This window comes from Medicago truncatula, chromosome 3, assembly GCF_003473485.1.
Source record: "Medicago truncatula cultivar Jemalong A17 chromosome 3, MtrunA17r5.0-ANR, whole genome shotgun sequence".
NCBI classification, from domain to species: Eukaryota; Viridiplantae; Streptophyta; class Magnoliopsida; order Fabales; family Fabaceae; genus Medicago; species Medicago truncatula.
Genome location: NC_053044.1, coordinates 20,339,317 through 20,411,405, shown reverse-complemented (window position 1 = coordinate 20,411,405; position 72,089 = coordinate 20,339,317). Strand labels below are relative to the sequence as shown.

Sequence of the window (72,089 nt, the reverse complement as noted above, 5' to 3'; positions counted from 1 at the left end):
TTGACTAACTTTGATGTGCATTGCATGTTTTGTTGATGTTTCTATTTAACTATATATGGTTTAGTATGGTTATACAATAATTGAGTTTGTTTCTTGTGTGCTTGAATTTCGAGGACGAAATTCTTTTAAGGGGGGGAGAGTTGTAACGCCCTCTCTAATTATTTGAATATTTTTAATGAGTTTAGAATACACTTATATGATTTGTATAATTTATATGATTTATTTTGATGAGTGATATTTTGTTATGATATATGTTGGTATTTATTAGTATAACATATATGTTATTTGGTTTAGAAATATAAATGTTATTTGATTTAAAAATATAAATGTTATTTGATTTAGAAATATATATGTTATTTGATTTAGAAATATATATATGTTATTTGGTTTAGAAATATAAATGTTATTTGATTTAAAAATATAAATGTTATTTGTTATAGAAATACATATGATTTGTTGCAGAAATAAATGTGATTTGTTATAGAAATAAATGTTATTTGTTGTAGAAATACACATGATTTGTTGTAGAAATATATGTTAATTTGTGTAGAGATATATGTTATTTTGTGTAGAAATATATGTTATCTGGTGTAGAAATATATTTCTTATTTGGTGTAGAAATATATATATGTTATAGAAATATATTTGTTATAGAGATATAATTGTTATTTGTTGTATAAATATTTTATATATATATTAGAATAGAATATTGAGATTTTGGTAGGCAATCTAATATATTTTTGTACTGAATAATATATTTTTGTACTTAATATGATATATTTTGGTACTCAATTGATATATTTAATTACTAGATCTAATAGGTGCATTACTTGTTTCTCACTTATTAGTTGTAAATTCTCTCTATAAATAGAGAACTCATACAGTGCATTCTACACACCGAAATTCACAGTTGATACTTCCTGTGCTTTTCTTCTCTTCTCCCTCTTTTGACTTGTGTTGACGAGTCTTTCTTCTTTTTCTACTCCTTTCTGTCCCTTCGGAATTAAAAGTGTTCTTAAGACTATAATCCCTCTTCGGTTTAATATCCTTTTAGATAAGAGAAAGCAGTAGAGTCCTTCGTCGATCAATCCAAAGGTAAGGGTGAGACTAACTTTGCAATTCTATTAAGTATGTGAATCAATGGTTAGGTTTAACATGATGTATGATGAGTTTTTGAGGAATTGAAAAGTAGGTTAAAATTGTAGAATTAATAAACGGTGGAAACTTGTTAAAAAAATGTAGAAACTGTCCTTAGACCTTAGATAATGATTAAGATGATTTGATGATATTTATAATGTTATATAATTAGATATATATTGCATGAATTATGTTTAATGATTGAGATGTTGATGACGTGCATTTGTAATTGTTATATATGATGATTATCATTATTGATTGATGCTATTTTGTTGTTGTGATGAATATGATTTACTTTGATGATATGATTAATGAGAGAATATTATATACTGTGAATTAATGATTAAATGCATTACTTGAAATATTATTGAATGATCAAGATGTTGAAATGAATTGTTATTAAGCTTGATATGAATTGATTATGCTGCAATTGTTGTTAAACTAAGTTGCATGAGTTGTTGTTGATTATCATTTGATATTGTTATATCTTGAGATGTTTACGTGTCGCCTATGTTGTTGTTGTTGGTTATGTGAAATATTTATATGACTTATGTGGAAGATGTATGATGTTTAAGTTGTTGATACTTTATATTAATATTGTTTTGTTGTGAATTGCTTGTGCTGTTTCTGTTGCTTTTATGAACTGCTAAGTTGTTTATAATGTGATTTAATGATTAAATGCATTACTCGAAATATTATTGAATTATATTAGGAGCTTTGTCCTCCGCACGATTATTAGTATCAATAAGTTGATGATGAACTCCAAATTATTGGATGTATAAGTGATAAGTTGATTAAGGTGTCTTGTCGATAGAGTCCATGCATTAGCATTCATTGAGCTTTGTCCTCACCACGATTAGGAGCTTTGTCCTCCGCACGATTAGGAGCTTTGTCCTCCGCACGATTAAAGTATATTAATACTTATGATGACGATTGGTACCACATGCATATAAGTGTCTAAGTTGCATTGTCGCATTTGTCGAGTCAAAGTCGTTGTTGATGAATTATCATCCATGAGTTGTTAAGTTGTCGATGAATTATCATCTATGAGTTGTCGAGTTGTCTTCTACCCATGTGTTGTTAAAGAAGTACCTACGAAGATTATACGATGTGAATTATATGATGTTGACTAAAATATTGCTATGTTGTTTAACATGTTGATTATGATACTGTTATGTTGCTACGTTGTTTAAGATATTGATTATGATATTGTTACGTTGCTATGTTGTTTAAGATATTGATTATGATATTGTTCTATTGTTATGTTGTTATGATGTTGTATATGATACTGATTATAATGTTATGATGTTGTTTACGATGTTGATTATATGATGTTATTATGATGCTATATGTTGTGATGTATATAAGTGTTATTATTAAGTGATGAATATGTTGTTCTATATATGACTAATATTATTAAGTGAATATTATGTTATGTTATTGATGATGATCGAATGTTGTGATTACTTGGTAATTGTTTATCAAAGATGCTATGATGTTTAAGATGATATTGTTTAAGATGATTATGTTTAAGATGATTATGTTTAAGATGTTTATGTTGAAGATTTATGATGTTGATTATGGTGTTAGTATGTGTTGATTATATTTTGATAAGATGATGAATATGTTGTTGTTGTTATATTATTATATGAAGATGAATATGTTGTTGTTATATTATTATATTATGACGAGATGATGTATATGTTGTTATTATATAATTAAGATGATTAATATGTGTTGTTCATGTCGTTATAAGATGATGATTTATGTTGTATTGTATATGATTATTATTATTAAGCGATGATTATGTTGTGTCATATATGATTATTATTATAGTGAGATGTTGATTACATTGTGTTGTTTTAAAGTTATTAGTGATGATGATATCTATGAGTTATTAAGTGTACTTGATGATGTTTATGTTAAATTAATAAGTTGTCTTTTATTCATGAATTGATAATGAGATGTTTGATGAATAAGTATTATTACGAATTAAAGATGTTGTTATGTTGTATATGAACTATGATGTGATGATCTATGTTGGTTATGATTTGGTTATTATGTGTTATATGATGATGTTTATAATGTGATGAATATGAAGTAAATGATAATTAGAAGTTGGTTTGATTATTAAGAATTATTACATGAAGAATTATTATTACTAATAGATGAAGTTATTTATGTTGTTAAATATAATTATTGAATTATATGCTTGATATTATTGTTTTGTGAAATCTCACCCCTTCTGCTTGAAAATGTTGCTCTTCGTATGAGTAACTTGCAGGTATTAATGATTAGTAGAAGTGGTGGCTCAAGTGTCTTTAGGTGCTCTGATACGTAACGGGATGGGAATTTGTTATTGCTTTCTATTCCTTACGTATTGTTTCTGAAGAGTTATGACTATGTTTTTAGAATAGATTTTTATGACATAATTGTAAAGAGGCTTTAGTGCCAAAGACTGTTTTAGTTATTGAAGAAATTCCGCTGCGAAGTATTAAAGATTTTGTTATTGAATTTTAAAGGATAAATAGTTATTTATTCAGTTTATGATTTTATGAAAAGAAGTGTGACATTCCGTTTTTGTTAATTACTCTGATTAAATAAATGAAATTTTCACGTTGGGAAAACGGAGTGTTACAATTGGTATCAGAGCTGGTCGGTCTGTCCGGCCAATTAGAAGAGTCGTGTCGAGTTTTAGTAATAGTTATATTACTACCTTTATGCTGTTTGATTAGTTGTTGTTGTGTTTCTGATTAATAGTTATGTTTATTATGTGATCATGTTTGATTGACTAACTTTGATGTGCATTGCATGTTTTGTTGATGTTTCTATTTAACTATATATGGTTTAGTATGGTTATACAATAATTGAGTTTGTTTCTTGTGTGCTTGAATTTCGAGGACGAAATTCTTTTAAGGGGGGGAGAGTTGTAACGCCCTCTCTAATTATTTGAATATTTTTAATGAGTTTAGAATACACTTATATGATTTGTATAATTTATATGATTTATTTTGATGAGTGATATTTTGTTATGATATATGTTGGTATTTATTAGTATAACATATATGTTATTTGGTTTAGAAATATAAATGTTATTTGATTTAAAAATATAAATGTTATTTGATTTAGAAATATATATGTTATTTGATTTAGAAATATATATATGTTATTTGGTTTAGAAATATAAATGTTATTTGATTTAAAAATATAAATGTTATTTGTTATAGAAATACATATGATTTGTTGCAGAAATAAATGTGATTTGTTATAGAAATAAATGTTATTTGTTGTAGAAATACACATGATTTGTTGTAGAAATATATGTTAATTTGTGTAGAGATATATGTTATTTTGTGTAGAAATATATGTTATCTGGTGTAGAAATATATTTCTTATTTGGTGTAGAAATATATATATGTTATAGAAATATATTTGTTATAGAGATATAATTGTTATTTGTTGTATAAATATTTTATATATATATTAGAATAGAATATTGAGATTTTGGTAGGCAATCTAATATATTTTTGTACTGAATAATATATTTTTGTACTTAATATGATATATTTTGGTACTCAATTGATATATTTAATTACTAGATCTAATAGGTGCATTACTTGTTTCTCACTTATTAGTTGTAAATTCTCTCTATAAATAGAGAACTCATACAGTGCATTCTACACACCGAAATTCACAGTTGATACTTCCTGTGCTTTTCTTCTCTTCTCCCTCTTTTGACTTGTGTTGACGAGTCTTTCTTCTTTTTCTACTCCTTTCTGTCCCTTCGGAATTAAAAGTGTTCTTAAGACTATAATCCCTCTTCGGTTTAATATCCTTTTAGATAAGAGAAAGCAGTAGAGTCCTTCGTCGATCAATCCAAAGGTAAGGGTGAGACTAACTTTGCAATTCTATTAAGTATGTGAATCAATGGTTAGGTTTAACATGATGTATGATGAGTTTTTGAGGAATTGAAAAGTAGGTTAAAATTGTAGAATTAATAAACGGTGGAAACTTGTTAAAAAAATGTAGAAACTGTCCTTAGACCTTAGATAATGATTAAGATGATTTGATGATATTTATAATGTTATATAATTAGATATATATTGCATGAATTATGTTTAATGATTGAGATGTTGATGACGTGCATTTGTAATTGTTATATATGATGATTATCATTATTGATTGATGCTATTTTGTTGTTGTGATGAATATGATTTACTTTGATGATATGATTAATGAGAGAATATTATATACTGTGAATTAATGATTAAATGCATTACTTGAAATATTATTGAATGATCAAGATGTTGAAATGAATTGTTATTAAGCTTGATATGAATTGATTATGCTGCAATTGTTGTTAAACTAAGTTGCATGAGTTGTTGTTGATTATCATTTGATATTGTTATATCTTGAGATGTTTACGTGTCGCCTATGTTGTTGTTGTTGGTTATGTGAAATATTTATATGACTTATGTGGAAGATGTATGATGTTTAAGTTGTTGATACTTTATATTAATATTGTTTTGTTGTGAATTGCTTGTGCTGTTTCTGTTGCTTTTATGAACTGCTAAGTTGTTTATAATGTGATTTAATGATTAAATGCATTACTCGAAATATTATTGAATTATATTAGGAGCTTTGTCCTCCGCACGATTATTAGTATCAATAAGTTGATGATGAACTCCAAATTATTGGATGTATAAGTGATAAGTTGATTAAGGTGTCTTGTCGATAGAGTCCATGCATTAGCATTCATTGAGCTTTGTCCTCACCACGATTAGGAGCTTTGTCCTCCGCACGATTAGGAGCTTTGTCCTCCGCACGATTAAAGTATATTAATACTTATGATGACGATTGGTACCACATGCATATAAGTGTCTAAGTTGCATTGTCGCATTTGTCGAGTCAAAGTCGTTGTTGATGAATTATCATCCATGAGTTGTTAAGTTGTCGATGAATTATCATCTATGAGTTGTCGAGTTGTCTTCTACCCATGTGTTGTTAAAGAAGTACCTACGAAGATTATACGATGTGAATTATATGATGTTGACTAAAATATTGCTATGTTGTTTAACATGTTGATTATGATACTGTTATGTTGCTACGTTGTTTAAGATATTGATTATGATATTGTTACGTTGCTATGTTGTTTAAGATATTGATTATGATATTGTTCTATTGTTATGTTGTTATGATGTTGTATATGATACTGATTATAATGTTATGATGTTGTTTACGATGTTGATTATATGATGTTATTATGATGCTATATGTTGTGATGTATATAAGTGTTATTATTAAGTGATGAATATGTTGTTCTATATATGATTAATATTATTAAGTGAATATTATGTTATGTTATTGATGATGATCGAATGTTGTGATTACTTGGTAATTGTTTATCAAAGATGCTATGATGTTTAAGATGATATTGTTTAAGATGATTATGTTTAAGATGATTATGTTTAAGATGTTTATGTTGAAGATTTATGATGTTGATTATGGTGTTAGTATGTGTTGATTATATTTTGATAAGATGATGAATATGTTGTTGTTGTTATATTATTATATGAAGATGAATATGTTGTTGTTATATTATTATATTATGACGAGATGATGTATATGTTGTTATTATATAATTAAGATGATTAATATGTGTTGTTCATGTCGTTATAAGATGATGATTTATGTTGTATTGTATATGATTATTATTATTAAGCGATGATTATGTTGTGTCATATATGATTATTATTATAGTGAGATGTTGATTACATTGTGTTGTTTTAAAGTTATTAGTGATGATGATATCTATGAGTTATTAAGTGTACTTGATGATGTTTATGTTAAATTAATAAGTTGTCTTTTATTCATGAATTGATAATGAGATGTTTGATGAATAAGTATTATTACGAATTAAAGATGTTGTTATGTTGTATATGAACTATGATGTGATGATCTATGTTGGTTATGATTTGGTTATTATGTGTTATATGATGATGTTTATAATGTGATGAATATGAAGTAAATGATAATTAGAAGTTGGTTTGATTATTAAGAATTATTACATGAAGAATTATTATTACTAATAGATGAAGTTATTTATGTTGTTAAATATAATTATTGAATTATATGCTTGATATTATTGTTTTGTGAAATCTCACCCCTTCTGCTTGAAAATGTTGCTCTTCGTATGAGTAACTTGCAGGTATTAATGATTAGTAGAAGTGGTGGCTCAAGTGTCTTTAGGTGCTCTGATACGTAACGGGATGGGAATTTGTTATTGCTTTCTATTCCTTACGTATTGTTTCTGAAGAGTTATGACTATGTTTTTAGAATAGATTTTTATGACATAATTGTAAAGAGGCTTTAGTGCCAAAGACTGTTTTAGTTATTGAAGAAATTCCGCTGCGAAGTATTAAAGATTTTGTTATTGAATTTTAAAGGATAAATAGTTATTTATTCAGTTTATGATTTTATGAAAAGAAGTGTAGCATTCCGTTTACGTGAATAACTTTGATTATTAAATGAAATTTTTATGTTGGGAAAACGGGGTGTTACAAACTCCATAGAAGCAGAACGGTTCTTCAAATAGTTGATAGCTGCCGCTCTCTCTTCCTCGTCGGTATAAAGACGTGGCACAGTGTCTCCAACATTATTCCCTTTTCAAAAATGGTGTTGTAAAATTGTCATATCGTGAGCAATGTTTGGATTTAAAACCTCATCAAAATCAGTCATTCTAGAAGAAGGTGAGCCAACCAAGATGGAGAATCTTGAGTGTATTAGAGTTGGACTTTGTAGTTGAGTTGTAAAACTCTGAATCTCTCGAAGCTTGTAAGCACAAGTTGATTCTTAGTTTAGGAGAGTGTCTCCATTTCAGTTGTTACTTTTAGAACGATCACTGGGATTGTGATTAAGAGGAAGTGAGTAAGGGATCTCATATCTAGGACTAGGAGAGTCTTAGGTAGAAATTACACAGGTAGTGATTAAGTGAGAGTAGTAGACCGAGGGTTTTTATGTATGCTTCAAATTGATACTACTATAGTGAATTTCCTTCCTAGCTTGGTAGCCTTAGATGTAGGTGACATTGCACCGAAGTGGGTTAACAAACAACTTGTGCCATTGTACTTCTTGCATCATTTACTTTCATCTGTTGATTGTTATTTGTGTTATCACGATGTCTTGACATCTTTCTTAACATCACATTTGTCTTGACATTGTGTATAACATCTTTACTATGTGTTAAAATTTCAGTTTTGATGAGTTTAATGATTTGAATATGATGAATTAGAGTATGGTGAACTTCTGTTTTTGACATATAAGTTTTGGTGAGGAATCGTTTGGGAGAAATCGAGTTTTTAAGCTAAACCCGTTGTTAAGAACTTTTGAAAATAAGTCATTTTGGCTGGTTGAAATTAAGTTGTTTTTGAGTTGAAAAGTTATATTTTTGTGGATAGAATTATAGGTTTAAGAATCACAGTAGAAATGGTGAAAACGGGACCGAAATCGAAGTTACGGATGGATTTTTACGCCCAAAAATGCGCATTTGCTGCAGAAAAATGCGCAGTCTGCTCGGAGGGGGTGCATGACCATGCCGAATGTTTTTGGACCATGCTAATGTTGTATGGTTCCGGAATGTCATTTTTTCGCGTAAGGCTCTTTTTGCATCTCTAAAAGTTCCTAACCGTTATACATACTTGAATAGGGTTTAAATGAGCTTAAATGAGACGAACTTATGAAATTTTGGAAAAATGATGTAACTTTGTGAAACGAATGAAGCTGAGAAAAACAAAAAAAAGGGGGTTGGGGGGGGGGGGGGGGGGGTTGAATTGTGGTTTCATTTTCTTCTCCTAAAATTGAAGTCACCGACCAGAAGCTGATAGAGTTTAGCTTCTGATGCAATGTTCAGAGTCTAAATGTAGCGGATGAGTAAAGAGAGAGAGAAGAAAGACACAAAGAAATTATACAAGTTCCTTCCTTAATCCGGAAGTAGTCCTGTCCCCTTGCACTTCCAAGGAGAGTTCACTAAAATCAATATCTGATTACAATTGTTCAAGCTCAATAGCAAGAGACTTCAAACTACTCAAGCACAACTGCAAGAGGTTTCCTATGCTCAAGAACAAAATCAAGAGACTTCCTATGCTCAAGCAAAACTGCAAGAAACTTTTATTCAAACAGAATTACAAAGAAAAATGTTGGAGGTTGAACACTTGATATACAATCAGTGGTGTTCACAATACAAGAATGGGAGCATCAGCTTGAAGTTTCAACATTGTTAACCATGATAAATCAAGATCTTCAGAATGAACCCTGCAGTGATTATACATGAAGCATCAAAGTAGATAGGAGTATCTGAGATATACAACTTGCTCTTCTCTGGAATTCTTGGACTTCTCCTTTTACTTTTCTTTCTGAAGATCAGGGCAATCGACAATAAAGTGTCCAGGCTTCTTACAGTTGAAGCTACATAGCTTTTCTTCAATATTTGAATTCCAGAGAATAGAGTCTGAAATGTTGAGTACATATCCTCAATACTTTCATCATATTTCATCTTAAACAACTCATATTGATGAACAAGCATAATAACTTTTGCTTCTCTAACCTTCTTACTACCTTCATAGTTTGCACAAAGTGAAGCAAACATTGCCTTTGCAGTGGGTTTGTCACTAATCTTCATGTACTCTGTGCTAGGTATAGAAGCAACAAGGATTCCTCTGATCTTGTGATGTTTCTTGTAAAGCTTCTTATGACCAGGAGAATGCTTCTTTCTATCAATAACAGCTCCTTCTTCATCAAGGGCCAAGTCACCAACACCATCTTCAAGAATATCCCATAGTTCATCATCTAAACCCATGATGTGACTATACATATTGGTTTTCCACCAGGAAAATTCTTCAAGATTTCCATTAAACTTTGGAGCTTTGTTGGAGTCAGAATTCTTGTCATCAGAAGTACCATAATCATATTGAACAACATGGTTTCTTCCAGGAGTGGAACTTTCACCAGACATTTTTTTTTTCTTCAGATCTTTATCTGTTACACTATTAAGTGTTAAGACAACATACCAATGCTCTAGATACCAATTGAAGGTGATAAAAACACAAGAAGGGAGAGGGTTGAATTGTGGTTTTTTTTTCTTCTCCTAATACTGAAGTCACTGATCAGAAGCTGATAGTGTTCAGGTTCTGATGCAATGTTCAGAGTCTATACGTTACTATCTAACATTTATCTTAAGTTCTTAACTAACTTGGCTCTTTTAATCTTTCACTTAACGCTATTCCTAAACTCATTAATGGCTTAAGAAGAGTATGTTTAACCTCATCAGTTACTTAGAAAAGCACCTACTTCGTATCCCCCTTTATCATCGTCTTATGCCATTTTACTAAATCAAGTGTTTTTAGACTCACTATGTACTCACACTATTTGCTCTATTAAATTCTCGTCTTATTCACCTTAGTTAACTTGATATCTTTTATCACTGATATTATCATCACCAACCTTACCTAATGTTTTAACTCCTACTCACAACATAACCCACTTCATCCTTTACTCGTCACCCTAAACAAGATATGCCATCGGTATTACTAGTCATTCACAAACATCATTAATTACATCATTCATCATCACCATTCAACAATTATTATTTCAGCATAGATCTTCATCATACAACAGCAACCTCTCATCATTAAACAACTTACACGAGCATATGCACACATCACATTCCTTTGTTAATTATTACTGCATTTTGGAATCTACTCTCGTTATTCGTTCTCATCCATTGCTACATCTTTCCTCCTAATAGTATACCCCATTCTCCATTCTAATTTAAGTGTTTACCTCTCTACTAATATTCCTTGTAGCGTTATCAATATCTTTCACTTCCTATTGTCAAGCTATCTTGACATTCTTAGATTCTTATAGGCTACTATCTTCAGTTCATATTTAAGCTTGTTATTATCATGAGGTAATCACTTCTATTTATGCTCGAACACACTCTCTCATCTATATATTTAATTTAGAGGTCCTTAAATTTACTTTACACACTAATGGATTTCTTAAAATCACTATTACTTTAATAGATGTTGAAGAGTCCACTATAAGGATTGTGCTGAAATTTCATTAACAACGCATCATGACCCAATTGTGGTGTTTAAGTCATAACTCAAGTACTAGAGGGACTAATGGATTTCAACCAATTGGAAATGAAATCTAACTCCTTTATCTACATATTTCATAAATACACCGAGATATAATTCGAGACGCAAAACGGTGAAAAAGTTTATTTTCTTAAGGCTGGGAGAGATGCACGACTATGCTAATCCATGTCTGGTACTTTGAGCATAACTCATGATGTGGGTGTATGAATGAGGTCAAACTAAATCTGATGGAAAGCTAACATCTATAACTACAACTTTCATGAAGGGACCTAAATCCAATTTGGTACACAGAGGGGGTGGAAAGATTGGTTTTCCTAGACCTAGGCAGAGTGCACGACCGTGCTGACCTATGTGTAGTATTTTGTTCATAATTAAATTTGTATATGTGACAATTGGATCTATCCAAATCCATATAAAATCTAACATCCATACCTACAACTTTCATGAAGACACCTAAGCTTAATTCGGAACAAAAAATGGTCAAAAAGTCGGTTTTTCTAAGTCTGGATCACATGCACGACCGTGCTCCCCGGGGACACGACCGTGTGCCCCGAAAACCACAAAAATTCGGTAGATGAGCACATGTTGTGCTACAAAGTGGCACGACCGTGCGCGTGTGTCAGGTATCAGAAATTGCAGTTTTGCTGCAATTTCTCTTAAGGGGATCTTCCCGAAACCCCGTTTTCGACCTAAACCTCACCACACTCGACCCTAAACTTCACCCCATGATTACCATACCCTTTAAACACTAATTATTTCTAGAAACTCAATTAAAAAACCTAAACTTGTTTCCTCTATTCTCATCCTTCAACTTCATCTTTTAATTCGATCGTCAACAATCTCTAAACACCACCTCACATCATAACAATAACACCGTACTCTAACCTATTTACAACCCCACAATAAAAACATAAACTCTTGAGATGAATAGATTCTCCCCCTTACCTCAAATCCGTAGAAACCTTCGGTTGGACTAAATGTCGCTGCACTAGAGTTTCGCATTTCTCCTTCTTCTTCTCTTATCTCTTTTCTCTGATTAGCAAAACTAATTTCTAATCCCTAATATTCTTATTTATACATGGGCTCACTATTCGTTATAATTTCCCTCCTTTCATATGCGCTACAATTTTACTTCTCCCATCCCCACATATTTCAATCTTACTTTCTACACCTCCGACCCCTTATTTATGTTGTTTGGACTTCTCTCTTTGTTTCATTTAATTTCTCAAACCACTTCTCACTCAACATCGTTATCTTATTATCTTTTCAACAACAACTCATCATATATAATAAAAATAACACCAATTATAGTATTAATTAAACTTCACATATTCAACAATATTGAATTAATTAAAAGTAGATAATTGGGGTGTTACACACGACCGAGCGCTTTTTGTGCACGACAGTGCACATGCTGTATGGTTCCGAAATGTTGTTTTTTTGTATAAGTCTCCGTTTACATCTCTAAAAGTCCCTAATCCCTATACCTACTTGAATAGGGTTTAAATGAGCTTAAATGAGACAAACTTGTGAAATTTTGGAAAAATGAAGTAACTTTGTGAAACGAAAATGCCGTGAATGTTTTTCATAGATGATAGGTGATATGTAGGGATGTCTTGGGAGTACGATTAATACTTGAAACTTCATTTTGGTGACATATTGGGAAAACAACCATTTTAACGAAATAGACGAACTTTACCGAAATCAAGTTTAATGATCTCAAAACTTGTAACTGATTTGTATTCATGTTTATATGATGGATTTTTGATGAATCAAAGTTTAATAGGTGTTTTATATGATAGATATCTTGGTGTTTGTTGCTTCTCCGTCTTTTATGCAAGATGTGAATTTGAAGCGAAATCATTTATTTGAGATGATAATTGTCGATGATGAATTATGTTGGTGATTATGTTGATGATTGTGATGATGATTTATATTGATGAATTCTTACATGCGAAATGTTGATGTTATTGATGATGAATACATGTATGAAAATGAAGATGAAAATGATGGCGATTTGTTGTTGAACACATGCATTGTTGATTCATATGTTCATGCATTCATAAATGTTGAGTCGGATGTTTACATTCATATTAGAGACGATGAATACTTTGTATTCATATAGGCGACGATTGATGATACAAATGTATCTTGAGGTGATGACCTTGGTGTCGATTAGTACCACATGCATATAGAGTCGTGTCTAGGCGCATTGCATAACTTGACAGGTGTCATTCTTGCTTATGTGCTTGGTGAGTATTTGCATTGGTGAAATTGGTGAGTTTGCGAAGATGTACTCGTGTATTTTTATACTTGTATGCTTGATGATTATTAATGATGTTGAGTTGTTGTGAATGATTTAATTAACTGCTGTTTAATCATTTGAAATTAATTATGTCGCTTTACTTTCATTTGATTGTACTTTAATTGTGAAATGTTATATAATCCCCAGTGGTAGTTTGTTTGACCGCCTGCTTTATTCTTATGAATGGGTAGACGGTGTGCAGAAGTAGTTTTGCTTTGCTTGGTCTGGAGGCTAGCTTTTGTGCTACCTCGTCTTTTGTTTTTAGAGTCTTTGTGTGTCAGCGCTGATTAGGGGTGTCTTTCTGTCATTTACATTTTCTGATTTCTTGAGGTTTTATCACTGAATATGTTGAGATAAGATTTTATATCTGGAGTTGTATTATGATTATGTGGCATGGCTACTTGGAAATTTTTATTTTAGATGTTGATATGTTGTATGATATTATATCCGCTGCGATGATTTGAAAAATATTATGAAATGTTTTTGACTTATAGAAGAAGTAGCATCGAAATCCTTTCTATGATTTGTATTATTTGCGTGATTTATCGCTTTAAGGGTTTAGGGTGTTGCAATCACTGGTTTTGAAAACTTGGGGAGTCAAAAGTGCATTTTAGCCTAAATTTTACGGGTAAGGAGGTCCGAGGTTTGTAAGCCAAAAGTATAGGAGGTCTTCATTTTATGGATTTGTGTCTTAAGAATTTTCCCTTCTTGGATAATTTGTGTTGGGGGATTATCTATCAGTTGTGGTCTTTGGCGGGATTTTCTATCTGCAAAGTTAATTTATCATCAGACCTCTTTGTATATGGAGCCTAAGTTTGGAGTTTTGCTTAAGGATAATATCTTTGTTTGGTTACATTGATTTTTGGAAAGTCTGGTGATGGAATTGGATGACTGAAGCCTTTCCTATAAGGGTGATTTTTCTTCTTAGAAGATTGACATGATGGGGTCTATACAGTTAGTTTGGCGAACCTAGTCCTTTCGATTGCTCCTGATATGGAAGAAAATCGTTTTGAGGACCAATTCCAACTTCTGGACAAGGTTTAAAAGACATGGTGTAACGCCACAAATTTCTTTCAACTTTGCCGACTAACCTAAAAAACCAACACAAATTATTTTCAGCCTATTTTGTCCTCAATCACACGCTTTCTAGGAAACTTTCCTAAAGGTAACCCATCTCAAAATTTATCAAAGTTAAAGCACGCTTAAGTGTGAATTTAACAAACTTTAATAGTTTCACCAAAACCTTGCAGCGGAATATTTTCAACATTAAATAACAACAACAACATCCAACATTTAATTATCCACTAAATAATCCTGGCGTAAAAGCCTCATCAAAATAATTCAACAATCAACAAAAAGGGCTACATCAGCATGTTCCAAAAATGTGATACATAAGGAATGAAAAATAAATAAAGTAATCCCATCCCGTACGTATCAGAGCCCTAGACATTGAGTCACCACCTACTACTGAGGATCACCTGCAAGTTATCCATAGGAAGGGCAACATTTTCAAGCAGAAGGGGTGAGATTCACAACAATAAATATAGATATAAAATTCATCAATTGAATCTAACACCCTAACGTAATAATAATTATTCAATATAAATATATATTTCATAATCAACACATCAACAACAATGGTATTTACAACCAACAACAATGACTCATTCAACTACTCGACAACACCGCTAAGACTCCTCGACAATACGACAATGCACATGCATGTGGTACCAATTTACAGGGCAGAAGCCCTCACCAAATTTGAATGGTTAAAGCATTCATCAGGGCATAAGCCCTCACCAAATTTGAACAATAAAGTGTTCCAGGACATGAGTCCTCCCGCTTTGAACGACAAGGCGTTCCAGGGCAAGAGCCCTCCCGCTTTATATGCTTATGCAATGAACTTCACTTGTGTATATCTACATACAACTTAACAATGCATATATATATATATATATATATATATATATATATATATATATATATATATATATATATATATATATATATATGACTTACAACTCCACAATTCAACAACATGTATGATTTAATCAAATATAAACATACATCACAGTCATCAACAAATCATCATAAGTAATCCAACAATCCAGAAAAATACACAATTAATCATAATTATGCTTAGACATCAAGATCATTCAATTAAATAACAATCAGTTTCAGAACTGGGCAACTCGCCTCGCGAGTACATCTACTCGCTATGGCGAACTCAAGGAATGGGTTACTCGCTGTGGCGAACTCAAGGCGAATGAGAAAAATGGTGCTCTCGGGAGTTTTGACATTTTTCTCACTAAATCTTCATTTTTAAGCTCCCTATTCATCTTTTTAATCTAAAAATTGTCCCAGTCCTCTCTAAAATCATCTAGGCACTCAAAACTAACCAATATACACCTTATAACAACAATCTGAAAATCAAGGCTCTCACTCACTAACTCGCCATGGCAAGTGGTTCTGCTCGCGAGGCGGACTATGAAGATTGCTCACTCGCGAGGCGAGACAAGCTACTCGCCGGGGCGAGCGATGAATCTCAGCACGGACAGAATGCATGTTTTTCCCCAAAATCTCAATTTTCTCAATTTCACTCCCCAAGTCAGTTTACAGATGTAAAACTAAATGTTGTATGCAACCAGAACCTATTTCTAACATCAAAACAATAATCTCTGCACTCAATTCACTCAAAAACCCAATAATCCAACATAAACCCCAAATCCCCAATTTCTACCATAAACTTGTTAAATCAAAATCAGAATTCAACATCTATACTACTGAAGCAAACCTCACCCTTACCTTAATTCAGACGAACAAATGCACATAAATTGGATTCACTTGGCTCTTCTCCCTTTTCTCCCAAAACTTGTCTGTTTCACGTAAACTGCTTCTGACTGTTTCTTTTCCTAACTCCCCAATACATAACTCCCCTTTATTTCATTTAACTCTCCCTTAATTCTATTAATTCATAATTAACTCCTCAACCTCCAAAATAATAATAATTCTCACATTATTCTAATTAATATTAAAATAAACTATATAATAAAATATAACACACCACATAATCAACAAATATTATTTAAAATCATATAAAAGACTCTAAATAATCAAAAATAAAGAAAACAACGACTAGGGCATTACAACTCTCCCCAACTTAGAGAATTTCGTCCTCGAAATATTACCTCAAGCAAACAACTCAGGATAAGACTCCCGCATCTTACTCTCTAGCTCCCAAGTCAAACTTTCATCGGTTACTCCACCCTAAACAACCTTCACTAGAGGTATATCCTTGCCTCTCAACTTCTTCACCTCACGGTCTTTGATTCTCAACGGTAAGGTCTCAACTGTAAGGTTGTCTCTAACCTGCACACCATCTCTCGGAATAACATGCGAATGATCCGCTACATACTTCCGAAGTTGCGACACATGAAACACATCATGCAAATTCGAAAGATGTGGTGGCAAACCCACTTTGTATGCCACTGTTCCAACCCTCTCAGATATCTGATACGAACCAATGAACTTTGGAGTCAACTTCTTAGACTTCAATGCACGTCGTACACCCGTCATAGGAGTAAATCTCAGAAATACATGATCTCCCTCTTGAAACTCAAGGGCCTTCCTACGCTTGTCATGGTAACTCTTTTGTCGACTCTGCGACGCTTTCATCTTTTCTCTTATCATCTTGACTTTCTCTGTAGTCTGATGAACCAAATCCGGTCCCAACACAACACTTTCTCCCGACTCAAACAAACATAAAGGAGTTCTGCACCTCCGACCATACAAAGCTTCGAACGGTGCCATACCAATACTCGAATGGCAACTGTTGTTGTACGTGAACTCTATCAACGGTAGGTGACTATCCCAAGCTCCACCTTGCTCAAGTACACACACTCTCAGCAACTCCTCTAATGATTGGATCGTCCTCTCCGACTGACCATATGTTTGCGGATGATAAGCCGAACTCAACCTCAACTTCGAACCCAATGCATCTTGCAAACTCTTCCAAAATCTAGAAGTGAACCTCGGATCTCTATCCGACACAATACTCGACGGAACTCCATGTAACTTCACAATATTATGAATATAAATCTCCGCCAACTGAGCTACCGGATAAGCAATATTGATCGGAATAAAGTGTGCCGACTTCGTCAGCCTGTCGACAACCACCCAAATGGCATCATGCCCTCTCGGAGTGTTCGGTAAACTCGTTACAAAATCCATGGAAATGCTGTCTGATGAGTCATTTAATATCTATTTTTATATGCTATTTAGTTTAGTTTTAATTAGATTTTATTTTATTTTATATTAGTATTATTTCCTTTTTAAGATAGTTTACTACAAATTGCATTTTATTTTATTTCAGGAATGAATATTGGATGGATTGAGTCTTGGAGCAAAAGAAAGGGACTTGGAGCTGATTTAGTGCGAAAATACGAAGATTCGGAGACAAAAATACGTCTCCCCCAAAGTCAAAAGCTTGGCACGGCCTGTGCTAGCATTGGCACGGCCGTGCCACCCTCCAGAGTCACTTTTGCTGCTTTTGCTTAGATTTTAAGCTACTCTATTTTAGCCCGCAGTTTCTTGTGGAACATTCCAGTAATGTAATTGCTTAGATTTTAAGTCGAATGTATGCTATAAATAGAGTAGCTATCCATCACAAATATTCATCTTTTCTTGGAATTCAATAAGTGACAATTGATTTTCTAATAAAAGTTCTTTTCTTTTCCTTTATTTTCTTGTCATTTACATTTATGATTTCTCTCTTCTTCCCCATGTCTACGATGAACATGAGTGAGTAGACTTCTCCTTGTCTTGGGATTGTTGGATAAGTCTAAATGACATAATCCTAATCAAGCCAAGCTCTAAGCCTTAATCTTATGTAACCCTAATTTCTTATCTAAATTCACCGCTTTAACATGGATCAACCATTATCAAACTATGGAAACGAAAGTGGAGGGTCTGATAATTGTTTATCCATCATCTCAAATATCAATTCATAAAACGAAAGTGGAGCTTTGATATTCGAACAAGTGAATTTAGACAAGGATTGCAAAGGCAGCGAAATAGTCTTTGCAATCTTTTAGACATATAGTTTCGATCTTCAAGGGAACTAATAATGATCAAGTCAGCGAAATAGGCTTGGTTGTTAGAGGAACCAAAATCTAATAGTAATCAAGTCAGCGAAATAGGCTTGGTTGCTAGAGAAACAAAAGAGAAACTGTCTTGAGAAATTAGGTTTAACATAAAGTTATAAGCTTATAGTTTGGTTTGTGAAGGACTTGTCATTTAGATGAACCAATGATCCCAAGGCTCCTTTTATTATTATGGCTTAAATATCATTTTCGTCCCTGTAATTTGGGCCCGTTTTGATTTTCGTCCCTGTAAAAAAAAAAGTTTGAAAAACATCCCTGTAAAATTTTTTTTGTTTGAAAACGGTCCCTGGCCCCACATTTTTGATGATATGGCATGGGTTTTGCCACGTGGCAGTTGCTGACTGTGCAACTTCTGCCACGTGGCGCTGACGTGGCAGCCACATAATTAAAAAATTAAAATTATTTTTACAGTTTTGAAAATTATTTTTTTAAATTAAAAAAATATGAAAAGAAATTCGAAAATCATTTAAAAAAATTGTTAAAATTTAATTTTCGACCATTAATTTTTTTTAATTTGAAAATTATATTTTTTTTCTTCATATTTTAAAAAAAATAAAAAAATCATTTCATTTTTTTTCGAAATATTTTTTTTTCAGAAATTTCAGATTTTATAATTTAAAAAAAAAATATATTTTTTTTAAAAATTATATGATAAAAATAATTTCAGAAAATAATTTTAATATTTTTAAATTTTTTTTCAGATTTTTTAATTTTTTTTATATTTTTAAATTTTAAAAACAATTTTTAGAATTTAAAAATTATTTTTAAAAATTTAATATTATGTGGCATGCCACGTTAGCGCCACGTGGCATACGTTGCACAGTCATAAAAAATGTGGGGCCAGGGACCTTTTTCAAACATTTTTTTTTTTACAGGGATGTAATTCAAAGTTTTTTTTTTACAGGGACAAAATTCAAAATCGACCCAAATTACAGGGACTAATATCATATTTAAGCCTATTATTATTATCTTTCAATCGCTTGAAAACCCCAACTTACAACTCTTTTCTCCTCTAATCATTATCAAAGGTTAATTGAATTAAACTACTCCCTATCAGAACGATACTCTTTTCATACTACTTCGGTAAGACGTGCACTTGCGGTTTTATCTCATCAAGTTTTTGGCGCCGCTGCCGGGGAGTAAACTAATTTAATTAACTCTTTCTTTGTGATTATAACTCTTTCTTCTTCCTCTTTTCTTCTCTTCTTCTTTCTTTCTTTCCTTACACTTGACTTCTTGGGTAGCATAAAATAATAGATAACATGGCTGAGGAACGCACTCTTAAGGAGTATTCATTCCCTTCTTCAGATGAGCCATGCACTATTATAGTTTACCCAACGGTTGAAGAACCTGCACTACTAAGTTTGGTACAACAAAACCAGTTTTCTGGATCACCCTCTGAAGACCCAAATTTCCATATCTCAACCTTTTGGAGACTTAGTGTAACTTACAAAGACGACCAAGAGACTGTTAGGCTACATCTCTTCCCTTTTTCTCTAAAAGATAGGGCCAGCAATTGGTTCAATTCTTTAAAACCCGGCTCCATCACCTCATGGGATCAACTGAGGCGAGAATTCCTTTGCCGTTTTTTTCCCCCATCAAAAACCGCCCAACTTAGGGGAAGGCTTTACCAATTTACTCAAGAAAACGGGGAATCTCTTTACGATGTGTGGGAGCGTTTTAAAGAAATACTTAGACTTTGTCCCCATCATGGTTTGGAGAAATGGTTAATCATCCACACATTTTATAATGGTTTAACATCTAACACTAAGTTAACTGTTGATGCAGCTGCAGGTGGTGCCTTGAACAAGGATTTTACAACAGCTTATGCCTTGATTGAAGACATGGCTCTAAACCTTTTTCAATGGATTGAAGAGAAAGCAGTCATCAATTCTTCACCCTCTGAAAAAGAGGCAGGTATGAACGAAATCTCTTCCTTTGACTATCTATCTACCAAGGTGAATGCACTATCTCAAAGACTTGATCACATGAATACTTGTGTTGTCACACCTACTTCTTTTTCATCTCCATGTGAAGCATGTGACCTATCTAGTCATTCTAGCATCGATTGCAAACTAGGTATTGTTGAGCAGTTAAACTTTGTTCAGAATAGACAAAGAGTTGTTCAAAAGTCTCACATCGAACTTTTAATGGAAAACTATTTTCTTAAACAATCCGAACAGCTACAAGAGCTTAAGGATCAAACTAGACTTTTGAGCGACTCTCTTGCTACTCTCACAACAAAGATAGACTCCATCTTCTCTCACAACAAAACTTCAGAAACTCAGCTCTCCCAAATAGTTCATAAGGTCGGGCAACCCAACAAAATGAATGCTGTTACACTTAGGAGTGGTAAGCCACTAGAAGACCCCATAGGGAGAACCATATCCAATGAAAGTGAGAAAGAGATCTGCGAACCACCGGCTAGGGAAACCAGGGTAGAAAGAGAAGAACCACGAGTTGAGGAGACCACACCACCTCCCTTTAAGCCAAAAATTCCTTTCCCACAAAGGTTTGCCAAATCTAAGCTAGATGAGCAATTTAAAAAGTTCATAGAAATGATGAACAAAATATACATTGATGTGCCTTTCACCGAAGTCTTAACCCAAATGCCTACCTATGCTAAATTTTTAAAAGAAATCCTTTCTAAAAAGAGAAAAATTGAGGAAGGTTCTCTTTCAAGACTTCAACCAGAAAAATTGAGGAAGGTTCTCACTTCCTTCAACCAAAATTCACACTTAGACAACTTGGCTCACAACTGGTTCTCTTTCAAGACTTGCAACACAATCCTCAGATGCTCAACATGCTCTTCCTCAGACTTCGAATACACCAAAATATCATCTATGAAAACCACCACAAATCGGTCCAAATAAGGATGAAATATTCTATTCATATATTCCATAAAGACACCTGGCGCATTGGATACTCCAAATGGCATCACGGAATACTCATAGTGTCCATACCTCGTTCGGAACGCGGTTTTGGATATATCTTCCGCCTTTACTCTAATCTGATGATATCCTAATCTCAAATCAATCTTACTAAACACCTCTGCACCAACCAGCTGATCCATCAAATCATCAATCCTTGGAAGTGGATACCGATTCTTAATCGTTACTTTGTTCAACTGCCGATAATCCACACACAACCTCATACTTCCATCTTTCTTCTTAACCAACAACACTGGAGCACCCCACGGCGAAACACTCGGCCTAATAAACTGTTTCTCAAGCAACTCTTCTAACTGTTTCTTCAATTCACCCAACTCTGATGCAGACATCCGATACTGCGCAATCGAAATAGGACTCGTGCCTGGTACCAAATCAATTGCAAACTCAACTTCCCTCTCCGGCGGTAACTCGGTAATATCATCCGGAAAAACTTCAGGAAACTCTTGCACAACCGGTAATTCACCAACTCCTTTCTCACTACTTTCCTTCAAGGATGCAAACATCATGAACACACAAGCTTCACCATCTAAAGACTTCTTCACTTGCTCTGCGGTCAAGAATCTCTTATCTAACTCTTCTACCGGCTTAGAAAACTTTACACTCTTAGTCAACAATTAATGCTAACTCCAAAAGCTAACAACCAATCCATACCAAAAATCACATCCATATGCTTAAACGGAAGACAAACAAGATCCAACTCAAAATCAACATTACCAAAATTAACAGGACACTTAGCACACATAAAAGAAGTAGTCACCGAACCGCTAGCCGGGGTGTTGATGAGATAAAACCGCAAGTGCACGGTCTTACCAAAGTAGTATTAAAAGAGTATCGTTCCGACAGGGAGTAGTTCAATTCAATTAACCTTTGGAAATGATTAGAAGAGAAGAGAATTGTAAGCTGAGGGTTTTCAAACGGTTGAAAATTAATATAATAAAAGGAGCCTTGGGATCGTTGGTTTCATCTAAATAACAAGTCCTTCTCAAACCAAAACTGTAAGCTTATAATGTTATGTTAGACCTAATTTCTCAAGACAGTTTCTCTTATGTTCCTCTAGCAACCAAGCCTATTTCGCTGACTTGATTACTATTAGATTTTGGTTCTTCTAACAACCAAGCCTATTTTGCTGACTTGATTGTTATTAGTTCCCTTGAAGATCGAAACTATATGTCTCAAAGATTGCAAAGCCTATTTCGCTGACTTTGCAATCCTTATCTAAATTCACTTGTTCGAATATCAAAGCTCCACTTTCGTTTTATGAATTGATATTTGGGATAATGGATAAACAATTATCAAACCCTCCACTTTCGTTTCCACAGTTTGATAATGGTTGATCCATGTTAAAACGGTGAATTTAGATAAGAAATTAGGGTTACATAAGATTAAGGCTTAGAGCTTGGTTTGATTAGGATTATGTCATTTAGACTTATCCAACAATCCCAAGACAAGGAGAAGTCTACTCACTCATGTTCATCGTAGACATGGGGGAGAAGAGAGAAAGCATAAAGGTAAATGACAAGAAAATAAAGGAAAAGAAAAGAACTTTAATTAGAAAAGCAATTGTCACTTATTGAATTCCAAGTAAAGATGAATATTTGTGATGGATGGCTACTCTATTTATAGCATTCACTCGACTTAAAATCTAAGCTATTACATTCGGGCTAAAAATAAAGTAGCTTAAAATCTAAGCAAAAGCAGCAAAAGGCACTCTGGATTATGGCACGGCGGTGCCAAGCTTCTGACTGTGGGGAGACATATTTTTGTCTCTCAATCTTCATATTTTTGTATCCAATCGGCTCCAAGTCCCTTTTTTTTGCTCCAAGACTCAATCCATCCAGTATTCATTCCTGAAATAAAATAAAATGCAATTTAAAGTAAACTATCCTAAAAAGGAAATAATCCTAATATAAAATAAAATAAAATCTAATTAAAACTAAACTAAAAAGCATATAAAAGTAAGCAATAAATGACTCATCAAACTCCCCCACACTTGAATCTTTGCTTGTCCTCAAGCAAAAGGCATAGACACGGCAGCAACAAAAGGATTAATATGTGACACTTTAAATAAAAGCTTATGTCTCCCTCGAGGTTTCATTTCAATGTACACTAATCACAACTTCAAGCATTCCTTGTAAACTTATTCAACCCGACAACAAATCTCAAGTGAGTGTGTGTGTGTAGTCCAACCCTTTTCTTGCTCCTGTATAAGATAGATATTATGAGGAAGAGGTTCTAACCTTAACACTAAAGTGACCGAGAAATTTTTTTTCTTCATTTCATATAAGAGAAGTGGGAGAGTTAAGATAGACTTGATGACTTTATACATTTGGGGGCTTGTAGATGCCTAGGGACTATCATTTCACATTGGAAGTCCGTGAGAGGGTATCCTTTCCTCCAAGTTTCTATGATCACCCTAAGTAGTGCTACAACTTGTTTACTTCACTTAGGAAGTTCCTCTTTTTAGAGGGTTTAATTCAAGCACAATTTGTTTGAGAAGTCATCACCACATTTAGGAAGTCAGTGAGAGGGTATCCTTTCCTCCACGTGTGGTGATATCCTTCCGCCCCATTTCGGTTTACACATTTCATTACATTAGAATTATTCCCACATAAACTTATACTACTTTTACTCTGAAGATTTTTAAGGGTCCAGGTTACCATTAAAGCTAGAACGTGTTCCTTAAAATACCTACTCATACACTTACTCAAGGATTGCAACTAGGTGTTTTTCTCATTGGAGAATTTATTTCACAATAAAACTTGATGTGGGTATAGCAAGAATACTTATAACACAAGAAATCACTTTCATGTACAAGAAACGACCATTGAAGAGACAACAAAAAAATTATGTCATAATAAAACAATAAAAATAAGCTGCTTATTCATGCCTTTTACAATAAAACAAAGCAAAAGAATAAAGTTCAAGGGAGTTTGGAAACACTACGACTAAAGACACTTTATTAGGCTCCCCCCACACTTAGGAGAAGCATTGTCCTCAATGATTCAAGATAGTAGAAAATAAAAGAGAAGGAGAAGAAGAGGAAAGAGAAGAAGAAGAAGGGGAAGGAAGAGGAGGAGAAAGAAGGGAAGAGAGGAGGAGGAAAGCTCACATTTTTATCATTGAGGTCCATATGGAGGACCTTGGAGGTGAAAGTGGTGCATCATGTTCCGAAGCATTTGGTTGTTTTCTTCGGATATGCGGTTGCCCCGTTGGACATCATTCCTTATTCCCATTAATTCAACACCTTGCCTTTGTTGCTCGGTGCTTATCCTCTCGACCTCGGTATGCATCCATGCCCATCTTGCATTTTCATTTGTTTCACCTTCATCATGGTCATGGTGTTCCTCATCATGGTGCAATTGTGCACCTTCCTCTTCGTGGTGCAAGTGTGCACCTTCCGCTTCTTGGTGCAAGTGTGCACCATCTGCCTCTTCATTATGCTGCTCTATGTGCACCTGTGGGTCATCATTAACATACAACAAATTTTCTTCCACCTCGGTGTTAGTCCGAGATGGGTTAGGCAATAATATCAAAATAGGTACATTAAGCTTGAGCGTATAAACAAAGGGGATTCGAGTTTTAATGAAATTCATAGAGATAAGGGTTTCTATGTTCAGCCTATTGTTTCCCTCAATCTTGTATAGCCCTTGGTCTTCACTCACGCCTAACTGCCTAGCTATGTATGTTAGACCTAATTTCTCAAGACAGTTTCTCTTATGTTCCTCTAGCAACCAAGCCTATTTCGCTGACTTGATTACTATTAGATTTTGGTTCTTCTAACAACCAAGCCTATTTCGCTGACTTGATTGTTATTAGTTCCCTTGAAGATCGAAACTATATGTCTCAAAGATTGCAAAGCCTATTTCGCTGACTTTGCAATCCTTGTCTAAATTCACTTGTTCGAATATCAAAGCTCCACTTTCGTTTTATGAATTGATATTTGGGATAATGGATAAACAATTATCAAACCCTCCACTTTCGTTTTCACAGTTTGATAATGGTTGATCCATGTTAAAACGGTGAATTTAGATAAGAAATTAGGGTTACATAAGATTAAGGCTTAGAGCTTGGTTTGATTAGGATTATGTCATTTAGACTTATCCAACAATCCCAAGACAAGGAGAAGTCTACTCACTCATGTTCATCGTAGACATGGGGGAGAAGAGAGAAAGCATAAAGGTAAATGACAAGAAAATAAAGGAAAAGAAAAGAACTTTAATTAGAAAAGCAATTGTCACTTATTGAATTCCAAGTAAAGATGAATATTTGTGATGGATGGCTACTCTATTTATAGCATTCACTCGACTTAAAATCTAAGCTATTACATTCGGGCTAAAAATAGAGTAGCTTAAAATCTAAGCAAAAGCAGCAAAAGGCACTCTGGATTATGGCACGGCGGTGCCAAGCTTCTGACTGTGGGGAGACATATTTTTGTCTCTCAATCTTCATATTTTTGTATCCAATCGGCTCCAAGTCCCTTTTTTTTGCTCCAAGACTCAATCCATCCAATATTCATTCCTGAAATAAAATAAAATGCAATTTAAAGTAAACTATCCTAAAAAGGAAATAATGCTAATATAAAATAAAATAAAATGTAATTAAAACTAAACTAAAAAGCATATAAAAGTAAGCAATAAATGACTCATCAGGTGTCAATAACCATTCCCTGCAACAAAGAAGTTACAACCAAATTCAAACGTTCAACACAACTAACCGAGATAAAAGAATGAGTAGCACCAATATCAATAATTGCAATCAAAGGAGTACTATTGATAAAACACATACCTCGTATAAGATTATCCGGCTGCTCCACCTCCTCCGCATTTAAAGCAAACACCTTTCCCGCCGCCTTCTTCGGCTTGGTACACTTAGTACTAATATGACCCTTCTCTCCGCAATTGTAACAAGTAATCTCTCTTGCAACACTCTTGCAATCAGCCGCCTTGTGACCCGTTTTCCCACACTTGTGACAATTCACATCATGCTTGCAATCATTGGCATAATGACCCAAAGTTCCACACCTATAGCACTTGACATCCGCCAAACTTGGCCTAGAGCCCCCACCAGATTCTCTCTTCTTTCCTTTGTCCTTGCTGTAAGGTTTTCCAACTCCATGGCCTCTTCCTCTCTTCTCACCCTGAGCCTTATAGTAATTAGACTTAGCTTTCCCAGCATCATCAAACATACGACACTTATGCACCAAAGTATCAAAGTCTCGGATCTCCTGAACACACATGTACTGATAGATATCCGGCCTAAGCCCACTCTCAAACTTCACGCACTTCGAAATCATAGCATCCTCAGCATTGATGTAGGGACAAAACCTCGAAAGTTCCTCGAACTTCGCCGCATACTCGGCCACTGACAAGATTCCTTGCTTTAGATTCAGAAACTCAATCTCATTCTTGGTCCTCAAGTCTTCCGGGAAATACTTCCTTAAGAATTCAACCTTGAACTTAGCCCAGGTCACCACATCACCTTCCAACTCAAGCCTTCCCTTGGCATTGGTCCACCAGTGCTCCGCTTCCTCAGTCAACATATGAGTCGCCAGTCTAACCTTTTGGTCATCTCCTGTAACCATAGCTCGGAAAATCTGCTCCATCCCTTGCACCCAAGTCTGTGCCCCCTCTGGATCGAACCTCCCTTTGAAAGTCGGTGGATTGTTCCTCAAGAACCTATCGAGCCTCCTCTCTTCGGCCTCACCTTCATTCCTACGGTTAGCCACCGCATTCTCATTCGACTGGGCCAAAACTTGCGCCATAGTCGCTAAAGCTTGCGCAATTGCCGCATCATCACGACCTCCTGCCATCTCAGCACTACACAACCAACTCATCGATAAGAACACAACACAACAAAGCAAATGTCGAAGGTACTAAACTACCATTCGCACACAACCGGGAAAAACAACAAGTATTAGTCTAGACACAACTGACGATGGCTCTGATACCAACTTGTAACGCCTTAACTCTATTAAAGCAATTAAACATGCGAATAATTCATATATTCAAGAGATAGTTGTAACACCCCGTTTTCCCAATATGAAAATTTCTTAAAACATTATCAGAGTAAACAATATACACAACGGGATATCACATTTAACATGATCCAATAACTGTTAAATAACAATTTAACCAAATAAACTTAATCGTTGCAGCGGAAAATATTTCATAATCCATAAAACGTTTTGGCACGTAGGCCCCATCATAATATTTCAAATGTTAATCAACATAATAAAGATAACATAAATGTTTAACGTAATAGAATGAAGCATGCATATCAAAACCCCATCCCGTTACGTATTAGAGCGACCTAGACGACACAGTGAGGCAAGGCCACTCACAACAGCAAACTGCACAACTTAAGCACGATCACCTGCAAGTTACTCATACGAAGAGCAACATTTTCAAGCAGAAGGGGTGAGATTTCTTAACACAATATTATTAATCAATATAATACAATTCATAATTAACATCATAATCGGTCTTAATCAACATTGCATCTTTGATAAACATGTATCACATAATCACAGCTTATTCATCATCAACAACATAAACATCTTTGAAACTCGACATATGCGACAATGCAACTTAGACACTTATATGCATGTGGTACCAATCTTTATCATAAGTATTAATATACTTTCATCGTGCGGAGGACAAAGCTCCTAAACGTGCGGAGGACAAAGCTCCTAATCGTGGTGAGGACAAAGCTCAATGAATGCTAATGCATGAACTCTAACAGCAAAACAACTTAATCAACTTATCACACATACATCCAATAATTTGGAGTTCATCATCAGCTTATACTTAGACATGCAACTTAGTTAAATAACATTTGCAGCATAATCAAATCACATCAAATTTAATAACAAATCATTTTCAACAATTCTTGATCAATTAGCAATAAATCAAGTAAAGGCAATCAAATCCATATTTCACTTCATTATCCTTTAACAGTTCATAAAATCTTCAAAGCTCACAGTCATTACCTCTAATAGGTCTCATTAGCACCTAAAGTTCCTTTTCTAACCAATCCAAACAGCTCAAGTCTCTCAATCCTCAAAAGCACTCAGTTCTGGAAGTGCTCGCGAGGCGAGAGCATCTGCTCGCCATGGCGAGTACAAGCCAGAATTCCAACTACGGTTGTTCTAGGTTCAATCTCGTTCTAAATCATTCACTAATCAATAGTAGACACCTAAAGGTACTCAAAGGCATCTAAGGTTCAACTCAAAAGTCAAAAACTCAGAAAATGACATGCTCTCTGGTCATGCTCGCTATGGCGAGTAAGGCTGCTCATCGTGGCGAGTCACGACTTGTAACTCGCGAGACGAAGGGAAAGGGCTCGCGTGGCGAGCGATGAAGTTCATCCCTCGCCGTGGCGAGGATCATTGCTCGGGAGGCGAGCGATGAATTTCGCTACGGGCAGATTGCAGTTCTACACGAATTTCATCATCTAACAAGGTTCTAAGCCTAATTTCACATCCAGAATTCATCCTAAACATATTCTAAGGTTATAGGACGGTTTCTACAACAATCTAACTCAGTTTTACCGTTTGATCATCAATTTTTGGTTTTTAACCTAATTCCAAAACTTTTCTAAATCAATCCTAACTTTGTCAATTATTCATCAAAACTATATCAATTAACAATACTGAATTAATAGTCTCACCCTTACCTTGTATGAAGAAAATCGCAGCACTCTCTTGGTGATTCTCCCTTCTATGGCTTTTTCTCCCTTTTTCCAAAAACAAACGTACGTGCAATATTTTTTTCTAAACTAGGTCTATCTCTTTTATAGCTCTTCCTAATATCTTATCTTATCTTACTTTCTCCCCCAAAACTCTCTAAAATCTCAAAACAGCCATCAACTAAATATTTTTCATATTTTTATTTTCTTATTAAATCTTATTTTATTTAACAATAAAACAAGTCTCATAATCTTATCTCATCACCAAAACACATCAAATCTTTTAAATTAACTTAAATCATATTAAATCAACAAAACTCACACATATATTATATAAATATAATATAATCGTCTAAACTCGATTAAATAAATAATTAAACGAAAGTGGGCGTTACAATAGTCGCTACTTTCACCAAATCAAAGAAAATCAAAAACAAATCAACGGTCAACATGCATGTATATAAAACCTCATCAGTCGCAGCGGATATAAATCTCATACATCAACATACATGTCATGTGATCTCAAAATGCATAAATATAAAGTCTCCAAGTCCGATACATGGACAAATCTTAAAGTATCAAAATAATCCAACAAAATCTAGAGCTACGACAAAACCCTAGATCAGAGCCACCCTACTCTAAGACCCGATAGTGGAGAAAGCTCCCACTATCCCTCAAAATCAGGAACTCACCAAGCTACTCGTCCTGCACAACGTCTACTCACCCATACAGGCAAGTAGGCGGTTAAAACCACTGGGGGTGAGTATTACATCATTATAATCCAAATAACAATTATCTTGAATAATTCAATTAACATCATGCATTTGAATAATATTCACATATTGATACTTACATCATATTCCAATATCTCACACCAATAATCATCAATCATATGAATAATTAACAAGTCACGAATATTCATTCACAATCGCCAATCACAATCATTATTAATAATCATTCACCACATTTCATCACCAATCACATAAATCACATAAGACTCATGTTATGATATGAACTTATTGACTCATAAATGCATGTGGTACCAAATCTCCAAAAGGTCGTCACCTCCGATAGACAAGTCAACATCGTATGTAAGGGTTCACCCCCGCCTTACATAATCTCCGAAGTAAAAAAGTTCAGCCCTTTTACAACAACACGACTATGATGCATGGGCATGTATAAGGACTCAATAATGCGACAACAATTCACAATTTCAACCTCAATGTATATGACAACACCCAATTATATTGATTATCCCCATAACATTGAATTATCAAGCAAAACATGCCCACATACAAATAGATCATAGTATTCATCATTCACACCATAACTTGATTATCAACAATCAACAAAGTCATTCAACTTCAATTATCACTTATAGTTTCATCTCATGATAATTATCACACCAACCATTCATACACTTTCACTAAACCATAAAAGTAAGTCACCACACCAACTTGTAACAAATGACATAGACAAGTTGAAAACCATTAACATTCTTAATCAACAAAGTATTCATGAAATTAAGTCATCTCTGGATTATCAACATTAACCCAAGCACAACTCAAGTTCATAAAGAAAAATCCCATTTTCATAACCTTTCACTTCCCACCCGAAATATCATTTTATAATTGACTAAGATGTTTAACTACCCTTGCAAGCCTCACCTAAGTCTATATGAGTTGTAGGTTCATCTTGCAAGCCTTACTAGCTTACCAAATTTGTATTCGATAAAGTTTGGAATTCTCAAAATTTCACAAGTTAAGACTCATTTCAAAATTTCCAAGTATATGCAAGCGATCATCGTTCCAGTAGGCTTTGAAGGATTAATAGTGGTTAAACATGTTTAAGATATCATTTAAGAAGACTCGGATTGGCCCCCAAAGACCCGGAACAAAAGATCAAAGTGACTGAAACTGGAGCTGTTCACTTAAGCGACCACCTGGTTCGCTTAAGCTAACAAGTTACAGTAGCAACTCACTTTGTTCGCTTTCTGGTCGCTCACCAGTTCGCTTAAGCGACCACATGTTCGCTTAAGCGAACGAGTTCCCGTAGCAACCAGAAATCTTCGCTTACCTGCTCGCTCACAGTTCGCTTAGGCGAACTGAACCCAGAAAAACAATGAATGTTCGCTTACCAGGTCGCTTAAGCGAACCTCTAAGCGAACGTTCACAGGTTTGCAGAAAAAGTTACGGGTTTGGACCCCTTTCCACTCAAAATCCCCCAATTTGTTCCCTCAATCCCAAAATGTGTTTCCAGAACATGTTTATAGGTCAATATGACTAAAAAAACTCACAAAGACACAATCAAAATTGAAAACACTTGTAATTTGAGCTAACTCATCATTTTCACCAAAACACCAACACAATTCAAATTTTCAGCATCAATCCATGAATATGCATACTCAGGCAATTATTCATCAATCACAACATCAATTAACATCCATAACATCAATTGAACAAGAATCAAATCTCAAATTAACAACAACTTATCAAAATTCACCAATTGAGCACAATTTTCACAACTTATCATTTTTACACATTTGAACATGTAATTTCACCAACAATCATACAATTATCATCAATTCATGATTACAAACATATCATTACAGTTGGAGCACGTATTTAGTAACAATTGTTCATCAACCCATTTTCATACAACATGAGAAAATGCAAAAATTGAACATGATTATAATGATAACTAACCCCCTTACCTTAGGCTATGATCAATTCAAACTTGAGCTTCACTTTAGCTCCTAATTCTCCAATCTTCAAGTTTTCCCCCTTTGCTAACCCTTGTTCTTCCTTTCACTCACTTTCTCTCTCTACTTCTCTCTATCTTTGTGAAATGAAAAGTGAATGAATGAATTCCCCTCCAAGTTTAGGTTTAGGTGTGTTCCCACTCTATTGGGCTCAATCCTGGACCCTAATGGGCTTAACCCATTCTAACATAATTCCAAAAAGTTTCTATACACTCAACGGTAATTACTAACAACGGTAAAATATCACCAACGGTCACTAAACAGTAAAAACTAATCACTGTCTTAGTAACTTAGTAAAAGAAGGGTTCTCACTAAATATTAAAATAATTCTCACCAAAATTACCATTTTACCCTTACCCGCCAAATGACTAAAATACCCTTCTAATACGGTAATCCATGAAAATGCACCCAATGACAATTAAATACACACAAGCACACATAATAATTAATTAAAAATAAATCAAGCGAAAAATCGGGCTGTTACAACCACCAGCAGCGTTCGGTTGCTGTCCTACAGCTTGAGCAACAGCCTCAAGTGCAGCAGCGATAGCAGCATCATTTCTACCAGCCATCTCAAAGTTCTAGATAAGAAACAACAATTCAGAACAACAACAAAGACAACATTAAAGTTTACACTCTATCCTAGGTGGCTCAACACGACTCTACTACTTGACCGGACGGACCAACCTGCTCTGATACCAATTGTAACACCCCGTTATCCCAAAGCAATTAAATATTAAATAATAAATCAGAGTATATCTCAAACGGGCATGTCACACTACTTTTCAAAATTTCTTAAATAGAATATAAAACTATTTAATATACAACAAACTTTAATAGTTTCACCAAAACCTTGCAGCGGAATATTTTCAACATTAAATAACAGTGGTTAAACATGTTTAAGATATCATTTAAGAAGACTCGGATTGGCCCCCAAAGACCCGGAACAAAAGATCAACGTGAAACTGGAGCTGTTCGCTTAAGCGACCACCTGGTTCGCTTAAGCGACCACCTGGTTCGCTTAAGCTAACAAGTTACAGTAGCAACTCACTTTGTTCGCTTTCTGGTCGCTGACTGTTCGCTCACCAGTTCGCTTAAGCGACCACATGTTCGCTTAAGCGAACGAGTTCCAGTAGCAACCAGAAATCTTCGCTTACCTGCTCGCTCACAGTTCGCTTAGGCGAACTGATCCCTGAAAAACTATGAATGTTCGTTTACCAGGTCGCTTAAGCAAACCTCTAAGCGAACGTTCACAGGTTTGTAGAAAAAGTTACGGGTTTGGACCCCTTTCCACTCAAAATCCCCCAATTTGATCCCTCAATCCCAAAATGTGTTTCCAGAACATGTTTATAGGTCAATATGACTAAAGAGACTCACAAAGACACAATCAAACTTGAAAACACTTGTCATTTGAGCTAACTTATCATTTTCACCAAAACACCAACACAATTCAAATTCTCATCATCAATCCATGAATATGCATACTCAGGCAATTATTCATCAATCACAACATCAATTAACATCCATAACATCAATTGAACAAGAATCAAATCTCAAATTAACAACAACTTATCAAAATTCACCAATTGAGCACAATTTTCACAACTTATCATTTTTACACATTTGAACATGTAATTTCACCAACAATCATACAATTATCATCAATTCATGCATACAAACATATCATTACAGTTGGAGCACGAATTTAGTAACAATTGTTCATCAACCCATTTTCATACAACATGAGAAAATGCAAAAATTGAACATGATTATAATGATAACTAACCCCCATACCTTAGGCTACGATCAATTCAAACTTGAGCTTCACTTTTGCTCCTAATTCTCCAATCTTCAAGTTTTCCCCCTTTGCTAACCCTTGTTCTTCCTTTCACTCACTTTCTCTCTCTACTTCTCTCTAACTTTGTGAAATGAAAAGTGAATGAATGAATTCCTCTCCAAGTTTAGGTTTAGGTGTGTTCCCACTCTATTGGGCTCAATCCTAGACTCTAATGGGCTTAACCCATTCTAACATAATTCTAAAAAGTTTCTATACACTCAACGGTAATTACTAACAACGGTAAAATATAACCAACGGTCACTAAACGGTAAAAACTAATCACTGTACTAGTAACTTAGTAAAATAAGGGTTCTCACTAAATATTAAAATAATTCTCACCAAAATTACCATTTTATCCTTACTCGCCCAATGACTAAAATACCCTTCTAATACGGTAATCCATGAAAATGCACCCAATGACAATTAAATACACACAAGCACACATAATCACATAATAATTAATTAAAAATAAATCAAGCGAAAAATCGGGCTGTTACAACCACCAGCAGCGTTCGATTGCTGTCCTACAGCTTGAGCAACAGCCTCAAGTGCAGCAGCGATTGCAGCATCATTTCTACCAGCCATCTCAAAGTTCTACATAAGAAACAACAATTCAGAACAACAACAAAGACAACATTAAAGTTTACACTCTATCCTATGTGGCTCAACACGACTCTACTACTTGGCCGGACGGACCAACCTGCTCTGATACCAATTGTAACACCCCGTTATCCCAAAGCAATTAAATATTAAATAATAAATCAGAGTATATCTCAAACGGGCATGTCACACTACTTTTCAAAATTTCTTAAATAGAATATAAAACTATTTAATAAACAACAAACTTTAATAGTTTCACCAAAACCTTGCAGCGGAATATTTTCAACATTAAATAACAACAACAACATCCAACATTTAATTCTCCACTAAATAATCCTGGCATAAAAGCCTCATCAAAATAATTCAACAATCAACAAAAAGGGCTACATCAGGATGGTCCAAAAATGTGATGGATAAGGCAGGAAAAATAAATAAAGTAATCCCATTCCGTACGTATCAGAGCCCTAGACATTGAGCCACCACCTACTACTCAGGATCACCTGCAAGTTACCCATAGGAAGGGCAACATTTTCATGCAGAAGGGGTGAGATTCACAACAATAAATATAGATATAAAATTCATCAATTGAATCTAACACCCTAACATAATATTTATTATTCAATATAAATATATATTTCATAATCAACACATTAACAACAATGGTATTTACAACCAACAACAATGACTCATGCAACTACTCGACAACACCGCTAAGACTCCTCGACAATGCGACAATGCACATGCATGTGGTACCAATTTACAGGGCAGTAGCCCTCACTGAATTTGAATGGTTAAAGCATTCATCAGAGCATAAGCCCTCACCAAATTTGAACAATAAAGTGTTCCAGGACATGAGTCCTCCCGCTTTGAACGACAAGGCGTTCCAGGGAAAGAGCCCTCCCGCTTTATATGCTTATGCAATGGACTCCACTTGTGTATATCTACATACAACTTAACAATGCATATATATATATATATATATATATATATATATATATATATATATATGACTTACAACTCCACAATTCAACAACATGTATGATTTAATCAAATATAAACATACATCACAGTCATCAAAAAATCATCATAAGTAATCCAACAATCAAGAAAAATACACAATTAATCATAATTATGCTCAGACATCAAGATCATTCAATATCATTCAATTAAATAACAATCAGTTTCAGAACTGGGCAACTCGCCTCGCGAGTACATCTACTCGCTATGGCGAACTCAAGGAATGGGTTACTCGCCGTGGCGAACTCAAGGCGAATGAGAAAAAGGGTGCTCTCGGGAGTTTTGATATTTTTCTCACTAAATCTTCATTTTTAAGCTCCTTATTCATCTTTTTAATCTAAAAATTGTCACAGTCCCCTCTAAAATCATCAAGGCACTCAAAACTAACCAATATACACCTTATAACAACAATCTGAAAATCAAGGCTCTCACTCAGTAACTCGCCATGGCAAGTGGTTCTGCTCGCGAGGCGGACTATGAAGATTGCTCACTCGCGAGGCGAGACAAGCTACTCGCCGGGGCGAGCGATGAATCTCAACACGGACAGAATGCATGTTTTTCCCCAAAATCTCAATTTTCTCAATTTCACTCCCCAAGTCAGTTTACAGATGTAAAACTAAATGCTGTATGCAACCATAACCTATTTCTAACATCAAAACAGTAATATCTGCACTCAATTTACTCAAAAACCCAATAATCCAACATAAACCCCAAATCCCCAATTTCTACCATAAACTTGTTAAATCAAAATCAGAATTCAACATCTATACTACTGAAGCAAACCTCACCCTTACCTTAATTCAGACGAACAAATGCACATAAATTGGATTCACTTGGCTCTTCTCCCTTTTCTCTCAAAACTTGTCTGTTTCACGTAAACTGCTTCTGACTGTTTCTTTTCCTAACTCCCCAATACATAACTCCCCTTTATTTCATTTAAATCTCCCTTAATTATATTAATTCATAATTAACTCCCCAACCTCCAAAATAATAATAATTCTCACATTATTCTAATTAATATTAAAATAAACTATATAATAAAATATAACACACCACATAATCAACAAATATTATTTAAAATCATATAAAAGACTCTAAATAAATCAAAAATAAATAAAACAACGACTAGGGCGTTACAATCTCTTTAGGCGTAAGTTTACCTCCGACCTTAATTGCACGTTATGTGTTTTATGTGAGGTTTCAATTGAATGAGGGAGTCAGATCTTGTCTCTTTTCTTCTTGAACATGGTATAGTGTTTGTTGGCGGTTAGGTTTGAAGCTGGTTCTGCCTTAATACCCAAATAGTCTCTTTGCTATTTTTGGATCTTTAGGGGATAAGCCTAACATTATGATAGGTTTGATCCTCATAAGTGTAACTCCCCGTTTTCCCAACGTAAAAATTTGATTTAAACAATCAGGGTATTCATCACAAACGAAATGTCACATTTCTAATCTTAAAATCATAAACGGAAGAATTAACTAATTATCCTTCAAAATTCAATAACATAATAATTAATACTTCGTAGTGGAATTTATTCAACATCTAAAAATCGTAGTCTTTGGCACGAATGCCTCATCATAAATATCTCATAGAAATCAAATCAACAACTTGTTCTTGAAAATTCATAAAGTAATACGTAAGGAATAGAAAATAGCAACAAAGTCTCATCCCGTTATGCATCAGAGCACCTAAGACACACGAGAGAGAAACCACACACGACATCAACTATTCTTGGTTACCTGCAAGTTACCCATGGTGGGCAACATTTCCAAGCAGAAGGAGTGAGATTTCACATTGAATAACAATAAGCATATAATTCATCAAAAGCATTTAACAACTTATACTTCATCAATTAATAACATTACTCTTCTTATAATACTTCATTAATAACTCAATCAACTTCTAATCATCATTAACTTCATATTCATCACATTATACACAACGTCATATAGCAACATAAACATCACACCATAAACATCATTTTATAACATCATATACTTCACATCATAAACATCATCATATAACAACATAATCAAATCATAAACAACATTTTATAACATCATATACTTCACATCATAAACATCATCATATAACAACATAATCACATCATAAACAACATCATAATCAACATCATAAGCACTTCATTAACGACACATGGATAAATAACAACTTAACAACAACAACATGACTTCAACTCGACAATGCAACTTAGACATCTTACACATATTGATCCATCTAGACAAAATGCAACTACGACCTCTTAATCATGCATGTGGTACCAACCAGAGCATCAAGCCCCCAACGTATTGAGCGTAAATAGGCTCACAGGGCATCAAGCCCTCAACTTACAGGGCATAAAGCCCTCAATATAATATGTATAAATATACATTACAGGGCATCAAGCCCTCAACTTAAATGAGTATGCATTGACTCAACGTGTTACAACTTAAACAACTTAAACATCTCATATGACTCCAATAATTTGGATCAACATCTTACAATTTAAACAACTTGACCAACATATACAACTTAATGATTTAATAATCAATACAGTAGAGACAGCAGCATACAACAACTTCACAACATAGCATCATTAATAATAACAACTTGAATGGTATAACAACATTATTTTCTATATCATACAATTTCCACATAAACATATGTAACTCAAATTATTCAACAACAACATTCACATAATATATGTATTTCAAATTATCCAACAAAGATATTCACGTCAAACCAAATTAGATCCATCACAACATAGATGAAATACTCTTAAACACCCTAGTTGAACTCATAGTACTTCTAGTTTTGAGGTTTGGAATTATTTCTTAAGTTTTGGATTAACTTAGAAACGGTTATGCTGAATTTTCATAAGATTTCACTAAGACCTCCTTGGAGTATTTTCATCATATCTCAAGAACCCAAAATCATTTGCACATCAAACCAAGGCCACTGGAAAGCTAACTCAATTATCTATAACTTTCATGTTTACACCAAAGGCCAATTCAAAACAGAAACATGTTAAAAAGACACAAGAACATGAAACAGGACGTGCTGTCAGAGTGCAACTCGGGAAAAACCCACTTTTCACCCCAAAATCCCAATTTTAACTTCCCTATGCCCAAATTTGATCCAAGAACTTGCCTAACTATTTCTATACATGTTAAGGCACTCAAAACCATATAAAACATTGCACCAAGAATAACTCATGATCTAAACATCAATTCTACACAAATTCAACGAATTTTCTACTCTATTAATAATTAATTACAACTTCGAAACCTAATTCCAAAATTCTCATAACTACAACCTAAAACATGCTAAACTCTATTTCAGAATTATACACTTAGAATTAGAGAAAGTTAGTCTCACCTTTACCTTAAATTAAATGATCGGACTCTACAAGATTACTCCTCTTCTCACAAGATTCTTCTCTTCTCTGACTTCTCTCTTCTCTTGGTTTTCTCCCTTTTTCTCCAAAAACAGGTTTCACGTAATCCTTGTTTTCTAATTCTAACTCTCCCCTTTCATATAAATCCTTAACCTACTTATTTTCTCTTATTTCCAAATCTGACCTCCAAGTCTCAATATTTTATTCTAATATATATATATATATATATAATATATAATATTTCTATAACAAATAACAAATATATCTCTATAACAAATATATTTCAATAACATATATATTTCTTCACCAAATAAAAAATATAGTTTTACACCAGATAACATATATATTTCCACACCAAATAACATAATATTTCAACACCAAATAACATAATATTTCTATACTAATATGTACCAACATATAACATAACAAAATATGACTCATCAAAATAAATCGACTAAATTATAAAAAGACATCTAAACTCAATTAAAGTAAATAAATAATAAAATAGGGCGTTACAATAAGCATTATGTTGTATGGTCCATTTGGGAGTATCACAATGATTTGATCTTCTACAAGAAAACAAATAATGTTGAGTAGCTGGTTGATAAGATAATTTTCTCCACCTGAAATTGGTGTTTGAAGTAAGCGCATTGTAGTCTTTGTTCTCATTATGAGCGATTAGTGGAACTCATCCTTTGCTATGGTTGGTAGTGATTTGTGTGGTTGGTAAAGCAAGATTTCTTCTTGGATTTTTCTTCGGGTGGTTGTCACTTGTTTATTTACTGCCATTTCGAGTTGGGTGCCGCTTGATCTTCTAACTTTGGCTGATTTTGGGCCTTGCATAAAGGGTGGTTATCCCTTTGGAGGGTTTGCTTTGTTGAATGTAGTTTTTGGCTTCTTTATTTTGATGATTATTTTTGGCATTTTTTGTTTTGTTATCATTTTATGTTTTCTAGAGTACTTCTGATATTTCTTGTACTCTTGTGTTTTAAATTTTCCTATTATATTTATTTATCATTAAAAAGTAGACAATACTATTTTTCTTATAGACTATTATAATTCAGTAAAATGAATCTCATAAATAAATAAATATAATATAATTACTATTATAAAAAGCATGGAGGGCACCAACTTTATTTCACGAAAGAAATGAATATTAAGTCATGGTACACTTTGGTGCCATTAACTATCATCTTGCAAACATTGAGTTAATGACACCAAAATGTATCATGACTTAATATTCAGCAAAAGAAAGGTAAAACAAGAAAGAGAATACTCATACATAAATAAATAAATAAATAAATAAATGAAACCTATGTAAAAGTATTTCATAATCAAATTAAATATGATAAATATTTAAAGAATCTTCATTGAAACTAGACCATTAATTTTGAACCCTCCATAAACACCCACGATGTTTATAAAGACGAAAACAAGGTGAATTCCAAGTCACTTATTCAAGCAATATAACATCTCAAAATAAAAACAAAAGAAAAATATGATAGCAGAAATGTTTTAGAGCATGCACATCACTTAATTGTCTAGAAACAAAATATAAATCAAACACATATAATATGAGACGATATATCATCAAAATCTTCAATTTCATAGAAATAGATCGTCAATATTAGGGTTCTGATCCATCCAATTCATGACCCATTCCATGTCGTTGGGTTCTGTTTCGTGCTCATCTAGTACAGGTGGTGTCCGCATTTGGCTTTGTAATGGTCCTATGTCATTTTAAAAAATAAAATGATGAGTATATATATGTATGCATAAAATTTGTATGTATTGTTGATAATAAAAGAATAAATTAGCATAGTAATGATAAAATAACAACATTTTTGTTTTTGAAAAGGAAAAATATATTAATGAGCTCAATATCTAGCACAACATAGAAACATTGTTCTTACCTTGATCATATGAATTTGAAACATAACTTGAGTCTAGATCATTGGACATTGGTTGAGCATTAGTATCATTTCCATTAATCTGCTGTGCTAGTTCCTCAGCTTGTTGATTGACATAGAGTTCCCTCAATTTCTTCACTTGGATTTTCAGTTCCTCACTTTCAGCTGATAATTAATGGGATTGAAAATTAATAAAATTTTCTGTGCTTTTTATTTCTCTCCTAATCAATATATTGAGCTATGCCCACACAAACATTTTCATTTAAATTTTTTATCAAAACTGCAAACAAACAAATAGTGAATACCGTCTTTGTGAAGTGATTTTTTATGATGAATCGCAACTTGATCCATCAATGTCTCACGCTCTAACATCAAAGAATGCTTTTGGTTTTGTTTTGATTCAACTTGTGAGCGAAGATCTGTTATTTGAGCCTGCATATATTTATGATGAGTGCGGTAACTAAAATGTAAAATATTATATTAGATATGTTTGATAAACACAAATCACAAACATTAAATTTTATTATATAAAATAAACGACATTAATCACCTCAATTTGTTTAACTTTTTTACTCAAATAGGTAAAATACCGATCTTCCTTGCGTCTTGATCTATCAGCTGAGTCCGAGTCACGATTAAAGGTGTCTCTACCAAAAACGATCACATTATGACATATTTAAAAAATTTACGCATTCAAAGACTCCGATGCCTATTGGATCTAAATGATATAATCTAAATTTTAAGGCATATTTGGATTTAAAAATAAAATTGAATTTTTAACTTAAAAACTGAACCGTTTGATGTCGATCTACGACCATCGACTTTTGTGAATGCATGAGTGTATAAATTATTGATTATGTAAATGTTACATTAGTGAATATATCTTTTCATTGAATTTAAGACTAATCAATTTTATTTTTTCAATGAAATTGAGAGTAATCAATAATACGTGACAACATCATTCATATATATATATATATGACAACAATTGTTTAAAATGTCAAATATCGCAAGGTGATTGTAGTTGTGATTTAAATCATCATGAGAATAAAAAAAAATTACATGTATCTCCGTCTCATCCTCTCAGGACCCTTGTTTTGGTCACTATTAAGATCCAAATTGACTCCTGAGTTTGCAGTAGAATGGTTAAAGGTAGCACCCCAAACTGAACCACTTGTTGGAGGATACAAAGCTGGTTTTGTTTGGAAAGGGACATGATTGTAATTTTCCTCCATATCATCCATGATGTTCTCTAAGTGTGCTTCTCCTGCATAAAGACATGGATTCAGACATAGATATCCATACACAATAAAATTTATTCAATATAACAAAAGACTTTCAATAAAAATAAAATAAAATAAAAGAGACTTAGATATTTGAATTGTGTGTAAAAAAGAAAAATTCTACTCACCAACACTATTTCACAATCAAATCTTACACTCTCTTCTCATATATTTATAAGGTGTACAAGATGTTGTATTTTTATATGCTAAGCAAAACAGATTTTGTTACCCAAAATATCCCTGCTTTTTCCCTTTTAATTATCGGAAAAAATATCAATAATATACCATTAGAACATATGCTGCTACGACCCACTTTAAAAAAAAAAATCCATAAATAACACATTTTTTCAAATATATATATATATATATATATATATATATATATATATATATATCATTTTGGCTTGTTAATATATTTTTTTATTTTAAATATTCTCCTTAATACATTGTACACCCGGGCAGTGCACCGAAATATTAATATGAAAGCGTTATTTTATGTTTTTTTGTGAAGAAGGTAAACTAGTTCATCGAAATTAACATCAGAGAGAATCATGAGAACTCGAGGAGGAGCCCAATCCAATTACCTAAGACAACACCAGCAAACCAACCCAAGTGGTTTACCCTTATTTTATATTGAGTAATAATATTTGAACATCCATTTTTTAACAACTTTTGTAACAACTCTCTCTCTCATACTCTCATTGTACTTTTATTCTCTCTCTTCCTTTTTCTCTCACTATTGTTATTGTCCAATAAAAAGAGCGAAAAAAAGTTGTCACTAAAAATTATTGGAAATTGGTTGTCAAAATATCATTACTCTTTTATATTGAATCAAAATAGTTTTCAACACATTATTTTAAAAGTAAAAGAAGTAATTTAGAATCAACCAATATTAAATACATTGAAAAAATAATGAACTTATGTTGATATAATAATAATTTACCACAATAAAATCAAATTTATAGTTGAAAATTGAAATTAATGACACAATAATTTTATATCAGTATTAGAATAAAAGCAGATTATATAAAAATAAAAGTGTTCTTTTAAAAAAAAAATGTGATAGAGTATTTATTTTTCTCCTCGGTCGAGTAATTTTTTTTTTGTTAAGTAATCTAGTGACTAGAAATTAATTTTTTGAAGTGAATAACCGGGTTGTTCGAGATTTGAAGTCCGACCTTACGTATATAATGTAATGTTCCTACCAACTGACTTAAGTTCACGGAGAACCAATTGAACCGTTGATACTTCCGTCAGAGACTTGGGTACCCTCCAGCAGGGTCAATCGCGAACTTATCATCACTTCGCCTTGTCCCAAGACTCGTGCTTGGGGGCTGTGAACCTTCATAATATTCCTAAAGGCTTAAAAGCTCTCTAGAAATACTCTAAGCCCTCTAAAATGGCTCAGGCGCCTAAAATACGCCTAAAATTCCTATCTTAGCTTCTAGAAACCTCTAGAAACCGCCTAAAATACGCAAATACCCATGTTGCTTGGGGACCAAGCAACCAAAACCCAAGCCCATAGCAGGCTATAAATACCACCCTTGAGAGCATTCTCAGGGCATCCAATATTCAGTCTAAAAACCCTAGTATACGATTCTTAACCCTAGAATCCTTATTGTACTTTTTTCAAGTACAGTTGGCGCTTTATGTGGGAAAAGGTAAAACTAACCTTGACCACGTTTCTTGAATCGAAACCTTGCGATTCAAGAACTAGAAAGACCTCTGAATTGTAGGTCTTACCTGCGATTTAGAACCCTAACCTTTCCTACACCAAACCTAAGTCGCACCTCACCTGCGGTTTAGAGAAAAACCTATCACCATGGCAACACCAGAAGAGTTGGAATCTTGCGAACCCAACTCGCTCAACCGAAGGAACACAACGAAGCCCTGCAGGCTTCGATGGAAACCATACAACAGAAACAACAAGAGGAAAAGGACGAATCCCATCACGGGGAGATGGACGATCCGGAGCCGCAGCCCCTATCCCCTGAAATTTGGGGAGCCCTGATGCTTGAAAACTTCAAGCCGCCACACCTCTTTGCCTTCGATGGAAAAAGTGATCCCATGGAGCAGGTGACAACATTCAACACCCTTATGGCCGTCGTCGGAGCCCCGGACTCCCTCAAATGTAAGCTGTTGGCAGGTACCTTCTCGGACGCTGCCCTATGCTGGTACATGAACCTTCTGCGATTCTCCATCCTCAGTTACCAGGACATGACTAGAAAGCTCATCCAAAAATTCTCCGCAAGTCGCTACTGGAAGGTTCCCGCAACCAGCCTTTTCAACCTACACTAGGGGCACAATGAATCTCTTTGGGAATACTTAGCCAAGTTCAATGACACAACCATTAAGGTAATCAACCCTAATCAAGAGGTGTTTGTGGGAGATTTCCAGAACGGTTTAAGAGCAGGCCAATTCAACGAATCCCTGGCTCAAAAACCCGACTCCATGGATGAGGTAATCGCCAGGGCATACTGTTATATCAAAGGTGAAGAAAGAAACGGGGAGAAGAAAGCAAGAGATGTAAAAGTACGCGCTTCTAATAACACGGTGTCGCGTCATTTTTCGGAGATCAAGGCTATTTGATTAGCTTTTGACGCACTAATTTCTTTCACGACTGAACATTTAACTTTTAAGGAAAAGGGGAAAAAAGTTCAAAACACCCCATATTGAAAAGATTTAGGGTTCGGGGGTTAGTTACATAAAGGGAAGGTATTAGCACCCTTTATGTCCGTAGTACTCTACGAGAACCTCTTGGTTTCATTTACTTTTTGTGCTATAAACTTGCTTGCCTTTAGAAAAAGAGTTAGTGTGATGATTAAAAGAAAAAGAAAGTGAGACCTAATTTATCTACATTTTTTATTGTTTGAAAGGACATGGTCCTCTGCCTACGTACCCGTGAGGGATCAAAACCTCGTACTTCGGGGTAGAAATTGACGTTTGATTGGTGGTGTGTTTTTTATTAATTTTGAAGAAGGTTTTAAAAATAAAAGTCAAGTGGAAAAATAAGCTTGTTTGTATTTTTATATTAAAGAAAATGGACTCAAAGTATGATTAAGATTGATTGAAGTTTGATTAAGAAAATAAAACAAAATAAACGATCACTTGATTTAGGATCAAGGTTTATTGTAAAAAAACTATTTTGTGATTTTTGTTATTTGCATGTTTTTGTTGTTTTTTTGAATAATAACTAAAGTTAAAACTAACGGAGCGAGAAAGTAAATGCATAGGTACTTTGTAGTGACGTTGGATCACTACAAAGACCACTACCCTAAACTAAAAAAAGCGTAAAAATAAAGCATACACCCACACACACACCCATGCACCTACAACTATTACATAAAAGCCTATTTACATTCTAAGGTCTGCAATAAAATAAATAAATTACATTAAGCCTATATTTACATTCTAAGTTCTATGCACAAAATAAAAATAAAAATAAATTACATTAAAGCCTATTTACACATTCTAAGTTCTATGCCATGAAATAAATAACATAACTAAATAAAATATGCATGAGAGTATATAGAATAATAATTATAATGCTAAAAAAATAAAAAAAAATAAAAATGCATGAAATAAATAAAACGAATAAAAAGTGGTTCAATCACAAGGTGGGGGTGCAGCAGTATTATGGGGTGTGTGGAAACAAAACCAGTAAACTGGGCCACAGAGAACAGAGCGAACCGGGTCGGTTTACGGGTAACTAGAGTGGGTCATAAGATTAAACATTAGCCGTCTGATTAAGATCAGACAGCTTTGGTTCAATCATGCAGAGGAGCAACATAGACCACAGGATCAAAGGATCAAAGGACCAGGGTGCGTGGATCCATGGCAAGGCCGTACACCCACGCGTATGGGATCAAAGAGGCCTATATATAGGCTGTAGTTCACAGAATTCATTCATTTCCAGCTTTCCTTCTCTCTCCTCACACGTTTTCTCTCTTCTCTCTCCTATTTTCTTCATCTTCTCCGATGGAGGTAAGGGGGTTCCGGCGGCGGCTGGCCGGCCGGTGCGGCGGCGCCACCGTGCCGGAACCCTTATTTTTTTTAATTTTTTTCTAAACCTACTCTATTTCTTCTTCTGGTTCCAATTTTACGTCTGAAATTTTCAAAACAGGCACGGTTCAACCTAGATCTAAAAAGGGAAGAATTTTTTTATACATTTTTAATTCGAATTTCTGAACGTGTTGAATCGGCTTGTTTTGAAGCGTTTCACGGTCTCCTTGATGCTGGAAACGGCTGCCGGTGCTGTTGTGTCACGGTTTCGATGTTGTACGGCGCGGTAGGTTTACGGTTGGACTCCGGCTGCTTGTTGTGTGATTCTGCTTCTTGTACTCGTCTTTGGCTTTCTCTGTGTGTTTCCTCTCCTTCTATGCGTGTTCCGTGTTCTGCTGTGCGTTTTCCGTGTTCTGCTGTGCGTTTTCCGTGTTCTGCTGGCCTCTTTTGTGCTCTGCAGGTTAAGTATTTATAGTGCTGGGCTGAGGCTAGGGTTTGTTTAAAATCCACAGAAATTAGGTGATTGGGATGGAGAGAGGCGCGTGATTCTGGATTGGAACTGCCTCTGAGGCGTGAGACAGGCTGTGTAGACTGGATGAGGATGAGGATGAGGATGAATGAAAGAAGACGGCTTTGTGATTGTTCCGCATGAACTTGGACTGTTCTTCGGACTTATTGACAAAAGGGTAATAATAATAATAATAAAAGGTAAAAATTGAAAAGGTAAAAAGAAAAGAAGGAGATAAATACTAAAACAAGGTGATTTAAAAAAAAGCTAAATAAATACAGGCCGATTAAAATGAAAAAAAAAGGATAAAATTGAAATTAATTAAAAATAATAAAAGATGGAATTAGATAAATTTGGATAAAATGAGGTATTTTAAAATACCTCCCTGCCGAAATTTTCACTGAAATGTGAGACTGATCAGGATTAGACGACGCGTGTCAATGGATCCTTAGGTCAAAAATTGGGGTATGACAGATGCCCCTATTTAAGTTTCTTCGTCCAGAGATTTTTGAGATGAAATCTTTGATTCGATGGGCCGAAGAGACTTAAATACAAAAGTGCACCAATTTTGACCTAAGATGTTATGAATGCTCATGATGTAATTATGAATGCAAGACGACAAAGATGACTTGACTCGAATGAGAAATGACAACGAATATCCAAATTTTTTGAGGAAAGGATCCGACTCCACCAGGGGAATATAGTTTCACTGGAGAAAGAGATCATCCCACGTCGTTTTGGCGATTCGAAATGAGATAAAAGGGAAAACTCAAGTGTCCGTTGGTGGACTGGTGACTTGAAACAAGGTGATAGCTAAATACAAGTTGTTCGTTCGTTGGAACTGGCCACTTGTTGTAAGGTAAAGAGATAAAAAGCAAGTTGTTCGTTGGTTGGAACTTGTCACTGGTCATAAAGAGGGTAAAAGATAAACACAAGTTGTTCGTTAGTTGGAACTTGTCACTTGTTATAAGGTAAAGAGATAACTGCAAGCTGTTCGTTGGTTGGAACTTGTCACTTGTCATAAAGAGGGTAAAAGATAAACACAAGTTGTTTGTTGGTTGGAACTTGTCACTTGTTATAAGGTAAAGAGATAACTGCAAGCTGTTCGTTGGTTGGAACTTGTCACTTGTCATAAAGAGGGTAAAAGATAGACACAAGTTGTTCATTGGTTGGAACTGGCCACTTGAAATGAGGTAAAAGGGAAATGCAAGCTGTTCGTTGGTTGGAACTTGCTACTTGAAACGTGGTAAAAGGTAGATGCAAGTTGTCCGTTGGTTGGGACGTGCCACTTGAAATATTTGATTGTTGACATCTCTGGAACAGCTATACTGGGGATGACACTTTTAATAAAGGAAGCGAAACAAGACGTTCATTTGTTAGAACTTGCCACTTGACATAATGATAATACGAGGGCTGAACTGGAAAGACACTGCCAAATAAAACTTTGGATTACTGATGTAATTACGTATGAATGATGCAATGTATATGATGTGTATGAATCTGTGAGAGTATCGATGCATGAATGCATGTATGCATGAATGTGACTCGCACGACTGTACTCTTGTGGGTGATAGATGAAACTGGATGAGACAAGACATGACTTGTAAGGTGGGAAATGGCCGAACATTTCTGTACTACACCCTCGACAAACTTTCCTTGGAGATAACCTTCTTGAAGACAAAGTGACAAATGGTGCCTTGTGGGGAGAGAGTTCCTCGAAAACCTAGAAGAAGTCACCGCTTACAAGCTGACACAGAATGTTCTTCCATTTACACATTTAGTCGTCGTGCCATTTTGTTTTTATTGTTTTTTTCTCTTTTTTCTGAATCCCTAACTTTTGCCTGGACCGCCCTTTCGGGTTTTCGGTCCATCGGGAGTATATTCCTTTTTCTGCCCCTAATTTTTGCCTGGGTCGCCCTTTCGGGTTTTCAGTCCACCGGGACGCTCTCTATTGCCTAAGTCGCCTTTTCAGGTTTTCAACTTAGCGAGCTTTGATTTTTTTGTATATATATTTTTTATTTTTCGAAGGCCTACCACAATGCCTAGCCATGTTTGTCTGGTGGGGTCCCACCACTCTCGAGGAACGCGTTGACGTATGCTTCTTTCACTCTCAAGTCCTGAGTTGCACTTATTTGTTTATGCTTTTGAGAGACATGAAATTTTCCTCTTTTTTAGAATTTTGCTTCAAGATCTTATCATAAAAAAGTAGAAGAAATTTGGGAGATAAAATAAACGGGGAATTTCGAACAAAAAGGCAAAGGCTCAAATATTATTGATTGAATGACATTCTGCCAAAGGCACGAACTCAGATTTTTTACAAAACTTTAAAGAAAAATGGTAATTTAAAATGGAGTGGTACATTGAGCCTCATAACCCTACTCTCTCTAGCAACTTTGAAATCCGCTGTTATTGATGCTTCAGATCGGGAGATACCCTGATAGTAGGCCTGCTCCAAGTGAATTTGTGCCTGACCAGATGCAGTTACTTTGTCTTTTTGATCCTTAACTTTTGCATAGACCGCCCTTTCGGGTTTTCAGCCTATCAGGATAATGATTTTTGTTTATTGTCTCTAATTTTTGCCTGGACCGCCCTTTCGGGTTTTCAGTCCACCGAGATGCTCATTTTTGCCTAAGTCGCCCTCTTTTGGATTTTCGACTTACCGAGCTGTTCTTGTAAGATTTTTAGACAAAGTATTTCTTGACTGCATCCGTGTTTACAGGACGTGGAAGTTCTTCACCATCCATGGTTTGCAGAGTCATGGCACCACCTGAGAAGGCTTTCTTGACAACATATGGGCCTTCATAGTTAGGCGTCCATTTGCCCCTGGAGTCAGGTTGGAAAGTCAAAATCTTTTTGAGCACAAGATCACCTTCTTTAAATTCACGGGGACGAACTTTCTTGTCAAAAGCCTGTTTCATCCTCTTCTGATATAGTTGTCCATGGCAAAGAGAAGCCATGCGCTTTTCTTCGATCAGATTCAATTGGTCGTACCTATTTTGAACCCATTCAGCCTCTGACAATTCCGCCTCCATTAAAACTCTCATTGAAGGAATCTCAACCTCTACCGGAAGTACCGCCTCCATGCCGTATACCAAAGAGAAATGGGTTGCCCCTGTTGATGTGCGTACCGAAGTACGATATCCATGTAATGCAAAGGGAAGCACCTCATGCCAATCCTTATAAGTTACTACCATTTTCTGGACAATCTTCTTTATGTTTTTGTTTGCAGCTTCGACGCAGAGTTATGGTGCTCGATTTTGAAATCATCACACAGCTCTCTCATCATTTTGTTATTTAGATTCGTCCCGTTGTCTGTAATGATCCGACTGGGGACACCGTAACGGCAGATGATATGATTCTTGATAAACTTGACCACCACTTGTTTAGTCACATTAGCATAAGAAGCAGCTTCAACCCACTTGGTGAAATAGTCAATAGCCACTAGAATGAAGCGGTGTCCATTTGAAGCTTTGGGCTCAATCCTTCCAATCATGTCGATGCCCCACATAAAGAAAGGCCACGGAGAAGAAAGAACACTGAGTGCAGTTGGCGGCACATGAATCTTATCGGCATATATCTGACACTTATGACAGTTCCTGGCATGCTTGTAACAATCGGCCTCCATCGTCATCCAGTAATAGCCTGCTCTCAATATCTTCTTAGCCATTGTATGCCCACTAGGATGAGTTCCGAAGGATCCTTCGTGTATTTCATGCATCAATAAATCAGCTTCGTATCTGTCTACACATCTGAGTAAGACCATGTCAAAGTTTCTTTTATACAAAATGTCCCCGTTCAGGAAGAAATTACCAGACAGTCTTCTTAGAGTTTTCTTGTCTTTGTTGGATGCTCCGGGAGGATACTCTTGAGTTTGAAGAAACACCGTGATATCATGAAACCATGGATTATCATCGAAAACTATTTCGGCAGCAAACACATGAGCAGGCCTATCAAGGAACTTGACACTGATTAGTGGCACGTCATTACTATGGTTCACCTTGATCATTGAAGATAAAGTAGCAAGAGCATCCGCCATCTGATTCTCATCCCGAGGGATATGGTGCAACTCCACTTTGTTGAAGAAAGTCAACAAACGTCTCGCGTAGTCCCTGTAAGGTATTAGTCCAGCGTTGAGAGTTTCCCATTTTCCTTTGATCTGGTTAATCACGAGAGCTGAATCTCCATATATTTTGATATTCTTAATCCTCAAATCAATGGCTTCTTCAATACCCATGATGCAAGCCTCATATTCTGCAATGTTGTTCGTGCAATCAAACCGAAGTCTTGCAGTGAAAGGGATGTGAGTACCCTTAGGGGTAAGGATTACTGCCCCTATTCCATTACCATAGACGTTAACAGCCCCATCAAATATCAAACCCCACTCAGAGTCTAGATCAGGACCTTCTCCGAATAGTGGTTCGTCACAATCTTTCATCTTCAGATACATAATCTCTTCATCGGGAAAGTCAAACTTGATAGGCTGGTAGTCTTCAAGTGGTTGGTGAGCCAAGTGATCAGCAAGAATACTGCCTTTGATTGCTTTCTGAGAACGATACTCAATATCATACTCGGACAATAACATCTGCCACCGGGCAATCCTCCCTTTCAAAGCGGGCTTCTCAAATATGTACTTGATTGGATCCATTTTGGATATCAACCAAGTAGTATGACTAATCATATAATGACGGAGGCGTTTGGCAGCCCAGGCCAGAGCACAACAAGTCCTCTCAAGCATGGAATAGCGAGATTCACAGTCAGTAAACTTTTTGCTTAAATAATAAATGGCGTGCTCCTTCCTTCCAATTTCATCTTGTTGTCCGAGTACACAACCCATAGAATTTTCTAGCACAGTTAGGTACATGATAAGCGGTCTTCCTTCAACTGGAGGGATGAGAATCGGAGGTTCTAGCAAGTACTCTTTGATGCTATCAAAAGCCTTCTGGCAATCCTCTGTCCACACAATATCTTGTTCTTTGCGGAGTAGTTTGAATATCGGTCCGCACGTTGCTGTCATATGAGAAATGAAACGGGAGATGTAATTCAGTCGTCCGAGAAACCCCCTTACTTGTTTTTCTGTTTTCGGAACAGGCATCTCTCGGATAGCTCTAACTTTGTCGGAATCTACTTCAATACTTTTCTGACTGACAATGAAGCCTAGAAGCTTCCCAGATCTAACACCAAAAGTGCACTTGTTGGGATTCAGACGAAGTTTGTACTTTCTTAACCGCTGGAACATCTTCAACAAATACTCTACATGTTCTTCTTCGGTAATCGACTTGACTATCATGTCATCCACATAGACCTCAATCTCTTTATGTATCATGTCATGAAAGATAGTAGTCATACCCCTCTGATAAGTAGCTCCAGCATTGATCAACCCGAACGGCATTACTCTGTAACAGAAAGTGCCCCAAGGTGTAATAAAAGACGTCTTCTCTCTATCTTCGGGTGCCATCTTGATCTGATTATAACCGGAGAAACCATCCATGAATGAGAAGACTTTGGATTTTGCAGTACTATCAACCAACACATCAATATGAGGCAACGGGAAATCATCCTTGGGACTGGCTTTGTTTAGATCCCGGTAATCAACACACATTCTGACTTTACCATCCTTCTTTGGAACAGGCACTATATTGGCTAGCCATTGAGGGTACTTTGATGTGACAAGGAAACCTGCGTCGATCTGTTTCTGTACTTCCTCTTTAATCTTGAGAGCCATGTCAGGACGGGTTCTTCTCAATTTCTGCTTGACTGGCGGGCACTCAGGCTTCAAAGGCAGATGATGCACTACAATATCAGTATCAAGACCCGGCATATCTTGGTACGACCAGGCGAACACATCACTATATTCTTTAAGAAGCTCTATCACTCGCCTCTTGACACTTACTTCGAGCGATGCCCCAATCTTGACCTCTTTTTTGTCTTCTTCGGTACCCAAATTGATCATTTCTAATTCTTCTCCAAAAGGCTGAATGGTCTTTCTTTCCTGTTCGAGCAGCCGAGAGATTTCGTCGGGAATCTCTTCAACCTCTTCTTCTTCCGCCTCATACACAGGGAACTCAAAGTTGGGAGAGATCATAGGGCTATGTTGCTCAAAGGGTTCATCGTTTTTTAATCTGCACATATGATTGATGATTTTAGAAAATTAGTAAATGCAAATTTTTCGAAGGTTATTATGTTTTTTCCTTTGGTTTTTTTGTATTACCATTTTTTCAGAAAAGCTTAAAATAAGACCAGAAAAAGTCGGGAACAAAACGACATTTTTATTTGATTGATGATAATCTTTTAAAGCAAAAAGCCCTATATAGATTCACTTTCGCTTGGGGCGGGGCGAAAGGATTTTTTGTAAAAGCATAAGACAAAACAAGTGCATTACTTGGACAAGTGAGCAATAAAAGGAACATTTATAGCAACCCAATTGTGGCTAGACCCTCCTTGTGTCACAAAGCTTCGAGGCACTTCTTCCGGATCATCTTTGATGATTGCATGAATGAAACCGGCACTGTGGAAAGTACCCTTTATTGGCTCGACGACGGTTCTTGCCTTGGACAAATCAGCTGAAGGAAAGAAACCCAGCCCTTCTCGGCGTTTGTTCTCTGGCAGTTCTATCAACTTTCCCCAGCTTGCAGATCCTCCAGCTTGTATTACTTTATGAGCATCCTTCAGAGAAGAAATAGATGCCTCGCTCTTCTTGGTACGCTCCTCTTCCATGGAAAATCCTTGAAAAGGTGTCCTTTCAACACTGTCAGCCCCGATGAATGAGAAAGACGACAAATGGCTCACCAACAAAGCCTCTTCACCATTCACTGTTACCAGCTTCCCATTCCTCACGAATTTCAACTTTTGATGCAGTGTAGACGTCACTGCCCCCGCCTCATGGATCCAGGGCCGGCCTAGCAGGCAACTATATGATGCCTGAATGTCCATCCCTTGGAAATTAATCTGGAAAACTTGTGGCCCAATTGTAATAGGCAGGAGTACCTCTCCAAGAACATTCTTCCTTGAACCATCAAAAGCTTTCACCATTACTCCACTCCGTCTCAAAGGCATACCCTGGTAAGAGAGTTGGTCATAGGTTGTCTTGGCCATCACGTTCAGAGCCGAACCGGTGTCTACTAGTACATTTGACAAAGCGTCAGTCTTTCAATTCACCGATATATGTAATGCCAAGTTATGGTTCTTTCCTTCTGCTGGGAGCTCTTCATCACTGAAACTCAAATTGTTACAGGCAGTGATATTCCCGACTATCCCACCAAATTGGCCCACGGTTACGTTATAGTCCACAAAAGCTTGTTCCAGGACCTTCATCAGTGCTTCCCTGTGAGCCTTAGAATTCAGTAACAAAGACATTATGGATATTTTTGACGGAGTCTGCATCAGTTGGTCAACAACCCTATATTCACTCTTCTTTATCAACTTGAGAATTTCATCGAACTCTGAACTTGCATCGGCCCCATTGGACTGGCTTACCTCTTTGATAGCACTGGGATCCTTAGCCGGAGCTTCCTCAATCATTGGAGCACTAACTTTCTTCGGGAACACTATAGGAACAACACGCCCATATCTCAGTATTCTACTGTCCCCAGCAACGTTACTCACATAAGGCAAAGGCGGTATTGGAACTTCATGACCACCTTCTATCATAGTGGCATTATATTTGTAAGGAATAGCCTTCTCCGATACATACGGTATTGGACCAGGCAAGCAGATCACTAAAGGAGTAGCTGTTGACTTCCGACTGTCATAGAATATCTCAAAAGGCTGTTCAGGAGTTATAACACATACATCATCACACCTTCTTTCGACAACGAGTTCTCCTCGGTCCAAAAGTCCTTGAATGTCACCTCTTACTTTCTGACATCCCCCGGATTTTAGCTGGCACACTTCGCAGATATCATGATCATGCTCAAAAAGGTTCACTTTGCATAACTTGGCATGTAATGAGACTAGGGGTGTTTGGATGTGTTGGACGTCAAGAATGAGGTGAGTCCTTTGGCAATCTTCGACCATGTTGACGGCTGGAGCACCATGGTTTGGTAATGGATTTGTTTGAACATTCGGCGCTGAGTCCGTAAAAGTTATCTTTCCGTCATTGATTAGCCTCTGTACCGTGCTTTTAAAGGCATAACAGGTTTCAATATTATGACCACGACCCCCTTGATGGAAATCGCAAGTCTGGTCAAGTCTATACCAGGACGGCAGTTTTTCTGGTACCGGAGGAGGTGCTCTAGTTTGGACCAAATTTTTCTTAAGTAACCCTGGAAGCAGCTCTGCATAGGGGACATGGATTGGGTCAATCGGCATCTTTGGTGGTCGAGGTTGTTGTTGTTGATAAGGTTATTGTTGATATGGGTGTTGTTGGTACGGTTGTTGGAGATTTTGTTGAGGGTATTGTTGTTGAGGATATTGTTGTTGAGGATATTGTGGGGATTGAGGATGGCTATTTGTTGGTTGAATAGTATGGGTGGCGGGTGTGATAGCAGCAACGGGTTGATAGATTGGATAAGTTTGTTGAGGTCTTCCATGAGCCACCATACTGACTTCTTGTTCTTTCTTTCTTGGGAGGTGACTCCCGAATTTCTTGGTTCCACTGGCAGAAGTTGCATCTTTTACTAAACGTCCTTCTCGGACCCCTTCTTCCAACTGCACACCCATACCAACCATCTCAGCAAAGTTCTTGGGCGTACTTCCAACCATCCTTTCGTAGTAGAAAGAGTTGAGAGTTTTTAAGAAGAGTTTGGTCATCTCCTTTTCCTCTATACACGGGTTGACTTGGGCAGTGGTATCTCTCCATCGCTGTGCGTACTCCTTGAATGTTTCCTTGTTCTCTTGAGTCATAGCTTGAAGATCACTTCGATCTGGAGCCATATCCACATTATAACTGTATTGCTCCACAAAAGCTTCACATAGATCACAGAAAGTTTGGATCTTTGTTTTGTCTAGATTCGTGTACCATTTTGAGGTGGGACCGGCCAAACTCTCTTGAAAGTAATAAATGAGGACTTGATCGTCTCGGGCATATGCGGACATCCTTCTTACATACATTTTCAGATGTTCCTCAGGGCAGGAGTTCCCTTTATACTTCTCGAAATCTGGAATTTTGAATTTGTGGGGTATCTGGACATTCGGCACTAGACAGAGATCGTAGGCGGTCTTTCCAAACTTCTCTTTCCGACGGAGAGCTTTCATTTCCTGGTTCATCATCTCATACTTCTCTTGTAAGTCATTCACTTTATCGTTGGCCTCCATATTCCCTGAATGGAAAATTGGTTCTTCACTTTGTGGAATAGTATGCATCACAGGTGCTGAGTAGGTCATAGCGGCTGGAGGAACTCTTACGGGAGGCGGGGGAACATGAGCCATGTATTGATGGGTAGGCATCTGAGCTTCACAAGCAATAGGGCGGAATATTTCTCCTGCAGTAAGTGGCTGGAACCAAGGCACGGAACGTTGTGGAGTAGAGTGTGTTGGAGTATCGGAACATATTGTCTATTCAGGTATAGCAGAGGAAGATGCTTCGGCCTGAGTACTGATAGGAGGAGGTGGAGGCGCTTGTGATCGTGCTTGAACTTGCACTAGGGCTTGTGCTAGAGCTTGTGATTGAGCCTGGGCTTGAACTTGTGCTTGTGCTAGAGCTTGTGATTGAGCCTGGGCTTGAACTTGTGCTTGAGCTTGTGCTTCCCTCATTGTCTTCATCACTTCAGTCATTTCATTTATTTGAGCCTGCATGGATGCCACTTCTCCCCGGAGTACTTGATTTTCTTGCTCGAGATAATCCATTCTCCTCTTTACGTTTACTCAAGTGTAGTGAGTACGGGTAGACTTGTAGAGGATACGTGGGGCCACCTTTTGAAATGGGTTGACCTTTTTTCTGGAAAAGAAGATTGGTGTGAGACTTTGATTTGTGACTATGAAATCCAGGATGATGCATGATGTTATGCAAAAAGATAGACATATTTTATTTATCGAAGGACTTATAAAGTAATTTTGTAAACATTATAACTGAAAGTTTCATTGAATAATTAAAGTACTACAAGATAATTCCCTTTCTAAACAACAAAGCCAAGGGATAAACTTCAAAGTAAAAAACATAAAAAAAATAAAGGCAACTGGGAAAGACTAGTCCTCGAAATCTGAATCTGGGCCATCAAACAAATCCATGGAATCCATACGCTGCTTCTTAGTGATATGCTTTTTAAGCAACCTGTCCTTCTCTTGGAGTAGATCATCTCTCTCGATCATTTGTTGCCTCATCTTGAGGAGCTCATGATCTTTCTGTTCTACTTGTCCCCTTAAAGTCCCAATCTCGCTCTCGGCTTCCATATATCTTATTCTCCAGGTATCCTTTTCTCGTGTCATCTCGGCCAACAGATACTGGGCTTCCTCTTTGGTTTTAGAAGTCATGGGTAGGGATGGCGACAGGGTAGTCGAAGATGGGAGCCTCTGTAGGGGGAAAGGTATTCCATTTTTTGCAGCTCTATCAATGACCCATTTAGTGTAAGATTCATAGACCAATCCTGACCTCCTTCCTAACTGTCCTTTTTCCCTCTTATACACTGCACGCCAAGCTTGTATAAATTTTCCTCTCATGCCTTTGCTATCCTCTTTGTTAAGGTAGAATATCTCGTCTAGTGAGATGTCCTTTGGTTTCTCCATTGGGTACCCAAACTGGCGCCTGGCGAGGATAGGGTTATAGTTGATTCCCCCACATATACCGAGAAGAGGTACATTAGGGAATTCTCCGCAGCTGTCAATGATTGTTCCGGTATCATAACACCGGTTGTACCAAACTATATCAGATGGAGCGAGGGACATGGTTTTTTGTGACCAAAGGGTATTTTCTGGATTGGTTTTGAAGTGATCGGGTAAGTGTAAGGTAAACCATTTGTATAGCAAGGGTGCACAACAGAGTATAGTCCCTTGCCCCTTTTGGGTTCGATCATGGATGGAATGGTATGTGTCGGCAAGCAAAGTGGGGACGGGGTTTTTGGCTAGGAATATTTTGATGGCATTAACATTAACAAAGTCGGGGACATCTGGGAAAAGCATAAGACCATAGATGAGTAGGGCAAGGACAGATTCAAAAGCGTCAATGCTGCCCATATCGGCAAAGGCGGTGGCTTTTTCAAAGAGGAATTTGGCGGGTAGACCTAGAAGGCCTCCTTTGGTAGTAAGTTTAGCTGTTATAATGGATGTTTCAAAGTGAAGGGCTTTTGCAATGGCTGCGTGCTTAGGAGCGGGCTCAAGGCCGTTGAAAGGTTCTTCGTTAGACACCGGTAAACCGATCAAATAAGAGTACTCCTCAAGGGTGGGGACAAGTTGGTAGTCGATGAAAGTGAAACAATGGCAATAAGAGTCATAAAATTGGACCAAAGTATCGAGGATCCCTTGTACCACCTTCATTTCGAGGAGATTAAGTAGTCTTCCATGACGATCTCGAAAACCTCCCGGGTTAGTCACCCTCTTTCCTAGCTTCCTTAGATTTGACAGATCCGGGTTCCGGAAATAGTACTTCTTAGTGCTTCTTGTTGCAGGATACATATCTATGGTGTTTACAAAAAAACTGTATAAGTCCTTCGATATTTTGATGAGAAAAAGTTTTATGAATGAATGATGTATGCATGATTATGCTAAAAAACATAGAAAACATGGTGTGAGGTTAAGTCCACAATGTTGGAGCTTAAGGGTAATAACGCCATTTGGTAAGGACTATGGTTTCATTTGTACCTGTATTTCGGGTTCTACCAAGTTCCCAAAGTCATTAACCACTTCCAAATATTATTAGGTTACAAGATTACTCTTGATCCAATATCATTTGTAGGAAAGTCTCATTTGAGTGTAGTCTCGCGTATCAACTAATTCAAGATTACTCTTGATTAGCCACCGGACTACGTCCTAAAAGGCCAAGATGGGTTAAAGGTAACTAAAGGTCCTCAACTTCGACGGTTACTTGAAAATAATAGTGCCAAACACGATTACTCATGTCAACAAAGTATTACTTTCAAGAACCTCCATTGAGCGGGATTATCACATGTACCAACACTCAAGATTACTCTTGGAATGGCACTTTGATTATATCACCATCCTATCTTAATGTTCACTCAAGCCCGGGTGTAGGACTTATCTCACCACTCACGTTAGAAAAGTGAAAGAAGAAGGAAGAACATATATACACGTATTTCCATCTTTTATTTTTTGTTTTAAGCAAGTTATAGCACAAAAGATTAAATAAAATCAAGTTAGGCTCAACCCTCTTAGGGTATCCCCAGTGAAGTCGCCATTTCTGTCGCGTCATTTTTCGGAGATCAAGGCTATTTGATTAGCTTTTGACTCACTAATTTCTTTCACGACTGAACATTTAATTTTTAAGGAAAAGGGGAAAAAAGTTCAAAACACCCCATATTGAAAAGATTTAGGGTTCGGGGGTTAGTTACATAAAGGGAAGGTATTAGCACCCTTTATGTCCGTAGTACTCTACGGGAACCTCTTGGTTTCATTTACTTTTTGTGCTATAAACTTGCTTGCCTTTAGAAAAAGAGTTAGTGTGATGATTAAAAGAAAAAGAAAGTGAGACCTAATTTATCTACATTTTTTATTGTTTGAAAGGACATGGTCCTCTGCCTACGTACCCGTGAGGGATCAAAACCTCGTACTTCGGGGTAGAAATTGACGTTTGATTGGTGGTGTGTTTTTTATTAATTTTGATGAAGGTTTTAAAAATAAAAGTCAAGTGGCAAAATAAGCTTGTTTGTATTTTTATATTAAAGAAAATGGACTGAAAGTATGATTAAGATTGATTGAAGTTTGATTAAGAAAATAAAACAAAATAAACGATCACTTGATTTAGGATCAAGGTTTATTGTAAAAAAACTTTTTTGTGATTTTTGTTATTTGCATGTTTTTGTTGTTTTTTTGAATAATAACTAAAGTTAAAACTAACGGAGCGAGAAAGTAAATGCGTAGGTACTTTGTAGTGACGTTGGATCACCACAAAGACCACTACCCTAAACTAAAAAAAGCGTAAAAATAAAGCATACACCCACACACACACCCATGCACCTACAACTATTACATAAAAGCCTATTTACATTCTAAGGTCTGCAATAAAATAAATAAATTACATTAAGCCTATATTTACATTCTAAGTTCTATGCACAAAATAAAAATAAAAATAAATTACATTAAAGCCTATTTACACATTCTAAGTTCTATGCCATGAAATAAATAACATAACTAAATAAAATATGCATGAGAGTATATAGAATAATAATTATAATGCTAAAAAAATAAAAAAAAATAAAAATGCATGAAATAAATAAAACGAATAAAAAGTGGTTCAATCACAAGGTGGGGGTGCAGCAGTATTATGGGGTGTGTGGAAACAAAACCAGTAAACTGGGCCACAGAGAACAGAGCGAACCGGGTCGGTTTACGGGTAACTGGAGTGGGTCATAAGGTTAAACATTAGCCGTCTGATTAAGATCAGACAGCTTTGGTTCAATCATGCAGAGGAGCAACATAGACCACAGGATCAAAGGATCAAAGGACCAGGGTGCGTGGATGCATGGCAAGGCCGTACACCCACGCGTATGGGATCAAAGAGGCCTATATATAGGCTGTAGTTCACAGAATTCATTCATTTCCAGCTTTCCTTCTCTCTCCTCACACGTTTTCTCTCTTCTCTCTCCTATTTTCTTCATCTTCTCCGATGGAGGTAAGGGGGTTCCGGCGGCGGCGCCACCGTGCCGGAACCCTTATTTTTTTTAATTTTTTTCTAAACCTACTCTAGTTCCAATTTTACGTCTGGAATTTTCAAAACAGGCACGGTTCAACCTAGATCTAAAAAGGGAAGAATTTTTTTATACCTTTTTAATTCGAATTTCTGAACGTGTTGAATCGACTTGTTTTGAAGCGTTTCACGGTCTCCTTGATGCTGGAAACGGCTGCCGGTGCTGTTGTGTCACGGTTTCGATGTTGTACGGCGCGGTAGATTTGCAGTTGGACTCCGGCTGCTTGGTGTGTGATTCTGCTTCTTGTACGCGTCTTTGGCTTTCTCTGTGTGTTTCCTCTCCTTCTATGCGTTTTCCGTGTTCTGCTGGCCTCTTTTGTGCTTTGCAGGTTAAGTATTTATATTGCTGGGCTGAGGCTAGGGTTTGTTTAAAATCCGCAGAAATTAGGTGATTGGGATGGAGAGAGGCGCGTGATTCTGGATTGGAACTGCCTCTGAGGCGTGTGACATGAGGATGAGGATGAGGATGAATGAAAGAAGACGGCTTTGTGATTGTTCCGCATGAACTTGGACTGTTCTTCGGACTTATTGACAAAAGGGTAATAATAATAATAAAAGGTAAAAATTGAAAAGGTAAAAAGAAAAGAAGGAGATAAATACTAAAACAAGGTGATTTAAAAAAAAGCTAAATAAATACAGGCCGATTAAAATGAAAAAAAAAAAAAGGATAAAATTGAAATTAATTAAAAATAATAAAAGATGGAATTAGATAAGATAAAGAGAGAAAAGGGCTTGATTTGGAAAAAATGAGGTATTTTAAAATACCTCACTGCCGAAATTTTCACTGAAATGTGAGACTGATCAGGATTAGACGACGCGTGTCAATGGATCCTTAGGTCAAAAATTGGGGTATGACACACGGAACGACGAGCTTATCAACCAGCGGCGAACAGGGATCACGTCTCATACAAAAGGCCAGAGAGGCGACCTTATGCGCCCTGTTCTACCAGACCACGTCTAGAGGATTCCACGCCCCTGAATACCAAACCAGAGCGCATCTTGAAAGAAGTTTACGAGACGAAGTTAATTCCGGAGCCGGGACCGCCACGACATCCTACAATGGGTATGGAAAAAGACAAATGGTGCAAGTATCACAAAATAAGGGGGAATGACACTGATTCTTGCATACACCTCCGCCAAGAGATCGAAAAGTTAATATAAAATGGAAAGTTGAGAGGATACGCTCAGGAAGGAAGGGGCGAGAACAGGCGGAAGGCGGATAGTAAGAAAGAAGACTTAAGCGAAGAAAAGAGAAACACTCCGAATACCATCTCAAGAAGTTTTTTAGGAGGAGGAGGAGAGTCTAGTACATCCCGCAAAAAGTACACAAGACAAGTCATGTTGTGCCAAGAATACGATGAACAGACTTCCGAGCATGAACCTGACATTTCCTTCATGGCCAAAGACTACAGCGACCTTATACCACACGATGACGACCCCATGGTCATTAGTCTCCAAATCGTCAAATGGAATGTAAAGAGAGTATTGATAGACCCAGGAAGCTTCGCTAGCGTCTTATATTACGACACATTCGATAGAAGGGGACTGGATCCTGAGCAACTACAACCTTTCAAGGGAACACTGGCGGGCTTCGTGGGCGAGCAAGTTCACGTACGAGGATACATCACTCTCAAGACAACTTTTGGACACGGTTCTCAGGCTAAAACTATTCGCGTAAGGTATCTCGTAGTAAATTCACCAAGTTCTTACAATATCATTATTGGTCGTCCCGCCTTCAATCTTTTAGGGGGCGTTTTGTCTACTAAATTCCTGGTCATGAAATATCCATTGGACAAAGGAAGAATCAGAACCATCAAGGGCGACCAGAAAGTCGCCAGGGAGTGTTATCACAACAACTTACGGCTACAGAAAACCAGGAAAAATTCTAGTAACGAAAAAACTCATGAAGTGAATATGATAGACCTAGACCCCAGAGAAGATTTCCAACAAGAACTCTTGGAGCCTACCGAAGATTTAAAAGTAATCTCCATTGGTTTGGAAGCCCATCAAACGACCAAAATCGGCACATCCCTAAGCACAGTAGTGGAAACCGCACTTACTAACCTGTTACGAAAGAACTTGAACCTATTTCCCTGACGTCCTTCCGAAATTTCGGGAATTGACCCAGACATTGCTTGTCATCATTTGTCCGTCAACGCTGGCATAAAACTAGTCGAGAAACGAAAAAGAAAGATGGGCGAAGAAAGAAGGAAAGTTGTAGACGAAGAAGTGAAGAAATTGGTCGACGCCCGTTTCATCAGTGAAATAAAATATCCCACGTGGCTAGCCAATACTGTCCTCGTCAAAAAGGAAAATGGAAAATGGAGAATGTGCGTAGATTATACTGACTTGAACATGGTGTGCCCCAAATATCCATATCCACTCCCAAACATCGACCACTTGATCGATAATGCCTCAGGATTCAAAACTCTCAGCTTCATGGACGCCTACTCCGGTTACAATCAAATAAGGATGGATCCTCTGGACGCGCCAAAAACGGCTTTCATGACCAACACCAAGAATTATCATTATGAAGTTATGTACTTCGGCCTAAAAAATGCAGGGGCTACTTTTCAAAGATCAATGGACACGGCTTTTTCTCAGCAGATAGGACGAAACCGGGAAGTGTACATAGATGACCTGGTAGCAAAAACGAAAGAAGGTCTTAGCCATACTGATGACCTAGAAGAAATTTTGGGACAGGTGAGAAAGTATAGAATACGTTTGAACCCAACAAAATGTTCTTTTGGAGTACAGGTAGGGAAGTTTCTAGGTTTTCTCTTAACAAGGTGGGGTATTGAAGCAAATACTGATAAATGTCAGGCAATCATTAACATGAGAAGCCCTTCCAACGTAAAAGAAGTCCAACAGCTGACGGGAAGGCTGGCAGCTCTGTCTCGTTGCCTATCTTGCGCAGGCGATAAAGCTTTCTCATTTTTTGCATCTATTAAAAAGAAAGAAAAATTTGAATGGACAGCAGAATGCGAGGACGCCTTCCAGCAAATAAAGATGTTTTTATCCAGTCTTCCCCTTCTGCAACGCCCAAATAAGAATGCTATTATCTTCCTGTATTTGGTAATTTCTGAAAACGCGATGAGCACAGTATTAGTAGAAGAATCGGAAGTGGGAGAAAAACCAATCTACTACGTAAGTAGAGTCTTCAAAGGAGCGAAACTACCATACCAAAAAATAGAATGCCTGGCCCTGGCCGTTGTAACAACGGCAAGAAAGCTTCGACCATACTTTCAAAGCCACAAGATCGTAGTGAAATCAAATTACCCTATCAGACAAGTTCTTGGGAAACCAGACTTAGCAGGAAGAATGGTGGCGTGGTCTATAGAGCTTTCATAATACGACATTCAATTCGTACCAAGAGGCAACATCAAATCACAAGTGTTGGCAGATTTTGTTGTGGAACTCACATCGCCTATCCAGGACGAAGTACCTTATGTATGGCTTCTATCAGTAGATGGATCATCTAACTTAAAAGACAGCGGAGCAGGCGTAATCCTTGAAGGGCCAAATGACCTTCTCATAGAGCAGTCTCTCAGGTTCGAATTCAAAGCGAGCAACAATCAGGTCGAATATGAAGCATTAATCGCCGGAATGGTTCTAGCACAAGAAATGGGAGCTGAGAATTTAAGAGCCAAAAGTGATTCTCAATTAGTAACAAGTTAGATCAAGGGAGAATATCAAACTAAGGACATCTAGCTCACCAAATATTTGGCCAGGGTTCAAGATTTGGCCAAAAGCTTTGTTTTCTTCGAAGTAGTGTATGTACAAAGAGAATAGAACTCCAGAGCAGATTAATTGGCAAAACTTGCCAGTACCAAGCGACCGGGCAACAACAGAACCGTCATTCAACAAGTAATCATGTCGCCTAGTACAAGAATCAAAGAAGTAAATCTTATCATTGAAAGAGAAGAAAGCTGGATGGCAACGTTACTCAAATACCTAACTGGATCGTTCACACCCGTGAGCGCCGAAGAGGAACAGGTCGTCCGGAAACGGGCGTCCAAATTTGTCAACGTTTCGAGAAAGCTTTATAAGAGGGGACGAACAAATCCGTTGCTACGTTGCTTAGGGGAAGACGAAACCCATCTAGTGTTGCTTGAAGTGCACGAGGGCGTTTGCGGAAGTCATATAAGAGGGCGTGCATTAGCTGCAAAGCTTCTTCGCTCCGGATATTATTGGCCCACCATGCTACACGACAGTTCTGACTTCGTTAGAAAATGCGACAAATGCCAGAAGTTCTCATACAAGAAACACGCCCTAGCTCAAAAATTAACTTCAGTATATTCTCCATGGCCTTTCCATATATGGGCGGTTGACATAGTTGGTCCTTTTCCCCTCGCTCCTGGACAGCTGGAATTCCTCATAGTGGGCGTTGATTACTTCACCAAATGGATTGAAGCGGAAGCAGTTGCTAAGATAACAGCTGAAAGGGTCAGGAAATTCTACTAGAAGAAAATCATATGACGTTTCGGCCTTCCCAAATGCATAGTATCAGATAATGGAACTCAGTTCGCAAGCTTAACATTGGTAGATTTCTGCAAACACTTGGGAATACAAACGAAGTTCGTCTCCGTGATCCACCCATAAGCTAATGGACAAGCCGAGTCGGCTAACAAAGTAATCCTCAATGGAATCAAGAAGAAACTAGAAGCCGCCAAAGGAAATTGGGCAGAACAACTTCACGAGGTAAACGCCGCATTTGAACGAATTAAGAATTTTCTTTTAAAACAAAGTTATTTCATATATAAATACCAAGTTGGCCAATATAAGTACAGGTACTATGGTCTTATCACACGACTCCACACTTTACAATCAAGGAAACACCATTCACAATGGTTTACGGCACGGCTACCATGCTCCCTGTGGAGATAGATACCCCCACTTGGCGACAGGACAATTTTTCCGAAGAATGTATGATATTTTTTGATATCTGATCTAACCAAATTTCTCTACAGGGCGATTTTCTGAATCTTTATTTGAACTCACACAATAAAATCATAAAAAAATTTCCTTGCAAAAGCAAACGAAGTAGGAGTCGTAGTCAGCATGGACATGATTGATGAAATAAGAAGTGGTCTTAAAATTCCAAGGTAATGCCTAGAGAAATGAAAGAGGGCGACTTGGTCTTAAAACAAGTGGTCGGTCCAACAAGGATCGAAAAATTATTCCCCAACTAGGAGGGACCTTATAGAGTTCGAGAGAAATTTTCCCACGTAGCATACAAGTTGGAGGAGTTGAACGGAGAAGCAGTCCCTCGCACCTGGAATATAGCGAATCTACGTCACTACTATGGTTGATTCTGCTTTTTTATTTACTTTTTTTTCGAATAAAGGCTAGACTAAAAGCTGCCATTATGTTATTGTTTTGATTTCTTTAATAATAAAGGGATAGGGTAGCGCTCTTTTCCCCTGCAAGGGCAGGGGTTTTTAACGAGGCACCCTTTCCTCTTCCAAAAACGAATGTCTCACCATACTAGTTATTGTCTATCTGCAACAATTTCGACAGACAGGAAACGCCTAATAAAAGCTCTGGTAAAGTCAAACGAAAAGCAGTCGATGAGTCACCCTAAACGTTAACCTCATGAAAGGCTCTTGATAGGTTCGACATCCCGAAAATGAGTAAAGGACGTTGGGAGGCTCAGGACGACTAAGTCGCCGAGTTCAAAAAATTGACGAGGCACCCTAAACGTCAACCTCATGAAAGGCTCTGGCGGAGTTCGACATCCCGGAAACTACTAAAGGTCGCTGGGAGGCTCAGGACGACTAAGTCTCCGAGTTCAAAAAATCGATGAGGCACCCTAAACGTCAACCTCATGAATGGCTCTGGCGGGGTTCGACATCCCAGAAACGACTAAAGGTCGCTGGGAGGCTCAGGACGACAAAGTCGTTGAGTTAAAAAAATCGACGAGGCACGCTAAAACGTCAACCTCATGAAAGGCTCTGGCGGGGTTCGACATCAACAAAGGCGCCCTGGATGCCAACCATATAAAGGCTCGAGCGGGTTTCAACATATAAAAAATGACTAAGGCCACGAAGAGGCTCATAATAACCAAAGTCACCGAAGTTACCTGCTCAATAAATCACAAAGTTGAAGCCAAACTCAAAAACGAATATTTAGAACGCAGTTATTCTAAAAGAGAAAGAAGATAACTACGATACATTTTCATAACAGGAACTAAAAAAGCAAAAGCTTCTTAATTTAACCACACAACATTGTTCAAAAATAAAAAAGAGCGCTTTGTAGAGTCTCCAAAATAAAAGAAAAATCATTCATCATCCACCTGTTGGAAAAAAATGTGTTTAACATTACCCCTTAAGAGTTTTGATGATAACAAGGTATTAAAAATTGTCAATTGGATATGCTAATATTTTTTTCACATGTACAGGACCATAGACAAAAATTTGATATCTTTATTAGGTTCTGGAAGAACAAAAGAGAGCAATGGAATCAACAAAAAGGAAGCTTGAAGCATCTGAAGAGAAGTGCTCCTTAAGTCAAAGTGCTTCTGAAGTGATGACGTCATCAGAAGCAAGTTCATCAGAACCATCTCATCAGAAGCTGAAGATCACCAAAAGCTGTAATTTATCAGGAGATGCAAGACTTAAAGCTTCAAACGCTGTTCAATGGATTCAATCTCGTCTAAGCATTACAGAAGACTAGAAGAGTGAAGCAACGACTATTTTGAAAGGATTTGAAAGCATTGCATGCTTTGTTCTTTGAAGAGCATTGACAAAGTACAATTGTACGAAGTGTACAACAACTATCTCCACTACTCAGTTTGTGTCTCTACTAAATGACAAGGATAACAGCTCTGCCTGCAACAATGTACCCACATACATGGAATGGATTTGAAATTGATCCTTCAGAGGACATCAACCATATCAGGCAAAAGATCGTTGGTGATTGATCAAAGCTTCAAACGACTATATTTTGATGTGCTGGCAATATGACAACGTCTCTTTTCTACACCTCTATATAAAGGAGTGAAGACCTAGAGAATGGTATGACTGAATAACAATTTGAAAGCGCCTAAACTCTGTCAAAATTGTTGTGCATCAAAAGTTCACTTAGAATTTCTTATCAAAGTTCATATCTTAGAAATTCTAGAGTCTTAAGAGTCTGTATCTGTTTTGTATTGTGAACACCACTGATTGTATATCAAGTGTTCAACCTCAAACATTTTTCTTTGTAATTTTGTTTGAATTTGGAAGTCTCTTGCAATTGTGCTTGAGCATTAGAAGTCTCTTGATTGTGTTCAGAAGCATACGAAGTCTCTTGTAATTGTGCTTGAGCATTTGAAGCCTCTTGCAAAGTTTAGCAGTGAGTAGTTGTAATCAGAAATTACATTTTAGTGAACTCTCCTTGGAAGTGCAAGGGGGACATAACTGACTTTTGATTTGTGGAAGGAACCTGTATAATTGCTTTGTGTCTTTCTTCTTGCCCTCTCCTCTGTTTTATCTGCTACTATTTAGTTCTGGAAATCACTTCAGAAGCAGAACTTTATTTGCCTCTGATCAGTGTTTTCAGCTTAGGAGAAAAAGAAGAAAAAGCTAACACAATTCAACCCCCTTCTTGTGTTTTTCTCACCTTCACCACCAACTGGCCATGAACAATAACTTTAAAAGGATCGAGCTCATCCATTTTTGCCTCGGGATTAAAAAGAAAAACTTGATCTCTAGTGCGCTTAAAGCCACTGTCGAAATAAACCGCAAGGGCTCGTTTCCCAGCTTCAACAACCTCATCCGCTTCCTTCAAAGCCTTCTGAAGCCTCGCCACCTCAGCTTTTTTCTCTTCCCTTTCCTTTTCAGCAACCTCTTTCGCATCCTTCACATCAACAAGCTCTTTTCAGCAACTTTTTTCTCCTTCAAAGCGTCTTTCAGACGACCTTCAAAGTCGGTGCACTTATGTTTCCACTTCTCCACATTTTCAGCAGCGTCTTTGCACTTTTTCTCAATAATATCATGCTTTAGCTCCATCGCATGGTTCATCAGAAAAATGCGAAGAGCCGCCGACCAAGTTGTTAAATTTAGCCTTCACGCCGGCTTCCACATCAACCTTCGCAAACGGAACCTGCTCGGCGATATACCTACATAACGAATTGCAAAATGTCAAACACATCAAGGAATTCAAGATACAAAAATAAAGCACAGCAATTGATCATACACCTAAAAAGTTCGAAGCAACAATTAAACATACGAAGAAAACCAAGCTAAGAGAATAAGCAGAGTACGCGTACCTACGAAAATTAAACTCAGAATGCCAGAAAGACTCAACAACTTCGGCATTCGATGAAGTCGCTCCAACACCGCCACCCGCCACGGGATGAGCCTTATCATTTTTCCCTTACCCGCCTTCGTCTTCTTCGACCGAGGAGAATCAACAATAACAACTGCATCCCCGACACCCTCCAAGTCTTCCATTTCCAAGTCGCCAACCTCAACGTCACCCTTCGCAGCAGGCTCTTTCCTCTTTAAACTCCTCAACTTCAAGCCCACCGGATCACTCGACACATAACCATCTAAGTTTTTATGCTTATCCACCTTATCCAAGTATTTCTTACGTTGGGCTCCAGTCAAAAGTAGCATCCTCTCTACAAACAATGAACAAAAGGAAAAGTAAGGCGGGCGGTTAGAAACAAAAACAAAAGGAACGAAACGAATCAGAACATACAAATAGGAAACACTCACGCAGATAGATATCCAGGAGCTTACAATCACCTTCCCTATCTAACAGTTCATGAATGTTGATAAGAGAGAATTTTTCCAAAAAATAAACTAAAGATTGTTCATAGGGCAACATCTTGGCGAAATCATAACCCCCCCCCCCCCCCCCCCCCCAACGAAGAGGGAATTTAGGCTTCCCGTCAACCAGTACTAAAGAAGTAGAGCATTAAGGCGCCCCTGTACCCTGGCAAAAGTATCATGCCACCTTTTCTTCTAGTTTGAAGCATACTGAGGAAAAAGTCTCTTCCCGGCATGTGCAGAGAGAGAAATCCAGGTTCCCTTATTAACGTTCCTTGTACCATAAAAATGAAAAAAAGCGCCAATCGAAGGTTCAAGGTCAAAGGATTTACATAACATCTCGAAACCCCTAATAAACGGCCAACTATTAGGATGAATTTGCGAAGGCGCCACATTGATAAACTTCAGCACGTCAAACTTAGTCGCCTCGGAAAGCGTGTCCGAGACTCTGATGAGTGGAGACACGTCGCGCGATCAAGACACGTGGCAAACTACGAAGAGTCATGAAATAAGACATTTCAACTAAATTGATATATCAATCCACTATCTTTTTTTTTGTGGTGGCCGAGGTTCGAACCCCGAATCTTGCATATTTAATGCATTGTCCATATCAAAAGGTGTGAAAGGAATCTTCACGTCAAACTCTTCCAGCACTGCCATATACATAGGAAAAGATTCTTCTTGATCACCCGCCATTTCCTGGTCATAGACGCGCTCATCTACGTCACAAGATAACACCACCACATCTTCCTCGTGCCCAGTAGAGGAAATGTTGAATTTACTTCGAAATGAATTCACAATAGGGACATCTGTATAAAACGAATCATCTAAAAGCACCTCTTCAGCAAACTGCTTCATTCCCGTAAACATAGGCGGTGATTCTTCCCCAGACGATTCAGAAAAGGATGGTTGAAATGGACAAATATCTCTAAACAAACGTCCTCCCTACGATTCATTCATGAAGTGGCAGAGAGAAACACACAGTCACTATCACTACCTGAATTAACGCTCGATTCGCTAGACAAATCACTAAATAAATCCTCTCCGAATAAACCTAAATAGTAAGCATCCTGTTATACCCTGATTTTGGACCTAAAAATACTCATTCAAACTTCTTTTTTTTTTTTTTAACACTGATATTTGTCAATTCGCTGTTATTTTACTCTGAATCTTTACTCTCTTTTCATCTGCATATTTTACTGTCTCTGTCTCAAAGTACGTTCAAGCTCGATTTTCTTGCATAAAATCATTCAGAGTGTCTTTTCTTGCATTACAAGTCATTTAAGAACTCTCTGAAACGTCGCATTACTTTTCTTGCACTTTATTTCAAAAAAAATCATGCAAAAGGGTATTTTGGTCATTTCCTGCAGTGGGACCCATTTTAGTCCCTGTGTTTGCCTCTGAGTCTTTTCAACTGGTCTGTACAAATCATTGTTGAGTCTTTGTTTAAAAATCATTTCAAAAATTGCATCTGAGTCAGTTTGGGTCAGTTTAGTCCCTGGGGGGCATTTTGGTCTTTTCCAGTCAAAATTTCGACAGGGAGGTATTTTAAAATACCTCATGTCAGTAATTGGTTCGTTTTAGTCCTTTTGTTAATTTTATTTTTGGTTTCGCTTTACGTTTTGCCCAATTTACCAATTTTAGTCCAATTTTATTTTTTATTGCATTTTAGTCCCTGAAACAGTTTCTAAAATTGCATTTTAGTCCAATACTTTTTAAAATTGCATTTTTTGGTCTTTTTTTGTAAATTGCAGTCCAGTCCCTCAATTTTCTTGTTTTGCAGAAAAGTCCCTAAGTCCAATTCCAGGTGGCAGTGTCCCATTGGGTCTCAGATACAAGTGGCAGCCTATAAAAGGCGCATTCAATGCACAAGTCAGAAAAAAATCAATCACGCGCCACCACCAAAAAACACCTGAGAATTCTCTCTCTTGGCAGTTACAGATCAAAACAGAAAAATCACAAGAACAATCACATAAACCCTATATTTCCAGATTCACCAAATTCATCTTTTTTTTCTGTGATTCTCAGAGATTCTTTTGCGAATCATCATCATCGAATCAAATCCCTCGCAATTCCAGTGCGAATTCATCACCATTGGCGACGAATTCAAGCACGATCACGAAGGATCCGAAGCTTGAAAAGAAGAGAAAAAGAAGCAGAATCTGAACCGATGAAGAAGAAGAAGGAACAGCACCGATTTATTTTCGGTTTTAAAGCAAGAAATCAACAAGCAGAACCAGATTCAAGTGTTTCCGAAGATCTTCGTTCGAAATCTCCAACTGAAAACCACAGGTAAACACATAAACTCCACTTTCTTTCTTAGAAACATCAACAAGGACGAATCTAACGTAGATCCGTGAAGCTCTGGAAGTTTCCATTCAAAAAGAACTAAAAAGAACAAAAAAAAATTCAAAACCGTAAACACAAACTTCAGATCTACGTTGATTCAAATCTTGCATGCAAAATCTAATGTCATATTCGTGTTCAGGACAAAAAAGGATATCTAAAAATGTAAAAAATTTCGAAATCGGAGAAGTTTGCTCAACTCCGGCGGCGGCGCCGCCACCCTTGGGCGGCCGGCCACCACGCCGGAGGAGCAAACTCCACCGGAGAAGATGAAGATCATCCTCCTTTTTTCCAGAATCCGGCGAGATGAGAGAAGAGAGAAGTGAGAGCTTCTCTCACTAGGTGAGAGTTAGAGAGAGAAAGAACATGAAAGAATGAAAAAACCGGTGTGAGCATGCTTATATAGACAACTGAACCGGACCGGTTCAAGACCGGTCCAATCCCTTCAATCCTGAGCGTTGGATCTAGGGTTTCCCTCCCTGGA

The 72,089-nt window shown here is 36.6% G+C and overlaps 1 protein-coding gene and 1 non-coding gene across 2 annotated transcripts; both read right to left on the bottom strand.

Moving 5' to 3' along the window:
• Positions 1-20,371: 20,371 nt before the first annotated feature.
• LOC112420527 (small nucleolar RNA R71) lies at positions 20,372-20,478 on the bottom strand. The gene has a single exon (XR_003010707.1). It is a non-coding gene; the product is annotated as a small nucleolar RNA R71 (small nucleolar RNA).
• A 33,379-nt stretch (positions 20,479-53,857) lies between these two features.
• Positions 53,858-55,018, bottom strand: LOC120579542 (uncharacterized). Its single transcript, XM_039831964.1, has one exon. It carries the CDS (start codon positions 55,016-55,018, stop codon positions 53,858-53,860), a length of 1,161 nt encoding a protein of 386 aa, XP_039687898.1.
• Between the last annotated feature and the right edge of the window lie 17,071 nt (positions 55,019-72,089).

Excerpts from the sequence above, each read along its gene's own strand:
- LOC120579542 (XM_039831964.1), bottom strand. The coding sequence starts at position 55,018 with ATGCCGATTGACCCAATCCATGTCCCCTATGCAGAGCTGCTTCCAGGG.